At 42.0% G+C, this 72,089-nt stretch overlaps 1 protein-coding gene across 1 annotated transcript; it reads right to left on the reverse strand.

Moving 5' to 3' along the window:
* Positions 1-492: 492 nt before the first annotated feature.
* On the reverse strand, positions 493-49,023 carry ADAMTS5 (ADAM metallopeptidase with thrombospondin type 1 motif 5). Its single transcript, XM_079972036.1, has 9 exons — positions 47,204-49,023; positions 34,299-34,431; positions 18,698-18,865; positions 12,035-12,318; positions 8,988-9,171; positions 8,186-8,361; positions 7,087-7,262; positions 2,247-5,117; positions 493-1,909 (listed from the first exon to the last, which is right to left on the reverse strand). Exons 1-8 carry the CDS (start codon positions 48,311-48,313, stop codon positions 4,547-4,549), a joined length of 2,802 nt encoding a protein of 933 aa, XP_079828162.1. The 5' UTR covers positions 48,314-49,023; the 3' UTR covers positions 493-1,909; positions 2,247-4,546.
* Positions 49,024-72,089: the final 23,066 nt, after the last annotated feature.

The following is a 72,089-nucleotide window of genomic DNA, read 5'->3' on the forward strand; positions in this document are numbered from 1 at the left end:
CACACACTTCTACATGTATAGGATTACACTGTATGTACACCATCTCTGCATTTAGTTTACTGGATTCAGTTGCTTCTTTTGAGTTTTCCCTTTCCTGCTCTTGAAGGGTCTACTTTCAGTTAAACGTTTCCTATACAATGGTGCCCCGCAAGACGAACGCCTCGCAAGATGGAAAACCCGCTAGACAAAAGGGTTTTCCATTTTGGAGGCGCTTCGCAAAACGAATTTCCCTATGGGCTTGCTTCGCAAGACGAAAATGTCTTGCGAGTTCCTGCGGGGTTTTTCCCCTCCCCCCCCTTTTCCTAAGCCGTTAAGCTGCTTATTAGCTGATCCACTGATAAGCCACTTAACAGCTGATCGCTAAAAGCTGCTAAACCGCTAATAGCGCTAATCCGCTAAGCTGTCAATGGGCTTGCTTTGCAAGACGAAAAAACCGCTAGACGAAGAGCCTCACGGAACGGATTAATTTCGTCTTGCGAGGCACCACTGTACTATTGCTTGGGAAAACTAGAGTGTAAGGCAGGGATGGGGAACCTGTGGCCCTACACATGTTGTTGGGCTATCACTTCCTTCATCCCTGACCATCGGCCATGCTAATTGGGGCTGATGGGATCTGAAGTCCAACAACATCTGGATGGCTACAGGTTCATCAACCCTAGAATATAGGAGCATTGATTCACTGATCTAACCAGTTCTTTTTTTCTAGAAAAAGAGATGCTGGAACTCACCAAGAGCCCCTCCCTTGTTGCCTTATAATGGCAATGGCACCCACTTGAAAGGAGCCAGAACTGAGTTCCAGCAAGTTCCAGCTGGAAAAAAGCCCTGGATATAACCCATAATGTTCAAGCACCTCAGGCCTCTGCTCATAAAGAATTTAGGCAAGTACTGAAAGGTGATCCTGGACATGGTGCCAAATATGATTGATTCTTCAGTTAATATAAAAAGATTAAATATTGAAGACTGGCACCAGCTTGAAGTTCATTTCCTGGGTTTTTTAAAAAATCTCTGCACTGCCCTTTCTTTCAGTTAAAAAAATCGATCACATCCCAAGATCACTGAAGAAAGAGCTACATCTTTTATAGATAGAAAGCTCTATCTCCTTGATTATGCACATAAGATCAGAATTTGTTTAATGGCATGAGAACTGTTTAAAGTCAGGGGACCTCTATAATTTGGAACAGAAAGTGGATCAAAGAATGTACTAAACTGATATCTCTCCTAGTCCTATAGTCACAGGTGGAAGCATTCTGCAGAAGTGTATTTCATATGTGTCACTCTTTCTCTGGACAGGAATCACAGGTATAAAAAGGAGGCGTGCATTTGAATGTGGATGTTGCTAATTCACCTTGCAATGCTACAGATGGGATGCACTTTTTGATCTACATCTGGATGCACAACCCTATTCATATTCTGCCACAACTAGCTATGCGTAATTACATATGCTAGAACAGTGCTGGAGAACAGCTGTTTTAATCCATCAATGTGTTTTCTGGAAACGTCTGTTTGTTTGGATCAACATATTATGTACCTAGTAAATGCACCTACGTTCTTCAAACCCATATCTGTTCGGCTGGTCTTTTAGGGCAATTAGGACAATGCCTGCTTTCCTACAATCAGTCCAGCGGGTGGTGCTGCTGTCAGCTTCCTCCTTGTTAGTCTTAGTGTTGCCATTTTATAATGCAACAGAGAAGAGACTAGAGACATACTGAGAATTCACTGGCTCCACCAGTCATTGGCTCTGGTTCTGGCTGATGTTGGCTCTGTCTACTGTTGGTCTCCCTGCCTTCTGCGCTACCAGTCCTAATGGGCATCAGTCTGACCTGGATGTGAAAGTGCAGTTGTCAATCATCATTGATGATAATGTCTTATCAAGTCAGGCTATTACTTATAAATGGGAGTACAGTGGTGCCTCGCAAGACGAAAAGAATCCGTTCCGCAATTCTCTTCGTCTAGCGGTTTTTTCGTCTTGCGAAGCAAGCCCATTGACGGCTTAGCAGATTAGCGCTATTAGCGGCTTAGCGGCTTTTAGCGGCTTATCAGCTTAGTGGATAAGCGGATAAGCGGCTTAGAAAAAAGGGGGGGAAGGGGAAAAAGTCGGAAAAACTCGCAAGACATTTCGTCTTGCGAAGCAAGCCCATAGGGAAATTTGTTTTGTGAAGCGCCTCCAAAACGGAAAACCCTTTCGTCTAGCAGGTTTTTCGTCTTGCGAGGCATTCGTCTTGCGGGGCACCACTGTACTACTGTACTCCAATGAAATAGCTGTAAACAGGACTTGTATCAGGTGTTGGTAACCTATAGCTCTCCCGATGTTGTTGGACACCAAACCTGACCAGCCCTAGTTCATATGTCCAATGATCAGGGATGGTGAAAGATGTCTGGACCTGCCACAGGTTCTGGAGTGCCAACAGGAATGCAAACACATAGTTTTCTAGAGGGCCACAGGGTTTCTTACACCTGGCCTATATAAATGGGAGTGGTTTAACAATCTATTCACCCTAAAACGTCCTACATTAGAAAATAAATGCTTGGAATGGTGCATTCTAACCACTGTTCCAGAACAACATCAGAACTGGTGCTGGAGTGCAAATACTTTAGATCAAAATTAAACTTGGGTACTTTCAGATATAGTCCTGACTCCCCTGAAATCTAAAACTAAATTGCAATGGAAAATCAAGAATTGTCCATACTTGCAATATTTGTGGAAGGCACTAGGAGCAGAGGGGCAATTTTCTTTTACTGAGATTTTATACCCATATATATATATATATTCCATATTATATAAACAGCATCCAAAATTCAATTAATTTCATCACATTTCAGATCGAGGTATTTATGTTACCTTTCTAAAATGGAAAATTTATTTGCCTATGCCCTGGAAAAAATGCACCCTTTTATTGGTGGAAATACTCTTCAGAATATTGACTATAGCCAGTGCTCCCCCCCCCTAAAATAAATGTTTAGGGATACTCTCATTTTCCTACTCATATTGAAATACTGCCCCTCAATGAGGCTAAACTTATATTCACAAAATGTTTAGGGGTATGTGTACCCCAGTGTCCCCCCCAAAAAGCACTGGCTATAGCTATCACTTCTTGTGGCCCTTGCTGAGCTATACTGTACATATTTTCTCAGAAGCTAGTCCCGTTATACTCCATGGGGCTTACTCCCAAGTAAGCGGGTATAGGATTGCAGCCTTAATCTACAAAAATATGCAATGTCACAAAAAATAAATATATTTTATAGGTTTTTTTTGTTTGTTTTAAAATTAACTAATTAAAACAAATTGTGCATGGGCACCCCCAATTGTATGGGAGTTTTGAGGTGCACCTGAAAGAATTCAATGGAGTGGCCCAAGCCACATGTGCAGAAGATTGCACATGCTCCATCGCAACAATGGGACAGTTCGTGCACAATATATCTTGCTTCATAACTGAGCCTGTGCATTTGGATTGGTGTTGTCCAAGTGGTAAAAATGCATCCCAAAATTAGAAGTATTAGACAATACATTGCTACATGCAAGAAACCTATGCTATGTATTTTGATTTCTTCATAGCTTCTTCAGTAGATAACAAATTCACTACATTGTTAGATTTCCATTAGAAGCCACTGTGAAACTAATAAAAGAAAGGTGTGAATAGGTATCAGAATATTTGAGATAGAAGACACTGAAGGCGTGATCTAGTGCCTCACCAAACTCTCTTATATGTGCTGCTCCCACATGTAGAATTCCTTCACACTGTCTCCCTGCACGTGGAAGGATGCACATATGGGACTGGATCATGACCCTCTCATTTGCAAAAACAGAATTAAGTATGCCCCCCTTTTACATTTTCAAGATACATACTAGCAGCTCTCTCTCTCTCTCTTTTTGCTGCAGAGGTCCACTTGTATGAGAATATCTGGTTAGAAAGGCATTAATACAGAACTAAAGTCTTGTCAGGAAATTCCTAGGATGGAAATGCATTTCCTTTTGTCAAAAATTAAATCTTTTTTTTTTTTTAAATAAAGCAGCAAGCTCTTTAACTTTCCAGTAAAATATCCGCAGCCATTTTTGAAAAGGTGGAGTCCTCAATGGCTGCAGACATACTTTGGTCAATCACTTGTGTTGTATAGAAAGGCCTTTGTTCTTCCACAAGATGATCAAGTGATTATAAAGTGACATACCAAAGCAGAGATATTTACAAATAGTATAAAAAAGCTATTGTGGTTTCGTGGGTAAGTATGACAAGTTGTCTAAGGACATACTGTGTTAGAGGTAGGTGAGATAAGGGAGATGATTCACTGGTTTATCCTCTTCTTATTTGCAGATACAAAGGGCTTGTAGCGACTAATGTTTAGTGCCTTTGACATATCAAGATCACCTCACTGTCACTCAGAGCAGTGCATATCTTCATTTGGTCCAAATAGGCAGATTCTGCCCATAATTTGAGACAACATGAAAGCATATTGAAGTGTTGGCTTTTCTCTGTGCCGGGGTAGACCTTATGTCAACATGTCAACTACGACTTAATGAGGCTCCTTTTTAAGAAGCCGACGGAACCACAGGTTAACATTTTTTGAGCAAGCATTGCTTGAATGCTGAAGGTCTTTGAGACAGAAGACACCCTTTAGCTAATTTTTCATTTCTGTCTTTGCACTGGACAGTTCTTGTGTGCCAGCCTGTGTCACATGTTCGAGAGCAAGAAAGCCACGGTCCAGTCACCCACTGGGGTTGGGTGAGTGGCGTTGCCAGTTTGTTACTGCTGCTGTTGCTGGTGACAGAGTTTGTCATTTGGGTTGGCTTCTTTGGCACATAAAAACTGTAACGGACATCCAATGGTTTAGTTGGGTCAGTTGCAAGAATCTGTACAATCAGGATCTCCTTCGTGCCTGTATGTCCCATTGCATGCAAGAAATCGTCCTTGTGACTCCAGCCACTATAGTTCATGACAGTTCCGTTGAGGTCAATGATGGTTTCTGAGGTTGAGATCATGTACTTCCCATTGACAAGGTACTCACCATTTTTCTTTTTCAGGGCCAAGTAAGCTGTGAATCTACTCTGGTCTTTTGCTTTGAACTGTCGGATTTTGATGTGTGTTGCTCCTTCTGGTATTTTCACGATATCTGTGTAGCCCTTACTGAAATGTAAGAAAAGTACATGTTAGTGAGGAAGAAATGGATAGTCTTTTGAAACCTATTGAAGCCATTGATAGTAGTTCACTTATCTGACAATGAACTGGGTCTAGCGTTAAATGTATCTGTCTTTTCTAATTTCCAATAGAAGATGAGCTAATTCAAATTCTGCTGAAGCCAATGAAAGCATCCCACTTATCTCACTTTATCAGCATTTGTTGAAATACGATATCACAAACATGATGACGAGAAATAGGGTAATAGTCAACTAAACTTTACTCATAGACCCATTGAACACAGCTAAGTAGTTCATCAAGTTTTGTAGGTCTAAGTAAAACTTAATTGAAAACTATTTGAGGCTTCAGAAAGAATTTTTTGGACTTAAACTAAGTTAAATTACTTCCAAGAAGAGGTAAAGGTTACACCCTCTAGAACCACCTTCATATTAAAATTTGAATGGGAGAAGAAATACCAGCTTCCCTGTCTTCTTAATTTCCCCCTATTAAATGTCATGAAACAATGACACTAATAGAGCAAGTTTGTATGGGGACAGGTAAAAGATGTGGGGTTAATTTGGAAAATATACCCGAGTTCTCCCCCTGCTTTTTAAAGAAATGAAAAAAATACAACTGAATGAAAATTAAAATTAAGCGTACACATGCACACACACAAAAGTAATAATGGTAATACTAATTTTGATTACTTAATTCATAATCCCTGTGAAAAATAATTATTGGAGACTAGTATCTTTTTGTATTAGTATTAATTTCTGACTAGTATTAATTTCTGAGTTAATCCAAAAGCCACTTTGGAAGCTCACCTATCTCTAGTGGTAACATTTAACTAATACATTTTACACAGTATAATTTCTATTGCTTTTTGAAGAATTATTACTCTCATGTGTCAGTCGTGTTATATATGAGTGAGTTTCATAACAGGAAACCTGACATTAAGTGAGGTCTTATATATTTAAAATGTGAAATTTGAAATATAGTTGAAATGCTCAGTCTGTTCAGGAACAAAAAAGGGTGAAGTATCCACACACTAATAATAATACAATACAATACAATACAATACAATACAATACAATACAATACAATACAATATAATATAAATATTATATTATAATATCCATAATATAATAATACAGTGGTGCCTCGCAAGATGAAATTAATCCGTTCCGCGAGTCTCTTCGTCTAGCGGTTTTTTCGTCTTGCGAAGCAAGCCCATTGACAGCTTAGCGGATTAGCGCTATTAGTGCTTTTAGCGGCTTTTAGCGGCTTATCGGCTTAGCGGATAAGCAGATAAGCGGCTTAGCGGCTTAGAAAAAAACCCGCAGGAACTCACAAGACATTTTCGTCTGGCGAAGCAAGCCCATAGGAAATTCGTTTTGCGAAGCACTTCCAAAACGGAAAACCCTTTCGTATAGCGGGTTTTCCGTCTTGCGAGGCACTCGTCTTGCGGGGCACCACTGTATCCATAATATAATAATGTATAATATACACAGTTTGAGAGCAGTGGTAACTTGGTTGTGCAAGGTAGTTACCACCAATCAGTTATTAGAAATATTATTAGAAAGGTAGGAATATCTAGCAAACAAGCCAACCTAATCAAGTGGCATACTTACTTGCTGATAACAAATGCCTTCGCTGTAGGTAGAAAACTTGGAGTGAAAACAAAATCTCTATTTTGTTAGGAGTGTGTGTGTTAAATTGGTGGAAAGCAGCTTAGTGGTGGAAGCTCTGCTATCTGCTATATATGAGTTCTGTTACACATCTGCTACACACTCTATGTTTGAATGTGCAGCAGCACCTGTGAGACCTTTCCAGTGGAAGATGAGTTACTCTTAGCTGTATTTTTGCCATACAAATTTGCTATTCAACACTGTATTTCACTGAACCCTACATAATTAGCTTTCACCATTGCAACAAACAATTCGGCTTGCAAAACAATAGCTGTGATCAGAATTCTTACCTTTTTTTATTAAAGGTTCCCATAATTTTTGTGCAGCTGGAATTGTCTCCGCCACAGATTCCACATTTATCATACTGCAGCTTTGAGCCAATAATGCCATCACATCCTGTTCTCACGCATTTGCCGCGGACACAGACTGAATTACTGTACGGCCTGCATTCCGTTCCATCAGTCACCTGTTGGATGAAGTCACTGCTGGTTAAAACTACAGTTTTAAGATTCATTTCTGGATGATTTCTTAGTGAACATTCTTAACTTTTTGGGAAGCTCAAGAGCAGGGATGGCAGGAATTCAATTCAGTTTGCATTTAAAGCTGAATCTGCTAAGGAACAGATGATTGTTATCATGTCCTGACACGGGTGGTGCTGTGGGTTAAACCACAGAGCCTAGGACTTGCCGATCAGAAGGTTGGCGGTTCGAATCCCCGCAACGGGGTGAGCTCCCGTTGCTCAGTCCCAGCTCCTGCCAACCTAGCAGTTCGAAAGCACATCAAAGTGCAAGTAGATAAATAGGTACTGCTCTGACAGGAAGGTAAACGGCATTTCCGTGCACTGCTCTGGTTCGCCAGAAGTGGCTTAGTCATGCTGGCCACATGACCCGGAAGCTGTCTGATGACAAACGCTGGCTCCCTCGGCCAATAAAGCGAGATGAGCGCCGCAACCCCAGAGTCAACCACAACTGGACCTAATGGTCAGGGGTCCCTTTACCTTTACCTATGTAAAACCACAGAATTCAAAGAAGGTCTTTTACCCATGTATATAGTCTGATTTCCACAGCATGCTAAAGCCAAAGATTGGCTTCATAAAACTGTGTGAGCATGCAGGTTCACAAATAACAGCTAGTAGCCCCCTTGCCCTTCCCTGGTTCTTTTTCCTACTGCACCATGCTTAGTTAAAACAAGGTTTGGCTTAGCATATTATCTGGGGCTTGCCAGATCTGTCAGGGGAGAGAGAGAGAAGAAGTAACAGCCTGGCCAGGGGCTGTTGAAGATTTGGATATATAAAAGCTTTCAGCTTAAACAGACCTTGGCCACCCCTGCTATTCATAACACAAAGATTTTGATATCTGAGAGAGAAGCAGTTATTGAAACTACATTTACCTTTTGAGAGAAAACTACATAGTAGCCAGTTCCTTTGGCTCGACAAGTTAGCTTGCAAACATCTCCTGGCAGCACTCCTGCATACTTGGGGACCCATTCTACAAAGGTTTTGACACCTTTTGCATCGGACTGGTAACCGTTTCTTGCTTCACATTGTTCCTGGCGAAAAGCTTTAGCTGGAGAAGGATGATCATTCATTACTATTTGTATACATATATTCTCCCAATGCTAGCATACACACAAGGTGTGCATCATTTCAAACGCAAATTCACAACACTGGAAGACCCAGAATCCATCTTATCAAGGGACAGCCAATGCAAAGCTTACGAATCATATCCAACCAAACAACATATCATATCAAACAGTATGCCACACTGTTACCATATTGTGATTCATCTGTGGAACAGCTGTCGTAGCATAAAGTAGGGAAAAGCCTTGATATACTGTATATGGCCTGTAGGTCTAATGTGCAACTAATACTCATCTAGTGAAGCCCTAACAGATCCTTGCAAAATCTCTCTGGGCAACTCTTCATTTCTTGGACTTCTCTTCTTCCATCAACTAGATCAGATAACTACTTGCACTTGCATAAAGTGAATGTAGTCAGTGTAGTCAACCCAGAGCAGTAGTGAATGCAGAAATGTCAATTATTATTTAAACCTAGAGTCTCTGCAGAAATAGCCCAGAGTCTTTAACCATGTCACTACTGCTCTGGGTACAGCAAGAAACACCATTTGCACAACATTTAAGAAGTACCACAGTCTCTGACATTGTTATTGACTTTGATTTGTAGAAAACATACCATTGGCAGGACATGGCAGGACATTACAAGAGCGATAGATTGCCCGCTTTCCTGTGCAATACCGGCCATTGTTTCTAGGTGCAGGGTTATTGCAGTGACGATATGCAAACTGAACACCTCCACCACATGTGCGAGAGCACTGTCCCCATGGTCCCCAGGAACCCCAGTTCCCATGGTTTGAAGCCTGAAATAGAAAGGATAAAGGTTAGCAAAGCTCATCAGCCAAACTTGGAGAAGAAACACAACTTCCAAATTCACTGGAGTTAGTCTCCCCGTTTTCTAATTGCATTCATTTCTTTCTCTGCATCTTTTTCTCTTTTACTGAAACTAGAAATCTTGATGTTGGTATGCAGTGTCCAGGTTCAAAGGCAGCATGCCACTGATTACCAACAGCTGGTATTCAACAAAAGGACAGAGCTGTTGCCTTCCTGACCTGCTTCTCGGCTTCTCTTGAGCATCTGATTGGCCAATGTGTGGTATAGGATGCTACACTAGATGGAACATTGGTCAGATCTAGCAGGGCATTTCTTGTGTTCTCTTGCCCTTAGCGTGTTACCTTTTCAATATTCCATATTGGATCAGAATCATACTAGGTGAGTACTGCAAGATGTAGCATTCTAGTGCAGGATAGAAGTAACACTAAGGGCACAAGGAGTTTGTGTTTCTAAAACCAAGGACTACAAGGTATGGAAGAACTTGGAGTTAACACCCAGTTTGACCTGGGACAGCCTTTGTACCAGCAACTATGTCAGGTGCTCCCACTCTGGTGCAGATACAATCACTTGGCTGTGCACTAACAGCCCATAATCAATCAACCAGGTAACATCCTGTCATGGCTAATGTATCCAGAAACTGTTCCAATTCCAGTAAGTTTGGTTCCAGTGAAAGCAGGAGCCCCTATCAAGTGTTGTTAAAATGCTAGACTACAGGACCAGCAGAAGTCCTGCTTTTAGAACTGGGGACCGGGTATTGTATGGCATAGAAAGAGTGAACTTGAAGAGGGGTATCAGGAAAGCAAAAGCGGAGTACAGAGATAAAATTGAGAACCATCTGAGAAATCATGATACTAGACAAATGTGGCAGGGAGTCCAACATCTGACTGGTTATAAATCAAGGAATTCATCAGTGGTAGAGAGTACTGCTTCCTTGGTGGGAGAGTTGAATACCTTCTTTGCCCGATTTGAGGTGACACCAACAGTGACTCCAATAGGGATGCCAGAGCTATTGGCGTCACTACCTACAGGAAATGCTGCCAGGGTGAAAGAGGGAGAAGTGAGGCGAATATTAAAGGAGGTAAACACGAGGAAGGCTATGGGCCCGGATGGGGTGGCTGGCAGGGTGCTAAGAGATTGTTTGGACCAACTGGCAGGAATCTTTACGAAGATTTTTAACCAGTCTCTGGCCCAAGCCACTGTTCTACCCTGTCTGAAATCTGCTACCATTATACCCCTGCCAAAAGCATCAAAGATAGACTGTCTGAATGATTTTCGCCCTGTGGCGCTGACACCCATTATAATGAAATGTTTCGAAAAACTGGTGAGGAAGCGCATCTTATCTTGTCTGCCAGTGGGACTTGACCCTTAAAAGTTTGCGTACAAGGCAAAGAGATCCACAGAGGATGCTGTGGCAATGGCTTTACATGCTGTCCTGACTCATTTGGAGAAGCAAGGGAACTACGCGATATTGTTATTTGTAGACTTTAGTTCTGCATTTAATACTATTCTTCCGCATAGATTGGTGCCCAAATTATTAGACCTGGGACTTCCACCATGTTTGTGCAGGTGGATATTAGACTTTCTATCAAACCGTTTCCAAAGGGTCAGGTTGGGTTCCCACATCTCTGCGGATCTCATCACGAATACGGGGACGCCGCAGGGGTGCGTGTTGAGCCCGCTTTTATACATGCTCTATACAGCTGACTGTGCCCCCAAATACCCCAGTAATAAGATCATTAAGTTCGCAGATGATACAATGGTGGTTGGTTTAATTATGGCTGGAGAGGGGGAGACGGCCTATAGGGAGGAAGTTGAGCAGTTGGGGGAGTGGTGCAGGAAAAACAACTTACTGCTTAACTTAAAGAAAACAAAAGAGATCATTGTGGACTTTAGGAAATGTAAATTGAATATTCAGCCACTTATTATTGAGGGGAAGTGTGTGGAACGAGTCTCAGTGTTTCGATTTCTGGAAATGGAGTTGAGAGACGACCTAACCTGGGGAGAGAACAGCAAGGACCTGGTGAAGACAGCACAGCAGAGGTTATATTTTCTGAGAATCCTCTGGAAAAACAATCTCTCAAAGGACCTGTTGATGGCATTCTACCATTGCACTGTGGAGAGCGTACTAACTTATGGTCTATGCGTGTGGTTTGGGAGCTGCACGGCCAGGGAAAAAACAATGCTATCCAGGGTTGTAAAGACTGCAGAGAGAATTATTGGGTGCACTCTTCCCACCTTAGATCAAATCTATGCTTCCAGGTGCCATAAGAAAGCGGCAGAGATAGCACATGATAGTGCGCACCCCGGAAATGATCTCTTTCAGCTTCTGCCTTCTGGAAGAAGGTATAGGGTTATAAAGGCCAGGACTCGCCGCCTGAAAAACAGTTTCTACGCTAATGCAATTCTGGTTCTAAACGCAGCATAAGGGGTCTCTGTAGTATAGTGTATTTTAAAATGGGGTTTTAGAGTTTTTTAGGGGTTTTTGAATGTTTTATGTAGTTTTATGTAGTTTTTATGTAGTTTTATGTAGTTTTGTGGTAGTTTTATGTAGTTTTTCAATTTCATTGTTCCGCAAGGGACAATGACAATAAAGATATCGTATCGTAAGTCATGTTCTGTGGCTGTTGGAGAGCTCGAGAATTCTTTTTAATCCAGGTGAGCAGGCAAGAGGTCCAGTATCAACTATATCCTAAGAAAGAAAAGTGGGATGCCTAGACTAATACCTTGTTCTGTTGATGATTAATTTCCCTTGAATTCTCACTCAAAACAGGCCACAGCATGATTAGGCCTTGTACACTTTCATATGGTTTGATCATTAAAGTAGCAACATACCGAGTAATATTTTTTCTTCGTTTTATCAACACATTTCCCCTGAAGGCAGATCCTTCCTTTTCCGCATGGCGTCCCCTCCACAGCAGGGAGTTTTTTGGTCAAACACACCATCTGACCTTGGCGAACAACCGCACACCACAGACGAGAGCACACATCCATTCCAGGACACACTGTGTATTCAGACCCAAATGCCAGCTTGCATTGACGAATGGCATCATATGTTTGTCCTGGAAGCTCCTCAGGGCCCAAGATCTGTTTTCGTGGATGATCCAGTAAACAGTTACCTGAAAGGACAACCCAGTTTATAATTTGCTTCCTCTCTATGATGCTTGCCATACCTCTGAAGCTTCCAAACTAGATAAAGTGATCAAGAGTTTGTTCCAAATCCATTCAGTTCTCCATTGGGCTATTGTATATCATGTGGAAACCTCTAACTGTAACCTGCTTGTGGCTATATATCCTCTGCTTTTACAATAATCTTTATTTCACAGGCTGCAATTCATAACCCATTTATTTTATTTTCTAGTAGTCCCACCAGAGTAAGTTGGTCTTTAAATTACAGATATAGAAAAAGTATTTCCCCTACTATTAAAATAAGAAAAGATTGCTCTGGCTTGCATGTCAGTTTATAATTGGTACTATCAGCTTCAGAACCGGGCATAGGGGTTTTCGTTTCTTTTTAATTTCCGTGTACTCAAACCCACTCTGTGAGTGAGGTCTTCCATATATATCAATGGGACCTAGAGACATTTCAAAATAAACAAAGCTGTCATTTGAACATGCTGTTGAAAAGCTAAGCCTTCTTAATAAGGAAAGCCAGAAAAAGCATGACACACAGCTGTAGCCAAGGGAAACTTGTAAGAAGGGAGGAGGATTCATTAAATCAAAAACCAAATCAGCACAGGAAAGGCAATATTGGTGGCAAGTGCTCATTGGGACCCCCTAAAACCAAGGAGAGCCACAAGACCAAAGAACAAACAGTTCACGTCTATACAAATGGAAAAGAACATGGTATAAGGCATAATTATGTTATCTGTGATGTCAAGCATTGACCTGGCACTATCTCTTTGGGAAAAAAAGCCAAAACAACATCAAGTAGTTGTCCTGGAAATTCAATTTTAGAGGATTTTTCTTTCTCATAGAAGTAACCGGCTCTTATGCTAATACAGGGAATTGCAGCCAATCTGAAGAGCTTTCTGTCTTGTTTATAACCCTTGTAAGAGTCCTGTGTGGGTGCCTGTGGTTCAGCGAAGCTTCATTTCTCTTGAGCCAAAATAGATTACCACAACCTGTCTCTCGCTGCAAGCAGTGCCAACTTCCACTTGATGATGGATGAAAGCATGCAGAATATAAATACCTCCCAACTTCAGGGACTTTGAAAACATAATTGGGATAAAGGTCTATATTTCAGAACATTTCTTTTTAATAAAATCAATGATACCTCACTGCCATAAACAGAACTCAACCACCATGATTATTCCCCCCCCCCACATGATTCAATTTTAGTTAAAACACCCTTCTGCATCATCACTTATTTCTCTCCTCAAGTTTATAATTTTATCAGCTCTCTGATGACCCTGAGCCAGCATGCAGGATATAACTTTTACCTCAGGCATATTTCACTGCATTTTAAAAATAAAATAATGTGTACTTGCTACTTAATGATACATTGTTGTGAAATAAAACACCCCTGGGTTATCTTGTGCATGCTGAACTGTGCTTGGAGAATGAATAGGATAAGGAGACCAAACAACTTATCATCTATATATTTGGGAAGTTGCTTGTTCGCTATGAATTTGGACACATCTTAAGATAAAACAAAATTTTGCATTATGGTTCCTGACATCAAGGAGCAGGGTTTTTTTGTTTGGTCTCTATTTGGATACAATTGGGCATCATTTTGAATCAAGACAGTGGAATAAATATTTCAAAACCACTGATTCTAATCACGAATTTAAAAATAGCCCTGTTTTTTTGCTTCTTAGAATTCTTGAGCAGTGCTAGATGCAAGGCTACTAGTCTATGAAAAACATTTACAACATATACAGTTGCTACCTTTATATGGTCCACTGTATATGGTCCACATGGCTAACACTGGAGTAATGTTGTGATTCTATACTATGCTAGTAGCAAAGTCAACAGCACAATCATCTCAGTAGTTGTTTCTAATATGGAAATCCACACACAGCAAACAGCATCCTTCAAACAAGCATACTTTTGCCTGGGAAAATGCCAGAACTGCACAGCAAAAGAAAATCTGCCATTCCTATAATATAAGCCAAGTCCATAGCCCTGTGGTTGGGAGAAGACATGTAGGCAGACCCACCCCACCTCAGAAGAAATGCTGGAATCCTGTGTCCCTTGGGCCAAAGCTGGTCAACCACCCACTCCTGTCTTAACCACACTGTACTCTTCATATTACTGTAGTCTCAAAGCAGCCTAACATACAACACATATGTTTGCCTCCCTTTTCTCACAGCCATGCACATGGCAAAGCAAAGCAAACCAAACCATGTAATCTGGCACTGTGGGGCCATAGGTCTGTGGAAAAGTAATGGCTTAGTACACAAGAAGTCCCTAGGTACAATGTCCTATGAGACAGGTCAGGGAAAAACCACATACATTTACTGCAGTGCATCAAAAGAGCCAATTACAGTAATTGGTCCAACAGTATTATTCAGGTCTATCTTAGCTATGGCCCAGGAGGCAGTGAAGATTTCTAAATTTTGTCTTGCTATTAATCTGTCCAGGGTTTTTAACCTTCTGTCTTGGCTCTGTAATATTGTAAACTGACCTGCTTACAGCTGTGGGTGCTAAAGCCCCACAAGATTCCCATTTATAGCTTCAGTATTAAAAATAAATCTGAGGACTTTACTCAAAGCTTCCATTTGTATCTGAAGGTTCCTCCCCCTGGTCTTTGTGTTTTCTAGAAGTGCACCAAGTGAACTTTCTGGATAATAGATAAGGGGTGCAAAATGCCCAGAAACTTAACATTGGGGGCCTCTGTTAAATAAGGATTAAATGCAAGGATTAAACTGTTCCTTTTCTCAAAAACATTCTGTCTCAGTTCTTGGATAAACACATTTAGACACTACAAACAAGCTTCTTCATTGCTTTAAATGTTCCAATTAATGAGTTAAAACAGTATTTTTGGTAGCTCAGCATGTGACCCTCAATATTTACTCACCACATTGTTTATTCTAACAATAAACAGAAAAATAAGTCAGCTACTTTGCAAGTTTGCTATGTGTGTGGATTGAGAAATGCCAATGGCAGTCTATGATGAGGCAGCTGCTCAGAAGCCAGCTGGTGTCTGCAAGTAACCATGAAGGCTGTGCTTGAGAAACACTCTATTAACCACACATAGAACTACTCAAGATTAAGTCCATGGCACTACTGCAGAAAGAGGTAGTGGAAAGTTCTAGTTAGGCTTATGTGCTCCCGCAGGAACAATATCCAAAACACAACAACAACAATACGGGCGGGGGGGGGGGGGGAGGAGCTAACAAGACAGCCACCCACAAGGTCCACAGCAGCTATACTGACATATGGGAATCATGATGACACTTGCCAACAGTGTCTCCCTATTAGGCATACATGGAAGGCATAAATTGCACATAGAGTCTGCCGTGCATTGACAACAGTGCCTGATCTGTTAGGGCATGCCGTGGGCAATGGCGAGGAGGCTAGGCTGTAGGACCCATATAGATTTCTGGGGCAGGAGATGGGGATCTTCAAGTTTTGCTGCATCCTTCTATGCAGACCATGTATATAGTAGTGAACGCCACACATCTCCCATAATGGAAGAGTTGCTTGAGCCCCTCAGTTGCTTTGGTTGCCCTTTCCTGCACATTTTCCAGCTCTGCAGCATTCATTTTGAGAAGCAGCAACCAGCAATGTATGTCGTATTCCAAGGGTGATTGGACCACAGATTTATATGAAGTTTCAGTCTCATTTCTAATGATCCCTAACACAGAATTTGTCTTTCCCACCACTGCCACACACTGGGTCATGTTTTCATGGGCCAGTTCTCCACAACCTAAAGATCTCATCCCTGGCGAGTCTTTGTGTCTCATTGCTTCTTTTTGGGAGCTCAAAAACAACAATATTGTGTTTCAGAGGTGGGGGAAAGGGAGAGACAACAGAAGGCAGGGTTGGTGTGCAAGAATCCTACTCTCAACACACACATGTAAGAGCAGAAAGGAGACACATTATAGGATTTTTGTTATCCTGGGAGTGAACCCTGTAACACACATCCTCCCCAAGTATCATGTTGATTGTGCAAACTGTGCCTTTAACTGAATCCTCCTCCACCACAGTTCCTACTTGCATTCTCATGTTTCATAGATGCAGCAGAAGCAGCTGGCCAAGAGGGGGAAGAGCTGCTATGCTAGCTTCCTGGTAAGTAGGTCGCTGTTGCTTGCTGGGAGGGAGGGGAGAAAGCGACAGGGAGGTCAGGGTGGTACAAATGCATGGGTAGAGCTAATCCGGCACTCCTGCCAACGTGTCTGCACTCTGCTGACCTCCCCACTGCCTCCTTCTCCTGACTTCTCCTACCACCTGCCAGGAAACTAGCATAGTGACTCCACCCCACAATTTGCTTCTTTGGGACATTCACACGTGTATGAGTGTGCTATGATTGGCTTCTGAATCATCCACCATTAGTGATAGCGGGAAGAGGGTACGGAGGAGGGGGAGGAGTTCTCCTGAGCTCTGCACTACCTCTTGTGAGTGCTTATTTTCATATAACCATTATTTTGTTGATGCCAACAGGGGAGTTGGGGCCTAGCCTGGGGGAGAATAAGAAGCAGACTAAGCCACCCATTCGTCTCAGAATGAGACCCCTATCCATTGCTTCTCCTTATGCCATTCTAATTACATTTGCACAAAACTTACACTGACTTTAACCTTATGTTAAATCTTGTGACTAGACCATCACAACTTACAAGCTGGTGTGATTTGGAGCTACACTAGCGAATGGACTTTTGTTGCAATCCCATCCTTGTCCAGCTAATGTTAACTTGGATAAGACTGAAATGCAATGTGTTTAAGACAACACTAAAGGAGTGTAGATGTACTATGGGAAATACAACTGTAGATCTTTAATAAATGCCTAATAAAACTGCAGAAAGTTAATAATACTAATGATTTTATTATTTATACCCCACCCATTTGGCTGTGTTAGAGGCAGTTATCGACAAATGATAACGGGATGAAACATACCATTGCACACAGCACTCAAAACCATCCTACACAATGTTGCCTTTTACAAGTTCTGCATGCATATAGTATGTTTTTCATCCATAAGGATTTCAGTTTCCATAACAACTAGATCCATTCGTTCAGTTAGGTCATTTTTATCTAAGCATTCTGGAATTTGAAAAGGTTGTTTAAGAGCTGCAGTTGCGTTAGCAGCACAGTGAAGGATTTTAAGAGCATTTTGTTGTTGTTAAGGAGAAGCTGGGAAAGAACACTGAAATACTAATACAGATAGGTAGCCGTGTTGGTCTGCCATAGTCAAAACAAAAAAAATTCCTTCCAGTAGCACCTTAAAGACCAACTAAGTTAGTTCTTGGTATGAGCTTTCGTGTGCATGCACACTTGTATCTGAAGAAGTGTGTATCTGAAGAAGTGTGTATCTGAAGAAGTGTGCATGCACACGAAAGCTCATACCAAGAACTAACTTAGTTGGTCTTTAAGGTGCTACTGGAAGGAATTTTTTTTGTTTTGAAATACTAATATTAGCTAAATAAATCAAACTGTCAGCTTTTGAAGCAGGGCTGTCTTCTGAAAAGATGTGGAAACCTGAGTTGAAATCTCTATTTAGCCCCTGACCTCTTGGGCAAGTCACTTTGCTCAATTTTAGTTCTCTACCTGCCAACTGGTGATAAAAGTGGCCTACAGTGGTACCTTGGGTTACATACGCTTCAGGTTGCATACACTTCAGGTTGCATACGCTTCAGGTTACAGACTCCGCTAACCCAGAAATAGTGCTTCAGGTTAAGAACTTTGCTTCAGGATGAGAACAGAAATCGTGCTCTGGCGGCGCGGTGGCAGCAGAAGGCCCCATTAGCTAAAGTGGTGCTTCAGGTTAAGAACAGTTTCAGGTTAAGAACGGACCTCCGGAACGAATTAAGTACTTAACCCGAGGTACCACTGTACTGGAGGTTTCATCTCTGAGGAAGTAGCCCAAACCCCATCCTTATTTGAGTCTTGTGCACTGTAATGTTTCCTAGCCCTGGTTCATGGCAACCACTGCCATGGCTTAGGCTAGACTAAGTGAGAGGGACCACTGTACTTCACACTGTTGTAAATAATCTACCTATTTGCAATCCGTTTGGCATTTGCTATTACTACTTATTTTTATCTACCACTATTACTAATACAACATCTCACTGCTATTTACTATTCCTACTACTGCTTTTCCTCCTCATTTAGGTAGCGGTAGCAGAGTGTCAGGGGCTGTACTTCATTGCATTTAGGAGTCAGATAGCGATTATTGTAATAGCATGAAGAATGTTAAAGAAAAGTGAAAGTAACTTCAATTCTAATTAGAATAACAAACACATATTTTATAAATTAGAGTTAAAATGTTTTTTTTAAAAGTTCCTAGCAGCACATAATGTCCAGCATGATATAGGACACTAAGATATCCATACATACCATGGCCATCATCCAGAAATTCTGTTATTGTTGCTGAAGTGCATTTGGACCAGGGTTTAGAAGCGTCAATGCTTGTTAAGATGGAAGACATAAGCCTCTTATCTTCCATGGAACCAAAGTTCTCCTCACAGAATTTGGAGTCGTCATGGGAAAGTCCAAGGAGATGTCCTGAAGGAAGGAAACAGAACAGCATCTCAGTCTTAATACTTCTTTTAAATTAAAATATCCACCCAACTATTGATTCATTAGTCATTTATTTAAGAATGAGGGGACAAAAACGCAGCTTGTTGAATAAACCTGCCATTATGTTATTTCAGATTATACTTGCAAAGCTTTATGAATGTGATTGGGACTATAAAGTTGGAAATAAATATTCTAAATAAACTGAATCATAGAATTGTAGAGTTGGAAGGGACCACGAGGGTCCAACACCCTGCTTGAGGCTTAAACCCATAACCCTCATGTCTCATGCTCTACTGACTGAGCTATCCTCAGAATCAGTATTTCATTTATTTAGTCATTTAAAATATTTCTTAATCACCCCCAAGCAGAAGATTCCTGGGCAGTGTACAAAAGTGTGATGAAAACTATCCACATATCCAACAAAAACAAAAGGTAACAAAAAACACAAAAAAGGTAGTGGAGCAAACACATAAAACTAAGGACCAAACAAAGCAGTTCCAGTTAAAATAATCTAATCTAGGGAAATGTTGTTGTTGTTTAGTTGTTTAGTCGTGTCCGACTCTTCGTGACCCCATGGACCAGAGAACGCCAGTCCTAATCTGGCATCCAAAAGATTACAATGTCAATGTGAGGCATTTTTCCTTGACAAGGCCATTCTGAACCAGCACCACAGAAATGACCACAACTATTTAGATCATTATACACAGTGTGATATTAACATAGAGAACCAGTAAGTTTTATTCTAGATATAAAACTATAGATATTTATAGCTTAGTGTTTGTATAGTGTTTGTACCTCCCCTGCCAGGTACAAGCAATTCCCCATTTACACAGGGGTTGCTTTCCAAGGCACCGTGTGCATCAGTGGTACACACATAAGCTCGGCACAGTATAATGTGAGACCAAGGTCTACTGCTCAATACTGCTGCATACTGCTGCAGATGATCCTGGCTATAATGGACTATAGAGGAGGAGATGAAGTGCAAGCAAGATGCTTCATGTCAGGGATGCTTGCTACACAAATTTGATAATGCAAGCTAGTGAAAGAACTCATACACCACAGGGGAATATGTGCTGCCCCTGCTTCCAAGCTGCTAGCAGGTAGGATCTAAGCACACATCTCTCCTGAGACTTCAACAATGGGCATATAGATTTTGTTAGCACATCTCATTCTAAAGAAGGACTTCATCCCACAGTTGGCAAAAGAAGTAGCATTACTGTATTAAAGGGACCCCTGGCCATTAGGTCCAGTCGTGACCGACTCTGGGGTTGCGGAGCTCATCTCACTTTATTGGCCGAGGGAGCCGGCGTACAGCTTCCGGGTCATGTGGCCAGCATGACTAAGCCGCTTCTGGTGAACCAGAGCAGTGCACGGAAACGCCGTTTACCTTTCTGCCGGAGCGGTACCTATTTATCTACTTGTACTTTGACATGCTTTTGAACTGCTAAGTTGGCAGGAGCAGGGACTGAGAAACGGGAGCTCACCCCGCCGCGGGTATTCAAACCGCCGACCTTCTGATAGGCAAGCCCTAGGCTCTGTGGTTTAACCCACAGCGCCACCTGCATCCCTAGCATTACTGTATTACTGGCCTACAAATGGCACATCCTTGTAGCTTCAACCGCAACTCACCGGGAAACACTAGAAGGTGTGGGAGATTGTTTCTAATATCTAGAGTGGGGTGGCAAACAAAAAGGTGCATCACAAACACAAAAATGGTTTCCCCTTAGTTGCTGTCATTCCATGCTACCACATTGTGCAATCTCACTTCTCTCGACTCCTCCCTTATTTATCTCTGAGGGAACATCCGGGGGAAATTTCCCCTTTCAAATCACTGCCATTTCGGAGATAATGCTCTGAAATCACCAGAAAAATTTCAGCACAGTACTCAGCATGTACTATGCTTGTGTATACCATGGACTCCTGAAACAAACATCAACAAAAAGGGCCTGACATGTAACCATGGGCCAGACTGCACCCTTTGTCAAGTTGTAGATTCGTATACTTCCAACAGATTGGAAGAAATTTTAAGACAGAGGCTCTGTATAGTCTTCTTTCTCTGTCAGTGCCAAAAAATCTTGAAAGGCTATCCTGAAACAAAGGATGCCTTTAAGAAACATGAAGACAAGGCTGGCTTTGCTGTCTCCATGGCTGATGTTATCACAGAGAGTGCATCAAACTCATGGAATGAGTGGCACCAGGATGCTCTACTCACTGTTTTAAAGGCACTGCAGGCAGGCGACACTCAACACTTCAATGAATTCTGAGGTAACTGAGCTCTTATTATAATCATTTGCAATTGACATCAAGCTTGTTTTGAAAAAGCCAATTATATGTTAATGAGCTGGTTTTAGTAAAACCTGGGAATGTGGTGTCCCGAGAAAAAGGTGTGTCTGCACTGGAAGCGCCAAGCTAATACATTGATCCTGTAATTATCTCTGTCAGGCATGTTGGTAGGCAGAGGAACTGCTTACCTGGAAGCATCCTATATATGTATACTGTGAAAAGATGCCTATGACTTTGGGGTTTGAACAATGTGTTATCGTAGTTTAATTTCAAGATTTGGACATTTAACAGATTCTGAAACATTTCTTAAAAAGGGAAACACAACAAAGTAATTAAAATAAATGAAATTATATTGGGCTTATATATTATAGAAAACTCACATGAAAACAGCCAAGATAAATTTGGGATGGGTAATTCTACTTGATAAGTGGAATTGGATTTGGCATAATGTTCCTCAGCAAACAGTCCTTAAGGGAAGTTTTTACATGTTTCCATTCCATTGGTACGTAACACTACTACATCCTTATCGGATAAATAGAACCAGCTGTTGGTGGTGCAAAGATGCAAGTGTCCTAAAATAAGAAAATTCTGGGGGATAAAACCAGGGGAGTGATCCTATCCAACAGTTATGCTTGAGGAGTGCAACAGGATCACCACTACATTCATTTGCACTGCTGCAACAATATACGGACAGAGTGAAATCTATGCCAGTGAGCAGTATCACTGTGCCTGTGGGATCCTGTCACAAAGAAAAGTAGGCCCACTCACAGATCACTCCCATCTTCTGTGCCAGAATAATGGTATGCTAACAAAATATATTGTTTAAGTCAAACCATTCCCACTGGGGAGACGTACAGGTACCTGGTAGATTTGGACACCTATCCGAACCTCCTTCAGTTGGTCCATATGTCCCCTTTGACTGGCTAAAATACTATACTATCTCAGGTGTGTGTCTGTGCGTATGGCAATTCCCCTGGAATTTGGGACGTCTTTTACACTAAAGGTGTGCTGTCCTACTAAGTTTCAGCACCAAACACAGCCCCGTGAGCGCTGGTCCACACAGCTAGGCACCCTCAGTTGCATGGGAGAAGGTTAAAATGAGTAACGAATTTGAGCATGTTGTATTTGTTCAAAACAGACTTGAATTCTACATGTTTTAGCCCTGTGCTAAATATTTCTACTTCGATGTCTAGAAATGTGCCAAGATTATTATGAAAAGCATGATTGTAACATTACACAGCTGACACCTAACAGAACAGTGGTTGCATGACCAACTTTTAGGGTATGTGTGTCCATATTTATAGAAGTTGTGAAGTTCATGTTGATTTTCCATTAGCTAAATCAAAGCTATACATTAAGGACTTACTCCACTACAACTTGCAGCATTATTTGGGTTTATTTCTCTTACCTCCCCCACCCCCCTTGCAACTGAAGCAATGCCCTTCAGTTGTACAAGCAGCTCTGTGATTAGATATTCTCTCTGCTCAGTTACTTTAGGAACTGATTGCAACCACATATTTTCACTTAAAAGGTTGAAAACATCATAGCACAATTGAAGGGGCCTCACCAAAAATATTTGGGTTGGAATTTTTGTTGCTGCAATTGCATGCTTAGAGAACCCTGGATTGTATCTGATGCTTTTTTCTTTTCTTTTTAAAGGGAAGGTGGTTGTAGTGGTAACAAGAGGACAAGAGAATATTCCTGGTGCTTACGTTTGCTGACAGATTTTAGAGCTTGATTTGTTGGTTCATGGATATTTTGCCTTGTTGTATTTAGCCCTTTTTTCATTCTGAAGTTTGTTTTAAGATATTATGCTTGCAACTTAGATACCATACATTTCAGTATAATCTCATAGATTTCAATTCAATGAATCTTACATATGTAGCATATGGTTAAGGGAAAGAGGTGTGTGGAAAAAAGAAGTCAACACAGTTCTTTGTTGAAAATAATTGTGTTGAATAGTTGCACAGATGAATGAATGCATACATACATACATGTAAGGGAATCAAATGGAATGCATATATACAGGCATTCTGGTGACATGCACTGCCCATTCATTAAAGGACCATGACAAGTCCAAAACGCATGCTCTAAGTCAGTTGTCCTTAATCTAATTTTCCTTTAACCACTTGAAAATGGCTGGGGGTCTTGGCAGACCATTTAACAACCTTTTAAATAAGCTTAATAAACTCTAATAAACTATTTTGTTCTCCAAATCAAAGCACATAAATTATTTGTTTTTAATAACTTTTTTCCCCATTGCTGGCATCACCAGCAAAACCAGCACCATAGTATGAAGATCAGGGGCCTTCGGCCAGGACCCTGTTAGTTGTTCAATAATTTCCTATCAAAACGGCCTTGGTCACTGTCAGAAAGAAAGCATTCTTGACTGTTCTGCAGCCTTTCCATGAGCCACTTGAATCAACCTTGAAGACCACGGTTTAAGTACTGCTCTAAATAATGTAGGAATTTTGTTTTGTTTCTTAATACATGTCATTCAAAAGCAAATTTAAAATGGCTTTTGTTTTTCTTTCCTTCTATCTTGACCTACAAACAGAGAAACAATGCAATTCTACAGTCCAATTCAACATATAGGCATGGAAATGAAGTTAAACAGAAGTGTTTGGAAAAGAATTATTACTACGCACAGGTGTACTACACTTTATTCCATCAGAGCATTGCTGTCACTATGTTTACACTGGACCACTGGACAGAAGCAGTGACATAGCTTGCTAAGAATGCCACACGTCTTACAATATATTTACTCAGGAAATCACAGCTCGCATGAGACATCTGTTTCTCAGTGTGGCCATGACTTTTACCTAACTTACCAGCTGGCATAACTGAGGCAGCAGGATGTCAAGCTACTTGCCCAGGTTGAGTCAGCCACAAAGACTATGCAGTAACTTGTTTATTTGTACATACACAGCAATGTGCTGATTTGAAAAGCAGTGCGTTAGGCATGCTCCTTGCAAGCTACACACCAAGAAGTGATGCTTGTTACAGGCTGCAGTCTTCTAACCTTTTGGGTAACCAGGGTTGGCTACAGCATCAGACATCTTTAAACTCCACTGAAACCTACCCTGGGCCCCCTTTAAGAAAATTTCCTGGCCTGGTGCTATGAGCAACACCTGGCAGCTGGATCTAACTGGCATGTCATTTAACATGACAGTGGAGCATAGCGGGAAATTAAAATGGGATCGTCCAGTTACACCTTTATGAATTGGTGCACTTCTGCTACTTGCCACCATGGCCAGGCAAGACTGCCAGAGCCCATCAAGGGAGAGAGGCAGCCAGTTAGAGGGCACATTGCCCCCTCAAATCTGGCATCAGCCTTGGCCTGAGGCTAATGATTTGCAGATAAGGATTTTTTAATGTTAAGGTATTAAAACAGTAAAGCTTTAGTGCTAAACACACATGGTATGATCCTGAATACCAGTCAGCTGCTAAGATGCTTGTCTTATTAGAAAACTCTCTCCCCGTCCCTGTTATATTTTGCCACACACACAGAGGTCATATTTCTTCAAGGTCAAATTTCAACATCAAGATGCTAACATTTAATGGGAGTCTAATATCATATTGTTTACTAATGCCACTGTTTGCTTTACAGTAAAAATATAATAGATACTGACATCCATGCTTATCATACATTCATCCCCCCCCCCTCAAACATAGATTCCAAGAGCTGAGGTCAATCTCGGTTTCCTGCTGCTTTCCTGAGGGCAGGGATACTGAGATTTGGCTCTGGATATCTGGCTGAGGTTTCGAGCTCTGCTGTGTAACTTTTGAAAACATGACCTCTCTTAATCTAATCATCCACAGAGGGTACATTCACACAGAGATCAGCACAAACTTTAACCACAGCCAAACTCAAGTGGAGATGCTGTTGTGTCTGAAGTACTTCCATGGTCTTGGCTAGAATTGTTCCCTTTGATTTTCACATGCCTGAGTTCCCATTAAAAATCACTTCACAGCCTCTGTAACTGCAAAACTGGATTCTGCTTTTAAAAACACTCAAGAATATCAGCAGTAGAAAAAGATTTGAAGAGCCCCATTCTTCTGAAGCAATGGAGTTTCCTTCTCATCTGACATGCCAATTACAGAACAGAACAGCCTTCATTGAAAGGGGAAATTTCATGCCACCATGTCCGTACAGCAGGTGGGACAATTATTGCCCTTACAAGTTAATGAAAACAGACCTGGGCAAGCTAAGAATTTGTAGTCAAAGTTTAAACTGGCATTAATCAGCAACCTTTTGCAAAGGTCATGCCCAAGGCTGAAAGCAACAGTTGAAGTCTCTGCCCTATCGCTCACCTCTCACCAAGGCTTAATGCTGAGTGCTTGTCTTTTCTCTTTGCCCGAGTAAGCATGTTTATGGGGGCTTAGCCCAAATGCTTTGCTCGCACCAGAAGCTTAAATGGGGAACTTTTCAAAGAAGTAACAATGCGAATGCATTAAATATTTTCTTCCCACAGATGTCAGCAGAGCAGCTGTGGGTTAATTATAGTCTCTGGGTTTTTAGAAAAGCCACAGAGCCTGATTCAGACACCTGGATATTTGCCCAAACTTTATCTCTCCCAGGGGAAGGCCAAGATGAAAGCTAGATATCCTTCACAATTGTTTCTTTTGCCCATAAGGACTCCAAAAGATTTGCTCCTGTCTAGCCTAGGGCTTGCTCTTATCTAAGCTATCCTGACAAGCCTTCAACTCAAAAAGCTCCCTGTTCAGCACGGGCGTTAAAAAAGAAGAAGAAGCAACAGTGGATTTTATAATGTTTTCGCATGCACTTTTCAAATAATAAACTACCCATACGGAACACAGTGTTTGCTCAAAGCAGTGCATGCTGCTATTAGTTTAAGCATTGTGTATAAATTACTGAATCACAGATTTGAATGCACCTGTTACAGAGGACGTTGGCTACATTCTACATATATATATATATATTTAAAAAACTTGCACCAATGCCATCAGGAAAAAGAAAGCTATTGACAGCATACTGCCTTTGCTTTGCATTCTACCCTGTGACCCAGCAGGGCACCTTCCTATTTTCATCTGCCTTGACCTCTGTACCATCTCTACTGCACCAGCCTTGTCATGCCTCTTTCCAGCTATGGCTGGTTGTGCAGAAAGCATTCTTTCTTTTTCAAGCTTGCTAGAACATAAAGCGTACACAGAAATAATCTCATATTCTCTGCAGACACACAGCATCCCCAATCAGGAGTGGACTTGGGTCTTTCAAATTTCAGTGGCAAAGCCTTGTGCAAAGCCAAAATTTGGTGCCCCCTACCTTCAATTCTGCACATGCACAGTTGTGGTACCCACCTCTTGGCTTTACACTCAATGCGGAGGAACCAGTCGCGCTGACCTAAAGTTGCCTCTGCCCCAACCTCATCACTTCTGCAATTGCTCCACTCACCTATATATTTTGTCCTTAGATAAGGTTTCAGGGCTCCCCTCGTCTATACTGACTAAGGCACAGATCTCAATAAGTTTGGCGGTTGTTGATTTCTGCAACTCATTCCCCACACCCGTAGTACCCGTAGTCTTTAAGTGTAACACAAAGGAAACCTGGCTGCATTTAAAATATCAACTGGGGTTGAGCGCTGGGTGATTGGAAATATCAAGGAAGAGAACGTGAGTAGAAACATTTGTTCCCATCTGATCTCTGTTGATGCCCAAGCTTTCCCCAAGCCAGTACAACCCTCTTTGCTTCTCTTCTATTGTCTTCTCCATTCCTCCCACACATACTTATACATAAAAGTCAACCACATGCAAAACAGATGCATGCGGCTAGCTAGCCTTATGGAAGTTATTTTCCTGCATCCATGAGATTTGTCCCATGCCCATTCCATGACCACTTCCCGGGCCATTCTTAGACCATTGTCTGGTATACAGCCTTTTCCTTCTACAAATCTACTTCTATATTGTTCAGACCTCTGGATATAGCCAGGTTGACATCATCAGTAACAACAGTAATTTTTGCCAAGAGCAGGGGAAGAAAATATGTCTGAGTCTAGGGCCATGTAGCTTATGGCATGCTTTTAAAAGACAGCTATTCATGGAAATATGTGTAAGATGGTGAAGCTAGTTCCATCTGTGGTAGTAGACTAACATGGCCACTCCACTGGATTTGGTTCTCCCGCTGTTTTTGTACTACAATTCCCATCATCCCTGACAACTGGTCTTACTAGCTAGGGATGATGGGAGTTGTAGTCCAAAAATAGATGGAGACTCAAGTTGTAGAGGTTGAGGTCCAATGAATGGGGGGGGGGCGGGTGCCAGTAAAACCTCCCAGCCAAGCAGGTCCTCTACTGCTCAACAGGACAGAACATTTTAATATTTGAGAACTATGAGTTTAAGGGATTCTTATTGTTTAAAAAACTGATCTGATCTGTCCTGTATTTGCAAGTGTCTCCAACTTAGTGCCATCCAGATACTTTTGGGCAACAAATCCTATCACTCCTCACCATTGGCCACGATGGCTAGGGCTGATGAGAGCTGGAGTCCAACAATGTCTGGAGGGCACCAGGTTGGGGAGGACTGAATCAGTAAAACTGGTAGTCCTGTTCGGGCATGCTGCTTGCATGTAAAAATATTTTTTTAATGAATTTATTTTTAATCAAACGAAATACTGCCCCTTCCATTGTATGAAATTACATAGTGAGGGGGAGCACTTTTTAAAAAACAAACAAACCCACAAGATAAATAGGGGGAAATGAATAGGAAGGAAGGGAAGAAAAGAAGAAGCCAAAATGCAAAAATGCACAGCTTCAGGAGGCACCAGGGACCACATAATATGAGTTTAGGGGCTGTATGTGGCTCATGGGCAACAAGTTGCCTACCTGTGGGCTAAACCACCTGGCAGCACCTCTCCAGAATTCCCTTGCTTTACTTGGAGATATCAGGAATTGAAGCCAGAATCTTCTGCATGCAAACTAGGTACTCTACCAGATTGCTACAGCCCTTCCTCCATTCTCCAGTTTGGCAAAGGTTAATAACTATAACGTAAACTAATTCATTTTTTAAGCAAGTCTCCTTGTATTAGTTAAGGAAATGCTTGGAGTTGATCAATCTGAATGGTTAATTTTCATGCTGCCCTCATACAGGCCATGACACGTGACTATGTCATTTCCATTTTTTTTTAAAAAAGAACACTTTTAACACTATTGCCTGGTGGTGAAAGCTGCTGCTGCTGTGTGAAAGTTGTTAAGACTAGTGGTGAAAGTAGCTAGAAAAAATAAATTTTCCCCTTGAAGGGGGGCGGGCACTGTCCAGACAAAGAGCTTATTCAGTTTGTACCCCCCCAGAATGCTATCCAGACTAGAGTGGATTTAGGAAAGGGCCTTCAGGCTGCACACACCCGTCTGTACTTAGTCTGGAGGACAGAATGCAAGGGATACAGCCAGGAAACCCTGTGCTCAAATAAAGATGGGAGTTCCCTATCCAGTTAGCATCTTCAACCTGCAAGGAAGAAAGTGAGCAAGGATCGGGAGGAGAAAGCTCACTCCCAATCTCAGTGCCTCCCTGCAACTTCCACAAGTTGTTTCCTACATACTTCAGAGCTCTGGATGTGGCTAGGTTAACTTTTGTAACAGCAGCAGGACAGCAGCAGCAGCTGTCTACTACCAAATGCTAATGTCATTTGTTTGAGTTTAAGGTACCATGAAACAATAAGTATTTTGGGGTATTTTTTCTGCAAGAGACTAACACAGCCAGACCTCTGGAAACTGTAAGGGTGGTCAATGAGGTGCCCTTCAAATGGGATTAATTCCTGACTACTGGCCATGATGAGATTTGTAGCCCAATGACACCCAGACGGCACCATTCAGATTCCTACAAAGTTTTCAGTGCGGTCCTGCAGCCAAGTAATGTGTACAAAAGTGAATATATTAGTGCCTGAAAAGGCATCTATTAGTAAAAATAACGCAGAGAAAAATGCATTATATTAGGCGATAGACTTGCACAAACATGTACACAAATGTGTGAATTGGGAGAAATTCACACTAAAGTGATGATAATTTATCTGAACCTAAGATTGGAAGAAAGGGACGCAGATGGCGCTGTGGTCTAAACCACAGAGCCTAGGGCTTGCCGATCAGAAGGTCAGCGGTTCGAATCCCCGCCACGGGGTGAGCTCCCGTTGCTCGGTCCCTGCTCCTGCCAACCTAGCAGTTCGAAAGCACGTCAAAGTGCAAGTAGATAAATAGGTACCGCTCCGGCGGGAAGGTAAACAGCATTTCCGTGCACTGCTTTGGTTCGCCAGAAGCAGCTTAGTCATGCTGGCCACATGACGCGGAAAAACTGTCTGTGGACAAACGCCAGCTCCCTCAGCCAGTAAAGCGAGATGAGTGCCACAACCCCAGAGTTGTCCATGACTGGACTTAATGGTCAGGGGTCCCTTTACCTTTAAGATTGGAAAAATGAGAAACTGATAACAACAAGCTTCACTCATCCCTATGTAGCATAGAGTAACGAGACTGTGCAGCTTTTGAAAAGGCTGGCTATGCAAGAATAACAGCAGCACAAACCTATTTGAGAGAAGCTATTCAACCAGGGAGTCCAAAAGCAAATAAAATTTCTACAGAATGGATTCAGACATCCAATTAAAAAAACCTCTTCACGTGGGAATAATTTCCCCTTCCCATTAACAGCCACTGAATTGCTTTACGACAAAACCTTCAAATAACCATCTTTTATGTGATATTTGCTGTTGTCACATGAGCAGTTTGGCAGTTTGAATTATACCTAAAGAGCAGGGTAGAAGCAAATATAGAATTAATTTAGCAGATTTCTATACCGCCCTTGAAGAAATTTATATCCAGGGTGCTCTACACTATTACAGTGTCACAAGAATAAAAGCACATTATAAAGCCGCAGGCAGACAAGAAAGAAATACTGGCAATTTTTATAACTGTATGAAAGATAAAAGACTCAGAAAATAAAGCAGGGGTTAGCTGGCATCTTCAAGCTAGTGCTGTTGGCTTCAAGTGAGCTTCCCTAGGAAGGGTGCACGATGAATGGGGAACCAACAATACAGTCTACTACAGTGGTGCCCCGCAAGACGAGTGCCTCGCAAGACGGAAAACCCGCTAGACGAAAGGGTTTTCCGTTTTGGAGGTGCTTCGCAAAACGAATTTCCTATGGGCTTGCTTCGCAAGACAAAAATGTCTTGCGAGTGCCTGCGGGGTTTTTTTCCTCCCCCCCTTTTTCTAAGCCGCTAAGCCGCTTATCTGCTTATCCGATAAGCCGATAAGCCGCTAAAAGCCGCTAATAGCGCTAAGCCGCTAAGCAGTCAATGGGCTTGTTTCGCAAGACGAAAAAACTGCTAGACGAAGAGACTCACGGAATGGATTAATTTCGTCTTGCGAGGCACCACTGTACTACATTTCAAATTTTGAGAGCGTGCTGGAGGAACCATGCACAAAATGGCTTTCATGGAGGGGCTGTGGCATAACAGAAAATAGCCACCATGGGGAGTGTCATAATACAAAATTAGAGAGATGGTCACCCCTGACAACCTTATGCTTACCAGGGGGAGTCAGCTATGTTGGTTAGAGTGTGATGCTGATAATGCTAAGGTTGCAGGTTCGATCCTTGTAGGGAACAGCTGCCTATTCCTGCCTTGCAGGGGATTGGACTAGATGATCCTCAGGGTCCCTTCCAAGTCAATGATTCTGTCTTGCTGGCCCTGATTATGGAGAAGATACACACATCCTGACACTGTTGCTGTAGGGAGCATTCCTCAGTACCAGGAAAAATATCAAGGAACAATCAAACCTCGGTTGTTGAATGTAATGCTTTCAGGAAGCCCATCTGCCTTCCAAAATGTTCGACAACCACGGTGTGGCTTCTGATTGGTTTTTCGACTTCATAATTTTTTTTGAAAACCGGAACACTTACTTTTGGGTTTTCAGTGTCCGGGAGCCAAAACGTTCCAAAACGGAGGCATTTGAGAACTGAGGTTTGACTGCACCAACACCACTCTAATTTCAGATAAATTGTTTAGGGTACCTGCATGCTTTCCCCCATAACTTTATTTCTAGTAGCACTGGAGCATCTCCCCAGGGGATCACTGGAAGCCTTCATGGGTGCCATGGCAGTCACAGGCACCAGGTTGGTGATCCCAGGTCTACTCTAGCTGGCAGCCACTCTCCAAAGTTTCGGGAAGAGGTCTCTTCTTGCCAACTGATACATACTTTCTGTCACAAAGATACAGGTCCTTTCAGCTCTTAGTGACACTTGGCAGCCTCAAACGGCTTGTTTCCTGAGGTAGAGAGCCTCAGTAATATGCCACTGTTATGATCTATTTCCAAATGTTTCCAGACTAGAGCTCCTCCTTTGCTAAAGGGTGTCCGGTGTCCGTAGTTACATTAGCGCTACTAATAAAACCCATGATTTCAGATTTTGTGTGTTTCTTTATGTTAGGGTCAAATGATATTAAGCACAACAGCCTTGCATCCTACCTGCTCGCTGTTTGAAAACTGAACTGGCACGGCAATACTCCCAAAGCAAACTTTACTTTGGTTTGGCACAAGTTACAAGGCAAAGCTGTAGTTGGCACTCTCTGAAAGTTCCCTTAGCCTTGTTATTTCCTTCCAAGAATGTAAAGGGGTGAGGGAGAACTGTTTTCCATTTTTAAATTTAGTGTTCACTCTGCACAGCTAATGTTCCTCATGGAAAACATCTCTAGCGATTGTGACTATGTTAGCATGCAAGGCAAATGTAGACCTGAAAAGCCTACTCTCTTGGTAAACAGGGACCCTGAGTTTCACCACGGCTGTTACTTTAGGCAAGAAGCACCCTATATTCCATCTTACAGAATGTCTAGCTGGCACAAGAGACCCCTGGTAAAAGGAGGGCTGATTTTGGAACAGCCTTCTCTTCCTGCTTCCTCCTGCTCTTAACAGCTCAGTGTAAAATAAAGGCTGTCGTTTAAATTTACAGCCAGCTGTTCTCTGGCTAAACTCTGGATGGATCATCTTCCTTACGTGAATTAAAGCTGGAAAAGCTGTGGGTTCTCTGGGCACTGAAAAAGGCAGCTGCTGTGTTTCTACATGTTCGTCGCTGAAACCGACCCACACTTTAGCAATGCAGGAAACTTCCTTGCGTTTAAGGGGGACCGTTCCTCTCTATAGCTCTACAGAGACTGGCAAGGGCTCTCCAGGGTGTAAGACACGAGTCCTTTCAAGCCCTGCCTGGAGATACCAGGAATCAAATTTGGGGTCTTCTACATGCAGAGCATATGTTCTGCCCCTCAGCAATAACCCTTTCCTTAACATCCATGCTCCAAGCTACAAATGATCTTCCCCTGGCAATATTTTGAGAGCACGTGTAGTGCAGGGCACGCCTCAGCTTGGGTGCTGCACACTTGAAACTTCACATCAGCCCACCGGCACCTGATCTGCCATGGGGTGCTTGAGCTGCCTGGATCATGTTCCTGCCACTCCAAATAACAACACTGCAAACAGACCTGATCTTGCCAAAGGTGCCAGTCAGTAGGGAAGGTTGACTTGGCTCAGGGAAGCAGGACTGCAAAGCACCTTGAGTGATTCTGGTGTGCTAATCAGTGCTTGCTGGCTTTGAAAAGCTATTTTGCCACTTTAGAATTGTAGGCATGGAATGGGTCCCTGAGGTTCATCTCCAGCCTCCAGCAGCACAGGAATCTCAACTAGATTATACATGACAGGTGGCCATCCAACCTCTGCTTAAAAATCTTCAAGGAAGGAGAGTCCACAACCTCCTGAGGGAGACCGTTCCAATACCAGACAGCTGTTACCATCAGAAAGTTCTTCCTGATGTTTAGTTGGAATCTCCTTCCTTGTAACATGAAGCCATTGGTTCAGGTTCCAGCATCTGGAGCAGGAGAAAACAAGCTTGCTCCATCTTCCATGTGACAGCAGGGTCTGGACTAGATGGCCATTGGGATTCCCTCCAACTCTACAATTCTATCATTCTATGAAATTGCTGTTATGGATAGTGCAATGTTATTGTTCCCTGACTGCATGATGCATTGTTAGTATAATTGTATATGTTTTTAGCTGTGCGGCGGTTTCAGATATTTTAAGCTGCCTTGTGAGAATACTGTATTTTGAAAGGTGGTTAATTCACGTATAAAATAAAATATATCTGCATTAGAAAAGCCTTACATTATTTTTGCCATTCAAGAAAAGGGATGGGAAGTGAAACTTGATACCAAAGCTTGCTGTTAATATCCGATGCTATTATAGCTGGCAGCTAATGTGACCATCCAGTCAAATATACTTTTAGTTAAATATACCCAAAAATACCTACTTGAAAAATGTTGCAGTAGTGTTCAAGCTACTACTATTCTGCATAGGAATGAACTTGCAAATGCCCAAATTAGCTATTTGAAGAGGAAATGTTAAGGGAGAAATTTTTAATAACTCCCTCCCACCACCACCAAGGAGGAAACTAATAGATTATCTCTAGTTCATGAATACACTTGGGTGATGGCATAGAAAATCTGAACTTGCTTGTGAACGTTAATGTCAACTCTTTTTTCCTGCCAAGAAAACATTCCAAAATAATTCTGGTGTCTGTTCCTGGGTCTATTTTGTAATTATTGTAGAATCCCCAATAGACGAGCCTTGATTATCTGAACCTCACTGCTATCTAAAGTTACACCCCTACAGTCACACCACTGCCCGAGATAAACAGTGCTCCCTTTCACCAGAATTTCCAATTACCCCATCATTTGAAACTTGCATCTTGCCATTCAGAGGAATGTGGTGGTACAATATAAACAGCAAGCCACTTAACCCAGTAGGCAGACATATATAGAAAGCTGTTTACCCACCAAGTGAGCTCAAATTCTTCATCGATGGGAGGGACCCCTCTTTGAAAGGGACATGAGTAGACAGTAGCAGCCCTCCAATTTCCATTCCGATCATTGCTTAAAAGTGACACTGTCAGAAAGGAAACACCTACTGTGTACCTCCACTTGCCTTCTGATCCCCTATTAGTTAACCCCAAAGTGCCTATGTACACAGCCTTAATCCCCAAGTGTATATGTGAACCAGGGGGAAATCTGGAATTACTTGTAAAGTATTTTGGTTACTAATGCAGCTGTTACAAGTGTTGTATTTGGCAAGGGAACAGAAAAGGCACTGCATACCAATTTCGTGAGCCACCGTAAAAGCCGCATGGAGGCCGTCATCTTCAATCACTGCACAGCTGCGCTCAGGAGAGCATATGGTTCCAACGTCAGCCATTCCCAGAGTATCACATGAATGGTGCCCACATAAATCCTGCCGAGGAAGGAAAGGGAAAAGAAAGCATTTGAAGTACAGTTTTGCACCCACAGGCAATGACAGCTCTGAGCTGAAGGCTCTTTGCAAGCAGCAAGACACAGCGGACGATAACAGCTGACACCAGGAGGGCAACGACAAAGTCAACATGAGCAACGCCATGGGCTCTTCAGCAGACTCGCTCAAAGCTCAAGCTGACAATTTGCTAAGAGCAGTCGGAAACCATTTCCGTATATTGTAAAGAAAGCTGGGGGTGGGGGAGAGCTCTTGAGCTAACTCATATACTGTATACTGTTTTACTATTCAGAAACACCATTCTAAAAGTGTGAGGAAGACGTTCCTAAGGAGGTGAAGACACATGCTGGCTGTGGAGGGTTTGGTGTGGGCCAGTTCTCTGCGTATGCCTTGCTGGACTGGGAGGTGGCGTTCCAATTCTCTTTTGCCAACTCAGGCTGACATGAGAATCTGCAATGTGCTGATTATCAGTGATGAAGGCCGTTTTGGCAACTATTCCCATCTCTGAGCTTTTCAGTGCTTCCCAGGGACTTTCCCCCAGTTGCGGCATAATCTTCTTCCCCTTTCTTCTGACCTGCCAGGCCCGGGATGGTTGCCAAAATAATTTTGCTTTAAGGCAAGGGTTATTGTAGCTGAGAGGGCAAAGCGCATCTGTTTGGGTTCCTTACATGATCTATGGGAAGTGCTTGGAGTATCAACTCCTGAGCCGACTTCAACTCCTATTGTTTTTAACGTGATCAGAAAGTAAATCTAACTTCTGAAAAAGAAATAACAAAACTTGGAAATGTCAGAGCAGCCTGACTCTCTTCTCCTTCATTCTGTGATAAGTAACTTTGAAAGTTATTTCTCATGGGTGTGGCTCACAGCTCCATGGATCAAGAAAGGATTGCTACTGCTGATCCTTTACCACATAGCTGTCACTTTTAATTTTATATTCCTGCCTCAGGTTTCTTATTCCCTTAGAGACGTATACAGGTGCACAGGTAATTTTATTCATTACATTTCTATCCCCCCTTACCTTCGATTTTATTTCATTTTTTTATTTATTGAATATCTATACCACCCTTCATCCAAGGATCACAGGGAAGTTTACAATATAGAAACACAAAACTACATACCATAATAGTAAACAAAAACAGTACCCCACACACAGTTTTAAAAGCCTGCTTGTAGAGGAATGTTTTTGCCTAGAACCGAAAAATATGTAGTGAAGGTGCCAGGTGAGCCTCCTTTGGCAGAGCATTCCACAAATGAAAAGCCACCACAGAAAAGGCTCATTTTTGCTTTGCCACCCTCCAACCTCCTATGGGAGGCGGGCACACAAAAGGGCCTCAGTTGGTGATGGCAGGGCCCAGGTCAGTTCACTTGAGGAGAGGCAATGCTCGGAGCTCAAGATGGCAATACATCACTCCCCCCCCCCCATTTTATCCTCCCAATGACCCTGAGAGGTACATTAGGCCAAGAAATACTGACTGACCTTAGGTCACCCAGTGAGCTTCATGGCCGAGTGGGAATTTGAACCCTAGCCTCCCAGATCCTAGCCCAACACTCTAACTGCTGCACCACACTGGCTCTAATGGACAGCTAATGGTAAATCCTGGACATGCAATTTTATGCATTGCAGTGTTGTTGCATTATTGAAGAAGTGTTCTAATAATAAAGCCCTTGATATAGCTGTTTACTTCAAACCCTTGATAGGTATTGGCATTTTAAATCTAAAACGAAGGCCTGGGGGCAGGATCCGGCCAAAACGCCTTCTAAATTCGGCCCACGGATGGTCCGGGAATCAGCATGTTTTTACATGAGTAGAATGTGTGCTTTTATTTAAAATGCATCTCTGGGTTATTTGTGGGGCATAGGAATTTGTCCATTCCCCCACCCCCCCAAAAAATATACTCCGGCCCCCCACAAGGTCTGAGGGACAGTGGACCGGCCCCCTGCTGAAAAAAGTTTGCTGACCCCTGTTTTAAATCATATTGCAGGATTGTTTAATCCCAGGCATCTTCTGAAGTATTTTAGTTTGGTAGGTTCCTGTGTTGGCAAAGCTGATATACGGCTGATCCACCCCCTGGCACACATCCCATATGACGCTTTGGAGACCATTCAGCTTTCTTTGATTGAGATAGGCCCTCTGCTTTTGCTTGTAGACAGTGTACACAGACAGAAACATAGGGTTTGAAACGTGACCAATCCTGTTCTAACGTCAGGAATTGCTCATGAAAGTTTTCCATAAGCACCATTTTTATTTGTGATTATGTGACATGACAAACAACATTTTATGTGTACTGGCAAGCAATGTTTTTCAATTAAGTTCTAATACTAGTGTTTCTGGAGAACATGGCCATAGCTGTGATATCTGCCCCTCCCTTATCAGAAAGGAAATGATGGATTACCCCACTGACGTAAGTGGGAATTTAAGTGTGTTAGTACAAAGTGTTGAGCCAATCCACTGAGTTGTTTGGACACAATAACAGTATAAATAATGTGGTTGAAATGCTCATCAACGCAAAGGGAAATGTTTCTGCTTAAAGCCCCTCATTTTGTCCATTGCTCATTCTACAAAGTAATATTGAAAAAAAGTATGGATTCTGGTCAGGCACACATATTCTATGCCTGCAATTCTACAGCAAGTGCAGCACATTTCTTGCAATGAATGAGTGAGTCTCTAATTATTCAGAGTTTATGGTGTAGGTTAGCCCGTGTATAGATACCAAAACTGCTCAAAAAGGCCATAAAAAGGTAAATGTGGCAGACCCTTGATTAAAAGCAGCACCTGTGAAAACAATTCAGATGCTCCCTAGGAGTAATTCCAATCAGAGTAAGTGGCTTTCCTTTTTTTTTTTTTACCTAAAATACAAAAAATAAAAATACTGCTGTTTTTACAAGAAACCATCCAAGAAACCTATCAGCACGATGCCTTATTTTTCCAAATCCACAATTTCCATTTTATTCAAATATTCTTTTTACCACTTCAATGAAAATTATGCACACATACTATATTGTTACTATCCCATAGTGACTCTTAGCCACAAGTTCTTAACCTCTCACTCTAATAATTCTGGCAACAGGGCATTGTAGACACCCTACTTTAACAACTGTTGCTTTATGGATGTGCGTGCATGTTTCTATATGCCACTAAATTTGATCATTTGCACAATTCATGAAATGTGTAGAATATTGCCGAGTTCATGAAACATCCAAAATGCTCTGCCTAGTTAAGGAAGAAAACAAATCTAATGACTAACTCACATCATTGGCTATGCTTCTGCCTAATTCACCAACTTGCAGGAATTTGGCAAACCATGCAAATTTAATGTTTTAAATGTAATTTATATAAAAGCTAGGCTACAGTCACATACATTACTTAATGGGCCTCCCGCTGAAATTTATTTTCTTTTCTTTTGATAAAAGGTGCTTACTTTTCAGTAGGTGTGAAGAGGATTATGCTAGGAGGGATTTCATGAAAAGAAACAGGCTATTTCATGAAAGCTGGAATACTTTGCTAATTTCATGACCAATTTTTATGATTGGTAGTATGACCAAAATGGTCAGTATGGTGGCTGGCAACTAGATTGGCCAAAGACAGAGTGCAGCGGCAAAGGGATGGCTCCTACTGCAATGCCTCTCTCACTGAAGACCTCCAAAGGCTTCACACTGGAGTATCTCCTCCATTCATCTATTTGCAACTAAGAGCTGTCTGAGACAAAGGGCCAAATGAGAAAAGATTCCATTCATACAGTGAACAATCGTTGCATCTGCCACTAGGGCTGGGGCTGTGAGAGACATCAGAAGCAGCCACCAAGTGAGGAAGTCCTGGCCTGTGTGGGACTAACATCTAGATGCTTCAGTTCTGGACCTGGAGACTCAGCTACAGACTGGCGATTTGTTGGAACATTGGAGAATGGGGGGGGGGGGATGCTTGTGGAATTTGCAGATGGCACCAAACTGGGGTAGCCAATGCTGCAGAAGACTGAATCCCAATATGTCCTTAACTGATTAGAGAGCTGGGCCAAAACTAACAAAATAAATTTCAAGAGAGACAAATATAAGGTTCTACACTTAGGCAGATGGAGGACACCAATAGTACATGTGAAAAGGATCTAGGGGTCTTAGTCAACAGTGTGATGCTCCAGCAAAACAACAAACAAACAAACAAACAAACAAACAAACAAACAAAACCTAATGCTTTTCTAGGCTGCATCAACAAAAGTATAGTGTCCCAATCAAGGTAAGCAATAGTACCACTCTATTCTGCCTTGGATCTGCAGTACTGTGTACAATTCTCGGTGGTAGAATTTAAGGAGAATATTGACAAGCCGGAATGTGAGCAGAAAGGGGCAACCAAGCCTTATGAGGAATGGTTGAAGGAGTTGGGTATGTTACCTAGGCCTCTTGACTAAACACCACTGTACCACACATGCATTTTAAAAGAAAGATTCCAGCAGCTGGCCTCAACTTATCTGATATTCCTTCAAAGTAGTTGGATCAATACAAAGTCACAGCACAGGAAGCGTGCAATGTAGGGTTTCAATGTATAAGGAAACTTAAGGCTTGATTGATTTAGGAAAAAATGAGCAGGACATCACAAATCTGTAACTCATTTGACAGTCTCTTAGAGGTCAGGATTTTGGGGGTGGGGCAGAGTTACATTTGGAAATTAAAGATAAGGGATTTTGTATTTTCCCATAACGAACTCATTTTCTGAGTCAACATGAGACTATCCACATAGAAAAAGGAGGCATCAACATACTCAGAGGAAGCCTGATGTTTGCAGAAGTAGGCAAAATAAAAAATAAAAAAAATAGGCGGGGGCACGGGGACTAAGAGGGCAAAGAACCAAAGTCCAAATAGCCCAATGAAGTCTGAGCTTGCTCAGAGGGCACAGAACTAGCTGACTGTTAGAACACGAAAACTGAAAACCAGGGAGGAGGAAATGAAACCTGCTAGAATAGGGCATAGCTGATGGACTGAAACACTGAGCAAACTATGCTGCAACATATTGTGCTAGGTACCACATGCTTAGGGAACCACCACCAAGAGTTACCTGTCTGATTTGTATGTCTCTTCAGCCCTTTGTTTCTATGGTACAGTGGTCTCTGGAGGTACAGCTACTATTTGTCAATTCAAGAATCACACTGAATCATAACACAAACCATGGTTTATAAATCCACTTTGAACCATGGTTTGACAATTTGGATGCCATGCCTAACCATAGTTAATCTTCCTGTTACCTTATTTGGCATGACATCTGTACTAAACCAGTGTTTTCAGTACACCATGAAATGCCTACAGTAACTTGAAGTGATGGAAGGAGAGTATTACAGTATATGTTTGTTCACATGTTGCACAACTAGATAATTTCTTTTAGAGATAATCCTATACCACCACAGTAGAATGACGTATTTTAAGCATGCTACACTGTCATTTACCTGAATGACAGTGGAGAAGTTTCTTTAGGAAGATCAAATGCAATCGTTTTAGCACAATCAGGATCTCAGTTAAAATTGACATTAAATACTTAAACCCCTATAGCTATATTGCTAGCATTTGGTATTATAGCCTGTCCCCTGGAATACAAACACAAGATAGTGGTTTGTTAAGGAAAAGTCATGAGTGCCAAAGAAAACATGCATTTTGCTCAACATAATTAGCATTTATAGGACTTGGATAACTCAGCACTTGCTGTTAAGTTTCAGTACCACTTTCACTTTGATAATTAACCGGATCCCACATACAAGTGCTGCATGGAAAACGGCAAAGCAATGACCTCTGGCTGATATGTGGTTTTTCTTAATGAGACAGGCGTGTTAACATTATTGTTGAATATACCACCCAGTTCTTGAACCACCCAGCTTTCAAGACTTGGCTACTTTTATGTCTTTTGTGAGAAACATCTCTTTCAGTTTTCACATGACTTGGGGAAGGGTGAGAGGGAAATAATATAAGTGGACTCAGTCCAAACTGCTTACTGTATTCTGTCTCCCAGAGCTTCTGCTCCAATTGATCTCAGGTGATGACGGAAATAGATTTGGTGGATTTTACAGAGCAACAATGAAAGAGGCTCAAGTAATGAGAAGAATGGCGTTGGTTTAGACAGCTGGAACCCTCTTCCATCATGTGTTTGCCTTGTGACAGGCAGTCTGGAGAACATTGTTTGAGTCAATAAGCAGTGTTAACACAGCAAATAACTAGTTTCCAGAACCACCAAATTAGTCATGGGCAGACAGGACTGATGCTCAACATATTGGCTAATGTAAATGGACTTAACATGCAGAATGCCTTGGGCATGAACATTTGAAAATCTTACCCTTGGCAGGAGGTCTTAAACAGATCTGGCTTTTAACCAACTACATACCCACGCAACCCAAATAAATTACATGTCTCATCAATCTTCAGTCTTATAATACCAATTTGGAAGCAATCCCACTGAACTGAGTATGGTGCTGTTAACAGCTCTACTTGGAGCAATGTAGGCTACTAGGTTAAATTGTTGCCATATTCCATGAAGTGGCTTTTACATTGTGTGGAAGCTCAAATATAAAGCGGAAGTTAACAGGAAACATCAAGAAAACAGAATAAACAGGAGTGGGAAGGGGAATGAAAAATCTCACTGATAAATAGCAAGGCAGTTCAGAGTTCCTCTAACTTCCTTTGACTCTCACCTCAGGTCCCATTCCTACATCTTTTCCAACTGCAATACTGTTAACCTGTCTCAGGGTACTGAGTTAGAACAGGTTATCAATTGAAACAAAAATTGAAATGCATGCAACAGAATAAACTTCCCCCCAAAAAAAACTTCACAAAGAACAACCAAATTCAATACTATATTGTGCAGGTATTTGTGCAAATAAAAGTTCTGTGTGGCTTATTGACTCACTCCATCACAGAGACATAAATTGTTAGTTTACTTCTTCTACAATTATTAAACTAAAACTTGGTATATATGTGGTCCAAGACCACAATCACTGCAATTCCTAGGGGGAAAGTCTAAAAATGGGACATTTTTACAGTTAGCGGTCAAAATTTGGTAAATAATTTTTTCCTCCAACACTACAATTCTATGAAACCCTCATAAAATAAGCCAGCATTCCAGTAGAGACACAGATTAGCAAAATATGTGACTGAACGTTGGACTCTACACACTTGTATCATCCTCAGAAACATGTTACTCAACACAGATACTAAATAAATGCTAGAAAGCTGAGTTTTGGAGGTAGTAATAGTAGTTTTGTAGTCATTTTCAGTAGTGTTCAAAGCAATCCCCTTAACAGAATAAGCCTTTGTATGTTTACTCAGGAGGAAGCCTCACTGTGCTTGATGATACTTACATCCTAATTAAGGATTGCAGCCTAAGTGTATCACGAGTCCCTTGATAAGAAGAATGGTAAGAGCAGACAAGATTTCATGAAAGTCACTATACCTACTATTTCAGATCTTTCCACGAAATACAGTCTTGGGAGCTTACAAGGTATGCTCTGGGCATGCATGCGCTGTTGTTACAGAGCAAGTGCAGAACCCCTCAAGTCTAGATGGCCAAGTGGGTGAAGAAAGCAGGGCATGATCCTCTGCAGTACAAATGCATCCATGTCAAGTCTGAAGCTAACTAAGCAAATTTATTACAGAGCAAGTGGAACTTGGTGAGACAAACACACTGCACATCCCCCTTTAGGCTCAGTGAACTAGTTTCAGCAATTTGAGGGGGGATTTTTATCACTGCTTAAAAGTTCACCATGAAAAATGTCACAAGAAAAAGTGTTGCTACATAACAAGTAAATAAACAATGTTTAACTAGTAACTCCATTTTTCAAACAGCCTGTATTCTGACAAATGTTACATGCATTCAAAACAAGAATTTCTGAAGACTAGAGATGGTTCACTTGTGGCCAGCCAGATATAGTTGGACTTCCACTCCCGACAGTCAACACAGCCCCAAAACCAGGAATTATGAAGGTTGTATTCCAGAGGCATCTGTTAGTCACTTGTGTTATAGACCACTGATAATATGAGAGCACATCCTATGGCAATCTGAATATTCAATGAACATAAAGTTAGGCATGAAGAATTGTTTGCATATTATGTTTAGGGATGGAATGATCTGTCCATTTAGATTATCATTTTTCCAGTCTTAAATTCAGTTCTTCACATTTCTGGAGCAATTTGTGATTTTAAAAAATCACTGTGAAAATTAATCAGCATTTTCATGACAATTTCTGCTAATAAGCTTACTTTTATATGCAGTTTTGACCGATTTCTGCAAACAATTTCCCCTATATCATTATTTCTATATTACCCATTTTCTGCACACTTTCCTATAATATATGCATTTTCGTATACATTGGTTGGAGATTTACAAATTCAGATACCCAGCACAAATTTCAAACAATGCCTGCTCTTCCATTTGATAGATTTGCCTTTAAACATGAATTGAAATGAATTGCTCCCTAATTCTAATTGTGGTGGGTTCATTTGATAGATGATATGCAAATATTAGTCTACTGAAGTTCAAAGTGGCCTTGAATAATAAACAGGGATGGAAAGTGTACCTCACACATTTGATCCACAACTGAAAAACAAGCAATTTAGAAGAAGGCATCTGGGTATACAAAAACTTAACAGAGCAGCATTCGGAGCCCATCAAAACATGGTACTGTGGCTAAGCGTCTAGTTGCTAAGCAACCGACTTCATACTTTCAAAACAGAGTTGTAAAAGTTGAACACTCATGCCAATTGCTGCTACTTCTCGTCTTGTTGAGAAAACAAAAATGGGTAAAAAAAAAAAAACCTCCACAAAAAACACCAGTAGGCTTGAAAAAGCCCTGTGCCCTGTGAGATGTTTCTCCTCTGACACTTTTACCTTTTAACTCTTTTTCATGTTTACAGTCTGCAAATGTGAACAGTGAATCATTCACTTCAAATGCCATTGCACATTTATTCATTCCTGGACACCTCTCTTTCTTCCCTAGATTGTTTTTTTAATTGAGGAAAATCAATTCAGATGTATCTCCAATGAACTGAAAATGCCAGATTTAGACATCAGCTTATATAATCTGAGATAACAGAGCTGAGGTGAGCAGAAGATGTGACAGTTCTTGTGTTTCAGTTACTCCTTGCAAGGACAGCATAGACAAGGAACACTATGTCTGGCCATTAACTTTGTTGCAAAATCTGCATCCCTTGTTAATGCTCAAAAGAAATGTCAGTGGGACAAGGCAAAACTCACATGGGCAAAATGTATGGTCATTTTTTCTTCTACATAATGTTCCTCTACATTGTTTTGATGTACCTCCAACCTGCAACTTAACCATCTCATTCCAAAGTTTTCAAAATGATTTAGTGAGAGAATTAGTAAGGTTGAGTAAGGGTTGAGCATCACAGTTCATTCCAGAGGTCCGTACTTAACCTGAAACTGTTCTTAACCTGAAGCACCACTTTAGCTAATGGGGCCTCCTGCTGCCACCGCGCCGCCGTAGCACGAAAGGCCCACACAACTTCTTCATTACAAGTTGGTGCATTACAACAAAATCAATAAGTCAGCAGTCCATTTCTACCCTTCTTCAAGGACTGAACAAAAAAAATGACAACTTGTGTGGGTCAGCTAGCTTGTGCACCATGATCCATGTGACCATATCTGCACAAAACGTCCAGAAGAGTAGCTGTATAGGTCTGTTGCAGTAAAAACCAAAAAGATTGCTGTGGCACCACACACATTTATTACAATGTAAGATTTTATGGCCTAGAGTCCACTTCATCAGAAGAGAAAGTGGATTCTAGTCCAAGAAAGAAAGCTGATGGCATGTGTTAACCTTTAAGGTGCCACAATGCTCTTTGTTGATTTTATACACAAAGGATTTGTGCTCTAGATGGCAATTTCATATGACTATTCCACCATGTGCACATCCAGTTCATGTTCTGAAGGTATAATGGCTGTCTATCTATATGTCAATTTGAATTGGTTATATATCTGAAGTGGATCATCCCACTTTAGTAATATGGACTGCTCCTAAAAGCTATTGCTAAGTATCAGGAGGACACTATATTGGTCACACCTGATGTGCAGTAATTAAAAACTTGCCTTAAGAGTACTGAGTTGCCACCTTGTTAGATCCCTTTCCCTGGGAAACTCTAGTGCATGCATATGTGTGCGACTGTATTGAGAAAAATGCAAGTTGTCAAGCTCTGTTCTCTACAAAGCAATTATTTAAAATCAGGTGGACCATCAAACGCCTTGCTTATATAAGCTGCAGAATCAGATTGAGGGAAGCTAGTCTCAAAGGAGCCTAGAAAAGCATGTCAGATTTTGTTTGTGTTGATAAAAATCTGGGTTGAACTCAGGAGACTCCTGAGTTCATGGCTGAAAACAAATGGCTTTGGACATCAACAGAGAGAACATACAGCACAAGTGCAGCACGACAGGAACACCATAATATTTCAAGTATTTGGAGGAATAAATAAACATACGAGGGCTTTTTCTGTCTCTCTCCTTACTCCTTCACTGGAGTAACTCATTCCACAAACTATCCCAAGCCTCTCTTTTTCCTGGCACTCTTGTGATGTAGCGGAGGAAGGGAACTCTAATGGAAAGTTATGTGTTTTTCTGAATTAAAGAAGGAAAAGCGGAAGAACATGCTGAAGGGGACATTCATGTTGAAAAGTTCTGCTGCATAAACAGTGTCACATGTTCCTCTGGAACCACTCCCCTTAACTAGTTCAGCCAATGCTGCTGGATTATCACTCAGCACTCATCCAGAAAGCTGTATGGAGAACCCTTGCCAGTTCAGAATTCTAACAGATTAGAAGACCAATTTCCACGCTGTGGATAATGAGGCATTAGAGCCCCACCCCTCGCCTACCTTGGTGCACCACTTTTCTGCAGCTATGTTTACATGTGGTTTGAATTTACGTTCCCTTCTCTTGAGCCACACATGTTGCGCCTCTCCGGTTTTATTGCTACTTTCTTTTCATGCTGGAAATGCCATGTTAAATTACCAGCAACTAAGCAAGGAAGTTGTGAGCTCCCTGAGGCCACCTCACACATTTTCCTTTCCCTCTAATCTCAACGGAGTCAGACTGGGATTTGAGCCAGAGGTGTTCATAGTTCTTCTTCTCATCTGGTAGATACACTGAAAGATTGGCAAGCCTACCAGTGCCTTATCTTATTACTTAAATGGGTTCATTTCCACCACCACCCAACAGAAAATTTAGGTGAGCTTCAGCACTGGGTATAAGTTTGGCTAGAACATGTGTTGTGTCATCTTAATAGAGGGATATACACCGCTGTTCAGAAGCAACATCAATAGAAAACACTTACTTTTATTTATTTTTAAAAATCCTAACAGCTTGCTCTCCTATAATAAGAATCTCCTAATGGTTATTCTATGCAAATTATGGACACATGACAGCCTTATGAGAAAGTTAACAGGTTGAAGGTGGAATGAGGACATGAATCTTGGAAGAGCTTGCTGAAAGATGAGCAATGCACATACTTTCTCTCTGCACTACCAGGTGCCAGGGATGTCTTCGGCACTGAAGAGCCAGAAGGCAGGTTTCTGCTCACTGGGCAGGATTTAAAGATCATAATTGCTGTGATAGGTCATAGCTCAGTGGTTAGAGCACAGGCTTTGCATGTAAATGGTCCCAGGTTCAATTCCCAGGACCTCCTCATTGGATTGGGAATTGACTCCTGTATGAAACCCTGAAGCTGCCAGTCAGTGTAGACAGTACTGAACTAGATGGACCAATGGCCTAATAAGTTCCAAAAACCTCCGGTTGGCAACTGTGTTTACAAACATCTGTTTAAGATCCTGATTTTGCTACAACATAAATTGCATCAGTTCTTCACCATCAGCATACAGAGGTCCAACGGTTCTACTTCCAATCTGTGCACCAGTGGGAGAAACATCTCATGGTTAGTGCAATGAGTGCAGGAGGGTGCTGCATCTCAAATGGACACATGACCCAATTGCTTGTTATTTTGTTTGGAAACAAGGGCACTTCCAGACAGCAGTTCATTGTGGACCCAGCGCTGCTCATGCATGCAACTTTTGCATATGTGATATTCTCATCAAATTGCCAACCTATCCTCCCCCTCCCCCACTGAATCCAGAGTGACTATTTCCAATGATTTTTTTTTTAAAAAAAAAAAACAAGCAAAACTTTAGTTTTCTGCAGGAACAGTAAACCCACAATAAATGGGAAAATAACAGGGGACTACCTTTTGATGAGGACATCACATGAATGCTGTGCAGAACTTGGGCACAGGAGCAACACCGAGTCGACAACAAGATGCTGTGTGGAAGGACCCTGGGCTTCCCTATCCATATGTCTATCTATCTATCTATCTATCTATCTATCATCTCTCTCTCTCTCTCTCTCTCTCTCTGGCTCCCTAGCAGATGCTTGGAATTATTACTGGAACCTCAAGTATCTGCTAAACCTGATGTGACACCACCTTAGCATTAGTGATATTGAATCCAATGGCAAACGGGTGTTTTCAGTAGCACTTTGGATTCTTAAGACAGCATCTACAAAACCTTTGGACATTTACAACCAGAGATGAATTTAAAAAGAAAGAAAGAAAAAGACAGCAGCAATACAATCACATACATTCATAAAGCCCAAGAGAGGACCTCTTGGGTCATCAAGTCCAACACACCTGCGGTGAAGCAGAAGAATGAAGCTGAGGGTGATGAACCCAGCTCCGCAAGGCTGGCGGAGGCCTGAGCAGGATCCCTCAGCCACGGCCTCCTCCCAAACCTACCTCACGGGTGAAGAGGATGGCAGCGTCGTAATGTTCCTCATGCTGGTCGTCCAGTTGGTTGTGCTGGTGCTGCCACTTGCAGAAGTTCTTGAGGGTGGTGGCTGCGTTCTTGTTCACCTCCAAGCCCTTCTCCTTGTCCCCCAGCACCACCACCTTCACCACCACCAGGCGGATGTGGTTCTCAATACTGGCGTGTCCATAGAGGCGGGAGGCAATGGTGGCCAAGGTTAGAAGGTAGTGATGGAGACCCTTGCCATACTTCTTGGCCATGGAGTCGTCGGCCACCAGCAGCAGCTCCACCTGCCTGGCCCGCGAGATGGAGCGCCGCTTTCTGTTTCGGGGGCCGGCTGGCGGGGAGAAGTTTCCCGACAGCGCCGCCCTGGTGGTGAAATCCGTCTCCTCCTGCCGCAGGCCCAGCTTCTTCTGGTCCAGAAAGGGCAGCTTGGGCGAGCCGCGCGTCTCGCAGCTGGGCCGAGAAGGCACCGTTTGGAAGCTGAAGTGCTCCTTGGAGAAGAGGTGCGCCACCCGCGCGGACTCCCCGTCGTAGATGCGCTCCCGGGCGGGCTCCTCCTCCTCCTCGGCCCCTTCCCCGCCGTCGTCTGCCAGACGCAGCGGCTTCACGGTGTAACGGGCGTGCTTGACCGCGAAGTAGCCGTCCAAGCCGCCGCAAAGGTCGAAGACGGCCAAGGACTGCGCGCTGCCGTCCACGGTTCCGCGGTAGTAGCAGCGCCCCTTGCCCTGGAGCAGCTGCTCCGCGGAGCCCAGCAGCGCGTCCTTCTCCAGGTCCAACAGGAAGCGCTGCCCGCCGGCGTACAGGACGTAGCCCACCTTGCCGCCCCCCGAGTACGTCTGGTCCACGCGCTCCACGAGGCCGCTGGACCCGCGTGGCTGCTGCTGCTGCTGCTGCTGCTGCTCCGGGACGAAGAAGGGGGGCGCAGCGCCCGGCGGCGGCGGCGCTGCTGCTGCTGCTGCTGCTTTGGAGAGCTGCACAGCTTTATCATAGGCAGGTGCTGAAGTTGCCGGGGAAACTCCGGCGGCCGAGGCAGCCGCTTGCAAGCTTGCAAGCAGCAGCAGCGCCGGCAGCGGAGGGCAAGGCAACTTCAGCAGCATGGTGGGCTCCGCAGCAGCAGCAGCAGCAGCAGACGGATAATCGATTGCCGGGTCGGCGATCCGGGCGGGAGATCGGGCAGATCGGGGCGCGAACGGGACAGGCTGGTGGAAAACAAAAGGCTGGAGAAGTCTTCGCCGGACGAGTCAAGAGCGCATCGGTGGGAGGGAGACGCGGCTCTCGCAGCGGCCAGGAGGCATCGGCGAAGTTGGGACTTGGCGCCTCGCTCGCTCTCGCTCGCTCTCTCGGCCACCGAGTCATCCGACGGGAGCGAGTCGGCTCTGGCACAGCTCCGAGGGTCTCGCCGGCTTCCTCCGTCCCCTTGTTTTTGGGGTTGATGAGTTGGTTTGGAGAGGCGGACGGCAGAAAGAGTGAGTGAGTGAATGTGTGTGTGTGAGAGAGAGAGGTAGGAGAAAACAAGCCCTCCCTTGCCGGCCAGGGGGTGGGAGAAAGGTCCCAGATTCTCAAGGTCTCCCCTCCTCCCTCTCCGAGTTTAATGGGTGTTTGGTGGCGGCGGCGGCGGCGGCGTTATCCCCAGTCCGCCGATGTGAACAAGAGGAGAAGAGCGAGAGCTGTGAAGATGAGAGGAGGTGGAACAATGAATTTATAGTGGAATGCCATCCTGCAATGGCAATTTCAACAATTCGTCATTGCAGGCTGCCTCTTAAAGGGAGAGCTTCGCAGCCTCCACTCCCACACTTCCTTCTCGTTTAATCAGACACCGGAGCGCGCGGGGGGGGGGGGGCGGAGAGGGGGAGAGGACCGCTGAAAAGGGGAGGGGGAGGAAGAAAGAGGGACGGGGCGGGGGAGGTTCGCGGAGGTGAGAAAGCGAGCGAGGCCACGGAGCAGGGAGGGGACGTTTGTTCAAGCGGGGCGGGGGAGGAAACCCACCCGATCGCCTCTCGGAATCGTTTAAAGCCACAGCGTCCCCTGGTAAAAGGTTGAGATTTCTTCACCAGTCCTGTTTACTTGCTACAACCTTTCGCTTTCTTCCCTCGGTGTCCTGCCAGGTTGGCCCCTGATCCTGTTATGGCACTTAGGTCTTTATTGGGCGGGTGATGAGACAACTTTATAGGGACAGGAAAAGGCTGGATCTTCCTGAAACTTTTTCTTTCTTTCTTCTGCCGCCATCTCGGCAGATGCCCGGTAAGGAAGAAGACAACAACACACGTGCGGCACTTTCCTGGCGTGCTGCAAGCAGGGCGAGGAGGGAATGGTTAGCGCACCAGAGGTAGCAGCCCCTGCGACGGCACCAAGGAAGGCTGAGGGGGCGCTGCTCTGTCCTGCAGCTCCTGCCCAGGGCAGCAGCTGCCACTTCTCTGCAAACAGGAGAAAAAGCCGAGCCCTTTCCCCTTCCTTTTATCTTTATCGGTTGGATTCTCACGGCAAGCCTGCCTGTCATTATCCCAAGCCAACTGTCACTTAGTCTCCAAGGCCTGTAATTTCCTCCCACGCCCAAGAGAAGGGCAAAAAAGGTTAGGAAGAGTTAACTCTTACCACAGTCTTGGGAAGGAAAACGTCTTCCCACCTTCTGCCCAGCCTAACCCATGTCCCCCTGCCCTGGTGACCCGACAGGCGGGCACATAGTCTCAGCTGACTGCCAATTTCATTATTCCACCCAGATTGGCTCTCTGCAGCCCCAAAGGAAGAAGCCAAGGTTGAACTGCCTCTTTTTCAGAAGTGGATGTGACAAGTGAAAAGGGAACCAGGCCATCATTCCTGCTAATCTGGTCAAATGAGGTACCAAAGTGGACAAGTTTCACAGGAGTAAACAAGGAGTCCTATTTTGGTTGTGTATGTGTGTATCTGCTGTGCTTGTTGGATCTCTGCAGCTTCAGAGGCTATGTAAATAATGAGACTCTTATCACCTATGTAGAAAAGAATTCTGCCTGGGAAAGATAATGACCTTATTTTTATTCACAGAATCATAGAATTGCAAAGGACCACAAGCATAATCTAGTTCAAGCACCTCCAATGCAGGAACCTTTTTTGCCCAATGTGGGGCAACCCTGACATTAAGTGTCATGAGCTCTATCAACCAAACCGTATACAAAGTATACAGTATTGTGGCTTCTATCAACCAAACTGTATACAAAGTATACAGTATTGTGGCCTGTAAAACATAAATGTGACAATGTCTTGGCTAAGACAATAAATGTTTCGATTCTATTTTACTTTTAGAAAGGACCAACTAGAAAGGACTCTAACCCCAACTCTTTGCACTTCTTCAAAGTCCCTCACATTTGCCTCCTAACAAATTAATGTATGGTTCATGACTGGCATTCTGAATTAGCAGTCCCAACCTCAAGTCACTTAAAAAAAAGGAAAAGGGTACCTTGGCCTGTTGACAGTGAAGCTGTGCATATGCGTGTTTACTCATAAGTAAGTCCTCCGGTGGAATTCAGTAAGGCCATAAGGGCTTAATCTCAGGCAAAGTGTGCATTGGATTGCAGCCTAAGGCTACTATGCCACTATCCCATCACAGACCACACTGGGCTACAAGCAGGGAACTTGCTGAAAGGTGCAAACAGAACAACTAGCTCCACATGATTGCAGCAAAGAAACCAAGGTCCAGTGAACAGACTCTGAGTAGTCCTGGTGGACCTGGGCTGTGATCGTAGGACAGGCAACTGGGAACATTACACTTGGCCTTCTCTATTATTCTGGAGTCTCTAGTGCAACAAGAAAGGATTCAGCATTTCCCCTGTATTTATTTTGGATTGTCCATATATATATAAGTTTCCTAGCTGAACAGGAGCTCCTGGCTTAGTGTCAAACCCTGTCTTGGAGTCATGCAAATGAGTGTGGGTTGAGGCTTAAGCTTCATGCTCCTTACTCCCACTCCCTCCTATCCTCCCATGCTGTGATCACTTCCCTACCTTCCTGCTGTCTATATCTGAACTGCCAAGCTGTAGTTTATGCTTTCCCTGCAAGCCCTGGTTTGCAGTACAAACTATAGTACACCCAACTGGGCTGTAACAGCAAACCATAGACTTCTTTAGACACACAAGAGCAAACTGTGGGAGGCAGGTATGTGCCTCCACCCCCTACACTTCCCAGTCTCCAGCTAAATGTGCTTGGAAGCTCCCTTCAAAATTTTGCAATAAACAGAAAGATAGGAGGGGAGGGGAGCACACATGGAATGCTTGAGTGAATCCAAGCCCCTACATCCTTGTTATTGTTGCATGTTTAAACACCTGAAGTGGGCCATGGTTCATCAGGAAGCGAATCAGTAGCTTGAGTTTCCCGGAAAGATTATATTCTAGCTGTATGATTCTAGAAGTCATTTTTTTTAACAAAGAAAAGACAAAGGATTAAGCCTGATTGCTTGATTTTTAGCTTGCCAGAGTGGTTCCCAGCAGTTAAAACCCAATGTAAATTACCATTAAAAATGCTGCTGCAGAAGGGGAGGAGGTTGTAGCTGGGTCTGAACTCAGAACTGATAGATTTTAACCTTAATAGAAATTCTTTGGCAAGACCCATACATGATTATGTAGATTTATGTTCAGAACAACACTAAGGAAGCTACCTCAGTTACATGCCATGGGCATTAACAAAGATCCTTTTATTGAGAGATTAGGAGGCTTCAAGAGGCCAAACACTTTGTAGCAAATATGGCATTTACTATCATGACCGACCCCATAGAACTTTGTAGCAAGACCTGTACATGATTATATAGATCGCTGTTCAAAACAACAGTATTTCAGCACTATGGAGACTACCTCAGTAATATGCCTTGTCATAAAGAATAGCTTTTGGTGGAGAGATTTGTCAAGACTCACTATAATACATCATTATATAATAGTTTCTTTTCAGTGTTTGTCCTTCTTGCCCTCTTTATTCTTAACAGCATTCCCTTGTTAACATTTCTCAGGTTACCACACCACCAAATCCTTGTCAGATAGTTCTGACCTGGAAATCACAGGGCTGACCTTTCCCAGCTCAAAGGTACAAAGCCCCAAATCCTTGAATAGCTTGAAATTGCATGAGTTACATTTAAAAAAAAAAATCAAGTGGGGCCTTGGTGGAACTACATGTACTTTTGACAGGGTATAAGTTATTCTTTGTTATTAGATAACCACACTGGTTAGAATCAGCACTGGGACAGTAACATAGGAATCAATATAGATATTTTTTTCCCTTTTGTTTAGATTCTTGCAAAACAGGCCTTATTCTACTTAACATGAATAAAACATGCATTGTATTCTGCTCTAACCAAGCAGCCTAGGTTTTGCAAAGCTGTCACTGCCATAAGGTGCAGGAGAGCTGACAATGTGCTTTGCTTTGATATATCAGTCTCAGTCTTTTCAGAAGTTGCATTGTCTTATGGGATAGTTTGACTAGGACACCACAATGAAGAAATGTGACCAGAACAAAAGGAATTGTTGACCCGATCAAGCAAACTCAGAAAAGGTGCCTTACATACCAGCCTGTCTTACAAATCAGCTGTAAAACAGTGTTAATAACTAGAAGGTAAAAGGTAAAGGACCCTTGGGCGGTTAGGTCCAGTCAAAGACAATTAGGGGTTGCAGTGATCATCTCACTTTCAGGCCAAGGGAGCCGGCGTTTGTTCCCAGACAGCTTTCCGCGTCATGTGGCCAGCATGACTAAACCGCTTCTGGCGCAGCGGAACACTGTGACAGAACCAGAGCACACAGAAACACCATTTACCTTCCCACCACAGCAGTACCTATTTATCTACTTGTGCTGGTGTGCTTTCAAACTGCTAGGTTGGCAGGAGCTGGGACAGACCAACGGGAGCTCATCCCATCACAGGGATTCAAACGGCCAACCTTCTGATCAGCAAGCCCCAGAGACTCAGTGGTTTAGACCACAGCACCACCCCACTAGAATGCTACAGTGACAATGCTACAGAACAATTTTAATTCTGTCCGGGGGGAGAGACAGAGGTATTGCCATATCTGAAGCCCTGCTGACCCCTGTCAGTCAAGGCAGATGGGCAAGCCTAGACTCCATTGACCCTTGGCCAGGCATGCTCTGCCCTGCACTTGAGGCACCACATTTGAGGGGCATGTGCTCTGTGCTGCTGACAGGAATACCACCAGCGATAGCTCCAGAACAGCTCACACCTTCAGCAGACACAGCAGGGGCTTCTACAGCAGACTCCCCCCCCACCACCACATCCAAGCACACACATACCACAGCATGGCTGAGGAAAGTTTCCAAAATGTAGTTTTCCCATCTAAAAATATTCATTTATAATTAATGCAGTGAGTTGCTTTTGCTTCATATTAAAGAGGATTTTCCTTTTGCCCTGCATGGAGCACTGCAGCTTTAAGAAGCAAAGTTTTGCTTTTCTTTGTGATATCTTCCTGAAGGAGAGCAGCGTGGGAAGTAAAGGAAACGCCTTTGGCTTAGCCGTTGTGTTTTTGTAAGTGGTTTTTGTGTGTGTGTGTGTGTGTGTGTGTGTGTGTAATGTATGGCTAACAGTTTCAGCAGTCTGAAAACCTACATGAGCTTCATATGTCCTCTTAAGGCAAGTAGCTGTATGTGGGTCAGTGCGGAAGCTGGGTCATAAAAAAAGGCAATTGGTTTTACTGGTGTGTTATATCAGGAACAGCCTGTCCATGAAATTGTGGGTACAAAGAAAAAAAAGATGGTTGAAAATCCAAGCACTCTAACGTGTTTCTGCTTTGCTTCAGAAATCAGCAGCAATGGGAAATACTGAAATTTTATGGCACAAATATCCACAGTATAATAGTTTAATTGATACGCCTTCCAAAGAAGATAGTTTTTTTAAAAAATCCACATGCCTGTGTGTGTGTGTGTGTGTGTGTAGAGTGCATGAAGTCTTGTGTATTTTATAGAGGCCTCACATCACACCATTTTCTAGGTTTAATGCAACTGCTGAACTCACATAAATCACAGTGCAAAATAAATGGGTAATTTTTGACCACTGAACCTAATATGAAACGTGTTTAAAACACATGTTGGGTGAAGACATCTGACTACAGGAAGTATCGGATGCTTTTGGACCCTTACCCTTTCTTCCAAAAACCACAGTAAGAATATCAAGGGAAGGATAAAATGTTAACTGTTCCCTTTTTTTAAAATATGAAACTTCTTGTAAAAATATGTTTTAAAACAAGATATCTATAGATATATCTCTATATAGAGATATAGATAATGTAGTTTCCAGCTGTTGCTTCACAAAAATGCAGAGGTCAAAAACTTTAGAAGACTTTGCTCTGGGAGAAGCAAACGTTTTCTTAATCTCTCTCCTGCCATTTAAAAGCCACCTCTGCAATGGTTAATGTATCTGTAGCAAGGCAGGACAAATGTAACTAGGCCCAAGTGCAGTCCAAATAGTGGCCCTTAGGCTACTATTCCTTGAAAAGGGCATTCAGAACTCAGAATGGCCAAGAACTTTTTTATGTTGCTTTCAAGAGTGCCATGACAGCAAGGGTTAAGCCTTAACCCTTAAAAGTGGAATGACTGCTGGTGCTGACTGATCACGTTTATGTGCAAATGGGTGGGAAGTGGGATTGCTCCTGTGGCCACATCTCCTCCATGTGCATTCAGCATAACTTCCAGACATGGCCTACATGAATATATGAAGCTGCCCTATACCAAAGCAGGCCATTGGTCCTTCTTGCTCAGCATTTTCTAGAGCTGAGCAAACATTTCTCACAAGACATTTTCCTGTGAAAATTTCTGGAGATTTTTCTTCTCCCTTCACTCTTAGCCTTTCTGTTCCACATAGCCTGTTGACTCCAATTTTCTACTTCTCCCACAGTACCATTTGCCTGATATTTTCTCTTTTCTCCATCCACTTTTCTCTCTTAACATCTTTTCTCTCTTAAATTCCTCTTTGTAGGAAGCTTTTCCCTCTACCACCATTTTCTATCCTCTTCTCTATGAGCTATACTTTGGAGCTCACTTCAGAGCATGTGAAAGAAACACAAAGATAATGGTGATGCCCATATGAAGCTTCGGAGATATCCTGAGAGAGACCACCAACGATCTAGCCCAATATTTGTCTACTCGGACTGGCATGGACTCAGGTGGAGGCATTTTCCAGCCCCTCTTGAGATCCATTTAATTCAAGATGTCAGAGGTTAAGCAGGATATTCTGCATTCAAAGTATATTTATGAGCTATCCATCTCCCAATGGCAATAAGATCAGTTTTCATGGTTCCTCCAATTCACCCTACACAAATATACAATACCTCTACTGCAATTTCTCTTCACTCTCCCTGTGTCTCTTGATAGGAGTTTCATCTACTAGATATGGGGGATACTGTTCCAATAGATCAGAATATAAGGTTCCCTGATAATTGTGCTTTGAGCTTTTGAAGGGTACAAGTGTCAGACATGGCTTTCAAATGCAAGAGTTCTACATCCATATATCCTCACAGCTGTAATATTCATTTTGGAAAGCAACTCCATCCAAGGCAAGCAGCCTAATGATTATACATTATTACAGCAGCTGGCCACTGAGCAAAGTTTGCTTTATCCTTAATATTTGCCTAAAATAATAGTATAAAAAGAAGGGATATTCAATCTTTTATTATTATTTTAAGCCTACCAAGAAATTTTAACCTGGGGGAACAAAACATGGATGCTTCTATCCTGCGGTGACGTTTTCAATACATCCTTTATAGGAGTCTCCAGACTGATATAACTTGAGATTCTCACTAGCTTCCCTTAGGATCAGGTGTTGCCCTGTGCATAATATTCCATTCTGTGTCTCCATATGAATGGCTGGAACAGAGGAAACCTTGTGTATTCATGCACTTCTTCCAGTTCATTTCCTCTATTGTCCTGTGCAGTTCATTTTCTCATCTAACCTGAAAGCCCTGTCTTAAAAAGAGAGAGAGAAATTGTATCCTTCTGCCCCTGATAAATTATCATTGAAAAGTAACATAAGACAATAGCAGCACTTACTCTCAAAGGACATTACTGTGTAAGACATTTAAGATGGACTAAGGAACCTTAAATTGTTTTGCAGTTTCCTGCAGGAAGATAGCAATTCTGTTCAGTTGCAGCCAGTAAATAATAAATGGTGAACCAAGCACTTTCTAGCACACAAAGATCTATTTCACTGGCCTGCCCCTGATGACCTAGCATTGGCGAAACTTCTATATTGCACTGTGTGAGAATGGGGAAGGTACTCAACAAAGTTGTACTCAGAGGTGACCTACTGAAATTAATAAACATGACTAAGTTAGGTCCATTAACTTCTCTGTGTAAAACTTATTTGAATACTACTCAATATATTTCCAAGTAGCACAGTCTTGAGGTTAGATCCAAAGGTTGTTTCCTCAAACTAGTCAATAAAGCATTGTTTTATGAATAAGGGAGAAACAATTGGGGTATAATATTTCTCTACTAAAAGGCCATATTTTCATGTAATGCTAATTGTGCCAGTTCTGAAGAAATGAATGACAGCAGGTTATTTGCAAATAGACTGCAGGCATAATTGGCATCAGCAACAGAAAGGCAGCTAGTTCATACTCAGTGTATTATGGAAGGTCATACAGCTTTCGACATGCAATGTGAACTCCTATTTCTGAGTCAGTTTTGCTGTGCTAACAGCACTGCTTGGGAGTAAGTATTGGCATTACATGTGCAAACCTTTAAGCATGTGCTTTACTGACAATTATTCAATGGTCATCCATTCCCACCCAGCTAATCTCCTCTACCCACTACACTGTTCCCTGTTCTGTCCATCCACCCAGTTCCAACATTTGTTTCATGCTCCCTTCAGCTCCCCCATCCTCCTTACATTAATATTTCATACTCCATGTGATCTCCTCTCCTCTGCTGTCCAGACACAACCTCTAGATTTGGTACATTCCATCTGGACTTATTCCCTAGACATGGCAGTGGTACAATTAATAAGTTGATGGGTGGACGAAATATATGCTTTGCCAAGCCTAGGTTACAACCATGCTATACTGTGCCCAGTGGTGCTGATCTGGCTGCCCTTCCATAGTGGGCCACAGTCAGCTGTGAAAAGGGCCCCATCTGCATTATACATTTTTTTATTGGGTTTTATAAACAAGAACAATGTTATACAAATACATTTAAAGCAGTAACACTACAATTTCAAACAGTCATGGCTTCTCCCAAAGAATCCTGGGGAGTGTGGTTGGTTTTTTTAAAAGGGTGCTAAGAATTGTTAGGAGACCCCTACCCCACTCACAGAGCTACAACTCTCAGGGTGCTTTTACAATCTCTGATCAAGTCCCCTTCCCAGGCCAGTTGTTTTGAGATTCCCTTTATATACAAATGTTGAACAACTAACCAGTTTTAATCATTGGAGTACTTTTCCTATATTAATCAATATAAGTGAAAGTGCAAAACTAGGGAGGACTTTATATTTTACCATTATTGTGTATTATGCCTTGATATACAAAAGCTGTTTGGGGCTTTTCCCTTGCAAAATATGTTAAAATGCAGAACTCAATTTTCAAAGGATCAATATGTAAGCATTCTGTTTTTCAGGAATGGATAAGAACTTACAAGCAAATGTTCTCCTCTAATTGGACACACTCCAGCAAAGCTCCCAAATATAACATGTTTATGTTATTTGCAGTAAAACCCACATTTTTATGCATTTTTTTGTACATGCTACTTGATTGGAGAACTCCGTTGCAAAATTTGAAGAAGTGCAATTTTTAAGGATGGCTATGTTTTGGTTTGTGTATTGTTTCAGAAAGTATGAATTGTGCAGATTTGCATTTACATACGATCTGAATCAAATTTCTCCCCAACCTTTGTTTTTAAAGTCAAGCAGATTATGGGAGAATAAGCATGGACAAACCAAAGTATATGATCTCTCACTGAGGTGGTAAATCTCTTCCTGAACCATATCACTTCAGAGTCTCTCTTGGGAGGGAGGTCAAGCTCAGATTATTAGATGATCCTTCAGACAAAATAAGCCAAGGAATCTTCAATGCCAGAGAAAAAGTTTCTACTCTATCTAGCCTTGACATTTTGCTTTCTATGTGCAGCAGTACAGCACATACGTAGCTTCACCCCTTCAAATAAGAACTACTTCATCCGACCCTTTCCCCCATTCCCCATAAGGGCACTGCTATGTTGCACCATTTGCCACAGTGTGGTGAATTCTTACAGATTCGTTCTGCACATTGATTCCTTATCCTGGCCCCTCCATGCCTTGTGTCAGTAGTTGCACTTGTTGGTGAGAGATGTGCTATGGCAGAATCAGCCCTTATGTGTTTGTGCTTGTATAATGCAGCAGTAGTGAGCCTGTGACCCTCAAGGTATTTTTGGACTATAGCTACAACTCCCATCAACCCTTGAACCATGTTGGCTTGCAGCTATTGGGAGTTGAAGTCCAACAGCATCTGCATGCTCAACACCCTTTGTGTCATACATACTCTGGTGACTCAGTTATCCATAGCTTTTAAATAAGACAATCAGTTATATGTAAAGCAGACAAGGACCCATCCTCTTACTACATTATCTGTAGATATTTGAAGAATGGAAATAAATGCATTGCTTAAGATATATCTGCTCTAAAACTCTTCTTTGAAATACTGTATCAATATTTCTCCCGAAATGTGACTTATATTGGGACACAGGCAAGATTCCAGAACAAATTTAAATAGGCACCGCTGGGGTAGTAAAAGCCACAGAAAGTTGGCAGTCTAATGGTATTACATATGGAAGTAGTGTGAGCACCTACCATGTGTTTGCTCTGATAAAACCCAATGAGGCCTGTCATTATTTTTGAAATGTGTTTCTCTTACCGCAGGTAAAATTGCATTGTGTGCAAGCCTCATTTGGTGGGACTACGGGGGTTTTGTTCAGTTCAAATGGCTGAAATCTCTTTTGCTTGCCAGCCGTGGGTGTCTGAGCTTTGCTGGATTGCAGAGTAATCAGGAGGAAACGATAGACCACAGGATGCATACAGCAGTTGGAGTTATAAACATTTACCAGAACTCTGCTTTCAGAAAGAAACTCAAGCTGCTGCATTGGCACTCTTTCAAGTAGAGGTCTTTTGGATCCATCCCACTGACTTGGGAAATTCCAAAATGGTGGTTTTCAAAATAAATTTCCAAATCTAGCCACATCTGAAGCAACTCAGAAAATGCTGCTTTGGAGGCTAGGATTAACACATTTCCCACACTCAACAACAAAAACTGTATTTTGGTATATCATTTTCTTCCTTCTTTGCTATACTACTACCACAACTCCTCCTCCTCCTCCTCCTCCTCCTCCTCTTCTTCTCCTCTTCTTCATCTTCTTTCCTCAAAATTTCCAAACATTCAGCTTTCCTAAAATGTCAGTAATAAGTGGTGTCTATTAAAACAGGCAACCAATTCAATTTTCACAGGTGAAATATGAGGCCTACTGACTGTGCTGATCAACAGTAATTGTTGCATTTTGCACTACTTGCAGCTTCTGAAATGTGTCTCAGGGAAACCCCACATAGTGTGAATTTCAGTAACACAGTCTGGAGGTTACTAGAGAATAGATCACTTTTTACACAGGAGTACTACCCCATCTAAAGACAGGCTGTATCATCACTTTCTGGACTCATAAACCCAGAACACATAATACTTTCATTTTGTGTAGATTCAGTTTCTTTTTCTGGCCTTCATCTCACCCATTGCCACCTCCAGGCACTTGTCCAGAACTTCAGTGGCATCTCCTGATTCAGTTGGAATGGAAAGAGAGAGCTGAGTATTATCAGCATACTTATGGCACCTCAATCCAAATAGGAAGGCATCCCTATAGACCATATGTACCAAGGGCTTCAGCTGTTCACCTGCTCAGCTCTGCTATTGGCGGGGAATAATCCAAACTAAAGTCGGCTGGCTGTATATGTGCTAGGATTTCTTGTGTCATAAAGGAAGAGCTATCTTCTTGTTCGAAGATTAAGTCTCCCAATTTTGTTTGCATAATTCAGTGCCAGATGAGAGTTCAGATAGCTACAAAGGGGACATATTGGTAGAGATAAACATCCAGAAGAATTTAGAAAACACATATAACAGAGGCCACCTCTGACATTGTATATATCTTGTGTCTATATTCAAGGGAAGCTTACATTTTGTTAAAGAACCACGGCATAATAAATCATAAGATCAAACAAATAATGCATCAGAGTAAAACAGCATGTAATGGAGAGTTTCAGGGACCAGATTGTTTAAAAGGGTTGTTCAGAGATTCCATCCATGGTTAACAACACCGTGCAAGCAAGAAGTGGAGCTACATGAAACAGTTTCTTCCCCTGGAATCTGCAGGTAGAATACAAATATTGAAAGGAAGGGCACCCTTAATGAGATTCAAAATATTTTAATACTTCCGTTTAAAGCTATGCTTCTCTTACTGACATTTTATTAAAATGTAAGCATGCTTTTTTAAAGATAAAGTTGTGTTTCTTTCATAATATAAAACAAATATGCGGTTCAGAACTTTGTAAAGGTGGCAATTAAGGATGTGCTCACAACGTATCCATTTTCTGCGACACAATTTTATTTTTATCATTCTAGCAAACTTAACATGAGTAATGTTTCCTTCACTCATGTTAGTTGAGCAAATATTTACTGACTTGTCTAAAATGTTTAAACTGAATTAGATAATTTACATGGATGTAAGTCTCTTCAAACACAATGGAACTTTATTCTGAGTAGACATATATTGTGCTGTTAAAAATGATATTGATCACAAAAATTTGTGCACATTCAATTTTTAGAAGATAAGCCTTATTCACAGGAGAGGTGATTTATTGCAGCTGTTCAGCTATGGACAATGGGAAACATGAGATAAGCCAATGTTGTCTTGGCTGTGGGAAGTAGGAAGTAACAGATTCGGTTTAGGAAACTGGTTCAAATAAGCACATATTTAGTTACAGAGTGGCTCTTGGCAAGCCACTGACTTCAAACTTTACATTATCTCACATATGGTGGTCATGTGTGCATTAATGGGGGGGGGGGAGCAAATGCATCAACAAAACAGGGGACAAAAGAAGACATTGATTTGTAAAAAATAATAATTGCATGTGCTAATTTATATGTATAGCTGTTGATGAGCAACTTCAAAGCCCCTGCTCTCAGAATTGTTTGTCTTTAAACAGGGCAGCCCTTCAAACAGAGGGCTATTCTCTGTCATTCAAATAATGGACTTCTCTATAATTTTTTTAAAAATAATATTTATTACCTTTTCCAACAATTTAAACACTACAAAAAATAAAAATCATACAATACCATACAATACAATACAAAAAGCACAAAAAACCTATACATTACACTAACAAAACACTAACATTAAACTAACAAAACAAAACAAACACAATTTAAAACACATCAAATAATTTCAATATCTTATCTTTCATTCCCTTATTTCCACGACCTCCTCACACCTCCCTTTTTGTATCCCACTTCTATTAATTTTTTCAGCAATTCCTTTCCATCTTCCTCTATTTTTAATCCTATAATTATCTTAACACATTCTATAAATTAGGACCCATGGCCAACCTATCTTTACAGTGATGGGTCAGGCTAAAATGCTACACACCAAGCTCTTGGCATGAAAGGCAGGATATAAATGCTAGACACAGCCTCCATTCCAATGAATTTCTTACTTCTGATGTTCATTCGATTCTATTCTTGATTAAATTATTATTATTATTTATTGAATTTATATACCACCCTATACCTGGAGGTCTTAGGGCAGTTCACAGAAAGATCAACATAAAAACCACTCTCTCTATATATCTATATATATGATCAAAATAAAAACAACCCCAACCTCCCCCCCCAAAAAAAGAGCCACATTTAAAATGTGGGCATAGAAGGTAAAATATTCAGTGTTTGGGCTTGATCCAGGGCATGGTGAAGTCAATGGCCTATCTCTTTTTGACATCAAAGGTCCATGAGCCAAGCATCACTCTCTCACACACAACACACAGTGTATGTTGCAAAGTGTGGGTGGTTATAGATCAAATGGCTCCTTTGCTTTGACAGAAAATACATTTTGTTTTCAAAATGTGTGTTTCTAGCGGGATTCAGGTTTCTGCTAAAGCCTGAAGTGTGATTAGTGCTTCCGTTCTTCTACTTAGGTATCAGCATGGGGTGACTTGGCCAAGTCAAAACCAAGGAGGCTGGTTAAAAATTCCTCCAAATAATATTTTCCAAAAGAAATCAGCTTGATGGTAGTAGATGAAAGGCTGTCAGCTTCCCTTCATTAACTTTTTCATGCATGCAGAACTAAACATGTCATTTTGGTACGTGTGGCTTACTATTTCAAAGAAAATGGAAGCTTCTTGGCTTCTGCCATTTTACCAGAGATGTGTGTGCCACCTTCCCACCCACTACTTTCCTCTCCAGCAGGAAGGCAAAAAGTACAAAGAATCAAAATATAATTTTTGTTAAATGCATATTATAGATTGTATGCCCTGTTTCTGAGTTGCTATTGGAATGACAAATATTTACCAGATACCTAGATGGCTAAGAGCCTAATACATGCAGAGAAATCTTTGTCACGGTGAAATGTTCCTGGAAATATACTTTAGAGCATGCATGCAAAAGTAGAAAGTCAGAGACAAAGATTCTAGCCCAGAATGTCCCCTAGAAAGGAACTGCATGGTGACTATAATGGCTCCCACTTCATGAATCCCTTAATCGGACTGGGAGCAACAAACCACATTTGAACCAGTAGTCATGATTTGTTTTCCTCGGACAGACCATGACTGGGAAAACAAGAATAAACTTTGGCTGATCATCTTGATTTGTTGGGCACAAAACAAACCATGATCCCTGGTTCAGATATAATGCTCAGCCAAGGATGATGGCTGGTTGCTCCTACTCCAGCCGAGGGAGAAGCAAAGCTGGTGCCATTATGTTCACAGGTGACTCCTTTCCTGGGGACAGTCTGGGCCAGGAAAGGAGCAAAGCAGGAATCATCTGTGTGTTTATGACAAACTATTAACTACAGTTTACTGTTATGTGTAAACACTACCAATGTGTGACCCAGGAAAACCAGGGTTCTACTGCTGCTCTGTGACATGAACTGCACTGAGCCTTTGGACTGGGTGGAATAAAAGTCCAGATAGATAAAATAAATATGGAAAAAGCCTATAATGAGGGCTTTTAGAAAGTTAAGCCAGACTTTCACAGATAGGTTTGGCCATTACTTTCTTGAAACATCCTTTTGCTGCTTTGATATAGACTGAACAAATTAAAAATTAGTGGAAATATGGTTATTGTAATGAAGAATCAATTTCTAAGGTAATTTATTCAAACTAAACAGCTCTGCTTTTAACAAGGACTTTTAATTGGGCAGTAGAACTTCCTGCCCCCTCTTCTCTTTGTGTTCCTCTGAGCAGCCCATAAATCTGTAATTAGGTTTCCCCAACCCTCTGGATAGATTTAGGGGTTTGGGGGGCAGGGAGAGGAGAGGGTGGGGAAATTTCATTGTGCAACTAAAAGTTCTTGAACTAGTGTGATTGCTTAGTTGGATATCACCCTAAGTGAAGTGTTCACCAGTTATTTATAGCTGGGGTTGGGGAAAGATCTTCACTCTTAAGATCTTGTAGTAGACAGATCTAAATTGAGTCAGTTTGTTTTTTTAAAAAATAAAATATTGACTAACATTTTAAAATATGATTAAGGATTAAGAATTAAGGATTAATATTTGATGGACAGGCAGGTATGCAATTATATATAATGAAGGTATCTAGGTATAATTTAATGTACAGCGATTTATTTCATTAAAGATACAAATGGGTTTTTAAAAAATGCCCTCAGGGTTCACATTTCACCCTGAGAATCCCAAAATGTGCCCCACCCAAAGTTTGTTTCTTTATTTTACATGCTAACACGGGTGGAGAGTACAAGAGATAACGAATCAAAAACATTAAATGTTAAATGAGACCATCACATATTTTTTCTCTCTGTGGAAAATATTTGAATATATAAATCTTTGTTTCTAGTCTGAGGTCATACTTCCAAGTAGTTAATCACTGGAATGAGTTTATGGAGGTGCACCCAGTTCTCCAAACTAACTTGCACAACTTGTTACTCCCGTTAATGTAATATATGTTCACACTCCCACCAGAGTTTATTATCCTTCAGAGGAAGTTAGGGCATAAGAAGACTGAAGCTGGGAAGTTTCTCAATGTTTTAATTAACTTGCATTCCGGTCCTTAAGTGCCTGAGGCAGTGTGAGTCCTTTGGAAATGGATGGGGCTGGCACGGAGAGGATTTTTGAGAAGAGGTGTGTTTAAAATAACATATTCCTGGCAGGACAAGGCATTCATGACACTCTTTCGCTTTGCAGAGAGTGTCACTATTAGCCAAATGTTGCTGCTTAATTCCTCCAGAGCCCCCAAAGGGAGGAATATTCTGCTTAGATGAGGTGGAGCCCTTATAACTCACAGAATTCAAGAGCCTGTGGGTACTAACATTCTTTGAAACGTCTGCTTTTAATTATACTCATATTTGCTCTGCCAGATAGCAGGTGGAATGACTTTTGAGTGAGCAGGAGTATCTTATATAAGATCCGCTCAGCAATTCTCTTTAAGGGATTCTCTTTCAAGGTTACCTGCATTGGCTTGAGATGATTCTCAGTGAACTCTAGTGAACCCTCTAAATTCTGAAGCAGCCAACCAGTCATAAAACGAGGCATTTACTTCTGTACTAAATAGATGGCAATACAAACCTGCCTTAGCTATTTTCGCCGTTCTTCGGTCACATGATTTTTAGAGTCACCCCAAGGTCAAGGCCAGCCGAAGACATTGTACTGCCTGAGAAGGACAAGGCGATGGTATTCCACATATGGAGGCTAATGACTTTACTTCAACACTAGAAAGGGGATAATGTTTGTGAGTGACAGGGCAGCTCAGGCAGTGAAGACATGGCTCAGTCTCCTGCTGTGCCATTGCTGCTTGCTCATTTCTTTGCTTGGCCCATTTTGCCACTTAGACAAATACTGCGATGCAACAGTGGTGGTGCAAGCACACGTCACATGAACAGACCAACATATGTACACCTGTGATATCTGCTGGAGTGGGTGGCTTCGACTGGCTGCATCTCTGCTTGCTCAGGCAGGGGTCTCTCCCAACAGCACTGTCCATGATGTGTTGGTTATTTGCAACCCCCTTAGCTCAGAAAACCACAGATGTTTTGCGTTGTAATTTCAACTGGCAAATTTGGGGATTACCCATTCTTTCCCATCATTTAAAATTTAGCAAAGTGTGTTGCTCAAAAAGCCACAGTTCTATAACAGAACAGGTAGTGCAGTGTGACAGGAAGTTTAGAAACAGGGACAGAAGTGTCAGCTCTATAATCTGCAACACTAATGCAGTGATCCCCGCATCTGAATACATCCTAAATCCTGATGGGCAAGGGTTGAGAGAGCATATTGTGGGCCACACATCTGGAAGCATCTGGTACATATTCTCAGGCCTCAAAAAAAGAAAAGAAAAAAAAGAAAAGAAACTGATCCCACAAAATAAAACAAGATCCTGCAGATCCAATGCACACACTAGGCATGTCCCCAACATACTCTGTTTTTGAGCTCACCAGCTGATGATCACTGTCAGTGGAAAAGTGACAGTAATAGAGCTTTTAGTTGCCACACTGGAGAAGCCTCCAGCCACAGACTCTTGTCTCTGCATGTTGATTGGGAGATGCACAGCATGTGACAGCCAGTCTCAGCATGTGAAGTGGTGCGGGCACTTACTGGGACCAGTATGGGGGAGAGCAGAGTGGTGGCAAGAGTGGCAAAAACACTGGGGGGGCACATCAGCCACGCTCTCAGACAGTTTTTATTGTACGGTTTGCTATAACTGATTTTTTGTTTTGTTTTAAGTTGTGTTTTTTCCAGTTTAATACTATGCAAATACTGTAAAACAAATACTACTAAGTCAGCATATGAACATCTAATATTCTTTTGCTTTTCTGTTAAATTGAACAGTCATTTTGCCTTAGATAAAACTTCATAAAACTTTTCACAGGGCATTGGATCAAGTAAAAATGTCCTGGCGCAATGGAAAAAACTGCACTTCACTTTTCACCTGTCTTTTCCAAAACGTGCTGCCAGAAATGTAAGACGTTTGACAGAGTTTCAGTGGAATGCTTTTCTTCTCAAAGAAACAAAGGCTTTATTTTCAGACTCTTCAAATCCGTATCTAAAAAGAGACATTTGCTTTGTGGTCTAGGGACTGAGACGTCTGTGTTTGAAATAATTTAGTTAACACGTGCTATTCCTTTTATATGTCTTTGTTAGAACTTATTTTTATTTCTGTTATGACCTTAAGACTCCCTTCTGCAATCTGGTGGGTATATCCACATTTCCAAAGGGAAGAGATGGAAATTATGCAACTCAGTAATCTGGATCGTGTTTCAGAATAAGCTTTAAGGATTCATCCTAAATGCTATTTAGTACTCCCAATCCTGGTGATGGAATGGAAGAAACTGATCAGTGGCTTCAACACCTGCCAAGACCGAGCTGCCTATATTAGGGCATTTGTGCATAATTTGAGGGAAATGATCCTGTGACCACAGAATGCCTCACTCAGCTTAACCTACATTTACTGCTTCATAGCCCAATTCACTTCTAGCAGCTTAGCAATGGAGTGATAAATGTAGAATGAACTGTGAGGAGGGGGCATGAGGAACCAGTCACTCAAGTGTTTTGCTATACCCTGAACTCTGCATGGATCCACTCAACCTACTGTCACTATATGCAAATTCAGTGGTGTAGATTAATTAATTCAAGTTTAGCACTTGAATTTCAAGACAAATGTTCACTTTTCAGTTATCACAGCCCCTTCACTCCCATAGGTTTGAATGAGGCAGGTGTTACTCTTGAGTCCCAGTGGAGGCTAGTCCATTAGGGCAAATATGGTATTGTCCCCATAATCTTCAGTCTTGATTCCTCCAAGCCCTCCTGTCCAGAAGGCAGCTTTGGCATGGTTTCAGTGTCGAGCTTGTAAAATTCAGCAGAAAGGAAGACAGGAACAAAAGGAACTAGTTGGTTAGAATTAGATGGTTCTGCCTGCCATTGGCTCTTGCGCCGCCTAATTTCAATCTCCCTGTCTTCTGCCCTACCAGCCTCAATGTGCCCCAGCCACTACTTCTGAGCCCTATATTGCAGGAATGGTTAACCTTTTCTAGTCAAGTCAAAAATGTCTTGCTTATTGCCCAGTAATATGAAGATAAGTTACTTGAGAAGTCTTGCTTTTATTTCCCATATTTCACTCACTTCTGTTCCAAATTTCCAGGGCCAGCCCTACCATTGGGCACATTTAAAGATGCAAGAAGGTATGGAAGGTAATGGTGGCAGCCAGTAGAGGTCAGTGGGGCAGTGTGGATGGGGAGGTTTGGCTCACCTGGCTTCCTAATGCTGAATGTTGCTGCTGTTTGTCAAGAGGGGATGGGCAAACTTGCAGGGAGCTCAACATGGTGTGGATATGACAGGGGAGCCCATCCAATGCTCCCACCACTGTGGTTGCACAACAAAACTCCTCTTCCTCCCACTCCTGCTCCTCTTGACAAACAGCATCTATGCTCCATGTGGGGAAACCAGGTGAGCAATATTACATCACTGATCACTACCGGCAGCACTACCAGTGGCTGCTCTCTTTTGTTGGAAGACAGAACTGTGTGTGCCATGTGGCCTGTCTTTCACTGCCCAGGCTAGCCTGGTACCTTCAAGTTCAGTAGAGAATCCTATCACCAGTGTTGAAGTATGATTCAACTGTCTGCCTGGTTAGCTGCTGTACATGGAATATGGCTTAGGGCACTATTGGTCCTGTGCCTCAGGTGGCAAAATGCCTTAGGCCAGTGCTAAAAAGGCATCACATGTCATGTTTTACTGATCCATTTATTCTTCTCTTTGAACCATGTTATATTTCCCCTACCTCCTAAAATGGAATTACTTCACCCAACAGCACTTCCATGTAATTGCAGCCCTCTGTAGCTAGTGGAAAGTAGTCATTGACCCAGCAATGTTTACTAGCTTCATAGGACAAGGCTATATAGACTTATTGCTTCCAAGATTCCCACCTACCCACACAAGTTTTTGCTTTTTGAGCCTGGAGAATTAAACATCCAGAGCATCTGGACCAGCCACATAATTGTGAATTATGCAATGATATAGGAGTGTGTGGATTGCTGAACAATTCCCTGGCATGTTTGGTTACTGTGATGTTCCATGTTCCTGCCTTTTGTGCACAACAAAAATGTTTTGAAATATGTCAGAGCAATTGGCTGGCTGTTCATTTTTAAAGCCAGATGAGCTGTGTTTTGCCTGTTATTCTTTAAAGGAGTGGAGATAAAGTTAAGCATCATCAACTGTTTCCTTTTTGTCAGCAACATCCTTGCATGTCCTTAACAACCACTGCAAATACAAATGGAGCTGCTAGTGGGGAGATCATATTTTATCTTTATTTTCTCCATCTCCATATATGCCACTGCATATTAGCTGGTAGCAGTACTGCATTAGCTTCAATAGACCACAAACTCACCTGTAACACTTATTGTATTATAGCCCATCACCTTCCAACATGGAGACAACAGTGCTGTGATCCATGTACGCCACAAAGTGGACATAACACTAGGCCAGCTCAGTGTTTTGGATGGGGTTGCATTCCCCTTGAAAAACTAGACGGGCAGTTGCTGAATTCTGCCTTGTTCCTGGATTCCTAGCTAGTAGGTGTGTCCAGGAATGCATTTGTCAAGGTTAAGTATATACACCTGCTGTGCCTGCTTCTGAGAATAGAGATGTTCCATGCCTAAGTTACATCAACATTTTACTTACTGTAATATGTTCTATATGGGGTTGCATTTGAAGAACATCCAGACACACAATGGCAAATCTCTTGACTGACAGATTATTTTTATTGTACACTATATACTATTCTGACCTCCTTAGGGAGGAAAAGCAAGATATAAATGATTTTAATCATGTGCAGACATTTATATACATGCATCCATTTGCACATGCAAACAAGATGTGATCAACAAAGGATTTGTCTGATCTCCCTCCACACACCAACTGTATCCACAGTAGATGAAGAACATTTGCTGTTGTGATTCTATCCCACAATAATTTCATTACTGATTTTAACTGTTTTTTCTGTGCTCCAGAGGAGGAAAGTTATGATAAAAAGAAAAGTGAATCATTGTTTAATTGTGCTATTGTAATGCAAGTCTATTCAGAAGTAAGCCACAGTGAGTTCAATGGAATTGTCACTAGGAGGTATATATAAAATTGCAGACTTAGTCTTTCTCTGGTTTCTATGGTCGCACCCAGATGATACATTTAAAGTGCACAGCTGCACCCAACGAATCATGGGAATTTTAGTTGGTTAAGGGTGCTGGGAATCATAGCTCTGTGAGGGGTAGATTAACCTTCCATGGGTTCATTGGGGGAAGCAAAGACTGTGGTATAAAGGTTAGTGCAACCCAAATCTCTTGCAGTTACCGGTAATTCATATTTAGTTTGCTTTACCGTCACTCATTTGCTGCAACATGGATTCAGCGGCCCTTTGATGTTTATTTGTTAATAAAGGGATTCTCTAGTTGCCGGCACTTTTGTAACAAGGGAAGTTCATTTCAAGTCTTTTAAGCTTTGGAAACTGTTCTTTGATCAGATGCTGGCTTAATGCCCTTTGGATGGGGAGAAAAGACCAAAATTGCTGTCTGCAATGCGGAAATGATTTAAAGGCTGCTTAGCTTAATGACAATTGTAAATGGTTAGTCAGAAGGTCCTAGTGACGCCCTTGGTTTATAGCCCTAGCTACCAGAACCACCTTCTTCTTCTTTTGTTAGACAGATGGTGCTAACAAAGGAGGGTCACTGGATGCTAATCTAATCTCTGAAAAGAGAGAGGCTTTATTTGCAGTTAAAAAGGAAACACTCATTAAGAGACCTGAATGGTGAAACAGAGAGTAATAAAAAAAAATCCTGTATAAAAATAACTGTAGAGTTGATCCAACATAATACAGACAGAAGCCACCATCTGTGCAAAAACTCACGTTAAATAAATAACCCTTGTGACCCCGCTTTCTTCTTCTAGTGGCACAATAGTCATAAACGTCCCTTCACCTTAACTCATGATATAATTTTTAGGTGTTCATGCTGGGCAGGATAATACTTTTTATTGCTGAAAGTGATAATTAGACGTACAATATGAGTAGTGGTGTTTGGTAATTGGACCTCAACTCTGGATGAATATAAACCTATGTACATTTCAATCAAATAAACTTACATTTCTGTTAACATGTTTATCCCCCTTTGCAGATATTTTAAGTGTAACTCTCCTAAACATCCTAACAGTCTAGCAGTGTGAACATTCTTGCAATCATTCTCCAAAGAAGGAGACTTTGTTCACTATATGGACCATCACAAAATGGTTCAGGACTGGCCAGATGCCATGCCTTTTGCCACTGAAGGCAGGACTGGCATCAGCACCCAGCACTCTCCGGTGCTGAAAGACAATTTCTCTGGCACTGCTGCTGATGAACATACCTGTTTGTCCCTCTCGCTCACCTATGGTTTATTTGGCCATGGATTTACCTGGTAGCAGTGGGGGTCTTTTTGGAACCTTCCTCCATGATGCCTAGAGCCCCAGATACAGTATGTGACATGTGATTTATTTTATAAAATTTATACACTCGATTCTAAAAGGGGTTTACAAAATGTTGCAAGGCAGGCCGCTTCCTAGATCCAGTATATAAAAGTTCTAGGATGTGTCATTCAAAACTCCAGAAAAATAACCTCCAACCCATTTTGTACCATGCTTTCCCCTACGCTGTAAAATGGCAAGTAAATAGAATCAGGCCATTTGCCATTTCAAAAAAATATGTTTGAAAGCTTTTGAATAGGCCTCTACAAAAATAGTTGGTAGAAGAGAACCTGAAACCTCACACCAGATACTTCAAGATGAACAGTCTTGTCAACCTGATGGCAAAGACTAGTTGCCTTCCTTCCGAGGCTTCCCTCCCCTCACTGCACTTAACGTAAAACAGGAATTGTCATGCACTATTGCACAAATAAATAGATAAATGAAATGAAAGGATTCTGAAGAGCCCTTCAAAACAGATTTCATTTGTACGCTTCACTGGCGCTTGTTTGAAGGCACCTCTCTCTTTATACTGAGCTTTTGATCATTAATATTAATAATGTCAATGGAAGCATGGTATAAAGATTAATTTTGAATAATAGGAAGTGTGATGAAAGACCCGTTTGAGCTTTTAATGCACTGACAACTTGAAAAACAAATTGAGGAGCAGTGGCTTTTGAAAAATAAAACAATAGGAAAAGGGTAACTGCCTTATGGAAATATATCCTTTAGCAACCTGAAATGAAATAGGCTAACCCCTTTTTTTAATCTAAAATGATGTAACATGTTTTAACTGTCTTTGGGTGGGGACTAGAAGCTGGAACCTCTGATTCAGGGGAACAGAGCCAGAATCATGTCCAAAACCATCAATAATCAAAAACTCAAACACGCCAGTACCTCCTAAACTATACTCTGCCTCCACAGTTGGAGGCAACAACTCTTCTGAATACCATTTGCTGGAAATGACAGGAGGGGGAGATGCTATTGTGCTTTATCATTTAGTGGTAGCATTCATATCTGTGATAATGTAATAGGTAGCATCTACACAGGTTACGACTCTTCCGATACAACACCAATCTGAGTATGCTGTGGGTTGTGCTAGTACAGTTCTCTTTGCGGCATTGGAGGCAACATGGCTGTGAGTTTGTGACATAGGATGTCAAATATCAAATCCTGGGCCATGTGAGCCCTTCCTTTAGTTCCACACACCAG

The sequence above is a fragment of the Podarcis cretensis genome, assembly GCF_951804945.1.
Source record: "Podarcis cretensis genome assembly, chromosome: 4".
NCBI classification, from domain to species: domain Eukaryota; kingdom Metazoa; phylum Chordata; class Lepidosauria; order Squamata; family Lacertidae; genus Podarcis; species Podarcis cretensis.

What these genes read in the sequence shown, in the direction of transcription:
- ADAMTS5 (XM_079972036.1), bottom strand. Translation starts at nt 48,313, where the DNA reads ATGCTGCTGAAGTTGCCTTGCCCTCCGCTGCCGGCGCTGCTGCTGCTT. An exon ending in CCATCCTCTTCACCCGTGAG is followed by an intron (nt 34,432 to 47,203) that starts GTAGGTTTGGGA and finishes CTTCCTCGGCAG; the next exon opens with GATTTATGTGGGCACCATTC. An exon ending in ATTTCTGGATGATGGCCATG is followed by an intron (nt 12,319 to 18,697) that starts GTATGTATGGAT and finishes TTGTCCTTTCAG; the next exon opens with GTAACTGTTTACTGGATCAT.